General features: G+C 44.4%; 1 protein-coding gene across 3 annotated transcripts; it reads right to left on the reverse strand.

The window, feature by feature from the left end:
• Positions 1-11,164: 11,164 nt before the first annotated feature.
• Positions 11,165-58,616, reverse strand: lrrc58b (leucine rich repeat containing 58b). 3 transcript variants are annotated; one of them, XM_086006860.1, is made up of 5 exons: positions 58,477-58,616; positions 57,483-58,347; positions 19,746-19,874; positions 19,278-19,555; positions 11,165-11,785 (listed from the first exon to the last, which is right to left on the reverse strand). In XM_086006860.1, the coding sequence occupies exons 2-5, from the start codon at positions 57,956-57,958 to the stop codon at positions 11,727-11,729; spliced, it is 942 nt and encodes a 313-aa protein (XP_085862986.1). In that variant the 5' UTR covers positions 57,959-58,347; positions 58,477-58,616; the 3' UTR covers positions 11,165-11,726. The 3 variants fall into 3 exon arrangements, with proteins under 3 accessions (XP_085862986.1, XP_085862985.1, XP_085862984.1); XM_086006859.1 differs by lacking the exon at positions 11,165-11,785 and adding an exon at positions 14,918-16,725 and having other exon boundaries at positions 57,483-58,341; positions 58,477-58,612; XM_086006858.1 differs by lacking the exon at positions 11,165-11,785 and adding an exon at positions 14,918-16,725 and having other exon boundaries at positions 58,477-58,612.
• Between the last annotated feature and the right edge of the window lie 13,473 nt (positions 58,617-72,089).

A 72,089-nucleotide genomic window follows, 5' to 3' on the forward strand; every position in this document is an offset into this window, starting at 1 on the left:
TAATAAGTAAAGCTACTCCACCTCCTCTTTTTCCCTCTCTATCTTTTCTAAATATGTTATACCCTGCAATGTTTAATTCCCAGTCCTGATTTTTCTGTAGCCGTGTCTCAGTAATCCCTACTATGTCTGGTTCCTCACAACGCATTATTGTCTCCAGTTCCCCTGTTTTATTACAGACACTGTATGCGCTGATGTACAGACAGTTTAACTAATTTTAAATAGCAGTTCCTCTCACTTTATTGTTAACCATCTTTTTATACTCCTGTTCTATAACTCTATTTATTCCCTGGCCATCAATGTCCTCCCTTGCTTTATTCTTTCCTATGCTCTCCTTTCTTGTTTTGTTTATATTTAGGCATGTAATGTAGCACCATCTCCATATTAAGTGGATCAGACTAAGGACAGATCTAGTAGCCTCCCAGCTGAAGTACTGCCAACCCCAGCTATTGGCAGGAGAAAGGCGACAGTATATGATGGGGCAATGGCTAAAACCCTGCTGATGGATGGAGTGAAGCCAGTGGAGGCCACCTGACCCTCTCTTCTGCCAACATACCTGATGTAGAAGGGGCCATGGTTCAGTCAAAGCCTTTTCTTGAATTTTGTTTTAAACCTTCGGACTGTTCTGTCCCCATCACTTTAATCCTCCTATTCCAGTGCTACAGGAGATAAGCCTCTGTATTTTTAATGAACCCCAACCTAATAAACTGGGTCAGGGTCACAGCAGATTGTGGCAGCGAGCAGAACCCCTGCCCTGACCCAATTCCAGCAGTAAAGCCACCCCTGAGGAAAATCCAGCCCTCTATCACTAAGAGCGATAAAACAGCAACTTTTAATTTTTTCATCCTTTACTGTCTTTTAACTTTTTATTGCATTTTTTTTGAAGTAATTCTGTAACTGGCTGTGTATAATCTGTTTTCAGTTTGAGCAACAGTCCCCTTATCAATGAGGAGTTTAATTTAGAACAGAGTTCCGATTCAAAGATGGAATCTTCAGTGATGGACTTCACGTTCCAGAATGCCAGTGATAGGTTGCGGATATTATGGAAATATTCCGAAATATACCTGCACCTTAAGCGAGACCATTCCATGGATGCACTCTTGTTGCTATCCTGGAATCATCTCCATACTCACCTGAATCATGCTATTTTCAAGGCCAAGCACTGAAACATGCCATTTCTGGTCTTAGCCTGGTCTCCACATTATTTGGAGTTGACCACAAGTATGGCGATTTTGCAATTCAATGCTCAAGTCGCAGAAATAACATTGACATGGCAAAAATTCAAACATAAACTTTAACTACATTATGCTTAATTACATATGTTCTATATCTTATGCAACGTAGGCCCATTTTAAATGCATATCCTGTTGGTATGCAGTTCTCCCTGTATAAGGAAATTCTCTATGCTGTTATAACATTGCATCACAAACTCTCTCCTGAACAAACAAAGAAGCCACAATTAAATCCTGTAGGAGACATAGTAATAAAATGTATTCAAATTAAACTTTGTTTGCTTGCGAAGTACTGATTTTTTAATACGCACTTTATGAACAAGAGCCCAAAACACACATATTAATACAAAAACAGGAAACTATCTTGCAACAATGTAACATGCCAATGAGTGTATGAAAATCTGCTCATCTTGTTCAATACTTAAATCCAACTATTTGCACGGATATTTCATACCTTTAAAGGAGGCTCTCTGTTGCCAGCTTAACTGGTTTCCAGACATCATGAGGGGAATTTGAACCACCAAGAATGGGTGGTTTGGGGGCGGGTGGGTAGTTAAAATAACTGAATTTAACATAGCGCCCGCATCCCGGGTCCAACGCGCCCACTTCCAGGTTTAACGGAGGCGCATTTGGATGCCTGCGAGTAACCTACTTGCCGGCGTCAGGGCTTTAATTAGTGCAAGCTGGCAGGTACTTATTTCTGCAATTAACGTCCTTAGGAGACGTTAATGAGGTATTTTTACATTGAATTTTACTTAGGTTTAAATTTAACCTGTCCAGCATAGGTTTCCCAGGGCTCGGGAAACTGACCAGTGAAACGAAGGCGAGATTGAACTGCAGTTCATGTGGGTATTTCAACTTGTGATTGCCCCATCTGAATTAAAGCTCACTTACAGCCGGTGTCTCAGCTCTGGCAAACGTTTGGCAAAGAATTCTTGTACGGATACTGCTTTTTCTAAACTATGGAGGCTTTCAAACTGACAATTCAGATGGGAGGTGCGTTAGATGTGTTTGATTGCACATCAGAAGAGGAAGACCATCACCATCCATGGCAGTGACGACGTGCTGTGGTGGGATCAGGATGTGCACAGGAGGGGGGTGTACAGGACGGAGGTGTACAGGAGAGGGGCCGAGGTCACAAGAGGCACTACCCACATCGCAGGGTTTACAGACAGAGGCTCAGTGTCCATGACCTCTCGGAAGAGCAGTGCTTCCGCAGGCTGAGGTTGTCCCGTCAGGTGGTCGCAGACATCGGCAGCTCCTAGAAGAAGAGTTGCTCCCTGCTGGACCTGGTGGGCACGTGCTACCAGTGGCTGTGAAGGTCACCATTGCTCAATTTTTTTGCCTCTTCCAAGGCTCTACTGGAGATATCTCGAGGGTCTCGCAGGCTGCTGCACATAAATGCATAAAGCAGGTGATGGATGGGGGTTGGATTGTTTGCTGGGGCTGGGAGTTATGTAAACTTTCCCTGTGATGACAACAGCCAGAATGAGCAAGCACTTGGAATCGCCTCTCTGGCTGGATTCCCACAAGTACAGGGTGGCATCGATTACACACCCTGGGAGCTGTCATGATGCATTCATATTGTGGCAGTCCAACATTCCAGACCTTTTCATTTCAGGAAGCAGACTTAAGGGCTAGCTCTTAGTATACAAGGGATACCCCCTTCAAATTTGGCTCATGATACCTGTGAGGAACCCCACCAATGAGGTGCAGGAGCGCTACAACAAGAGCCACATGACCACCAGCTATAGATCAAGCTATCGGACTGTTGAAAATGTGCTTCAGTGCCTAGCTAGGTCTGGAGGTGCCCTTCAGTACTCGCCAGTGAGGGTGTCCCAAAATAATAGTGTTGTTTTTTGTTTAGTCATTCCTGGGATGTGGGCATCGCTGGCAAGACCAGCATTTATTGCCCATCCCTAATTGCCCTTGAGAAGGTGGTAGTGAGCCGCCTTGATCCGCTGCAGTCCATGTGGTGAGGGTACTCCCACAGTGCTGTTAGGGAGGGAGTTCCAGGATTTTGACCTAGCAACGAAGGATCGGTGATATATTTCCAAGTCAGGATGGTGTGTAACTTGGAGGGGAACTTGCAGGTGATGGTGTTCCCATGCGCCTGCTGCCCTTGTCCTTCTAGGTGGTAGAGATCACGGGGTTGGGAGGTGCTGCCGAAGGTACCTTGGCGAGTTGCTGCAGTGCATCTTGTAGATGTTACAGACTGCAGTCACGGTGTGCCAGTGGTGGAGGGAGTGAATGGTTAAGGTGGTGGATGGGGTGCCAATCAAGCGGACTGCTTTGTCCTGGATGGTGTCGAGCTTCTTGAGTGTTGTTGGAGCTGCACTAATCCAGGTAAGTGGAAAGTATTTCATCACACTCCTGACTTGTGCCTTGTAGGTGGTGGAAAGGCTTTGGGGAGTTGGGAGGTGAGACACTCGCCGCAGAATACCCAGCCTCTGACCTGCTCTTGTAGCCACATTATTTATGTGGCTGGTCCAGTTAAGTTTCTGGTCAACGGTGACCCCCAGGATGTTGATGGTGGGGGATCCGGTGATGGTAATGCCATTGAATGTTAAGGGACAGTGGTTAGACTCTCTCCTGTTGGAGATAGTTATTGCCTGGCACTTCTGTGGCATGAATGTTACTTGTCACTTATCAGCCCAAGCCTGAATGTCATCCAAGTCATGCTGTATGCGGGCATGGACTGCTTCATTATCTGAGGAGTTGCGAATGGAAATGAACACTGTGCAATCATCAGCGAACATCCCCACTTCTGACCTTATGATGACGGGAAGGTCATTGATGAAGCAGCTGAAGATGGTTGGGCCTCGGACACTCCCCTGAGGAACTCCTGCAGCGATGTCCTGGGGCTGAGATGATTGACCTCCAACAACCACAACCATCTTTCTTTGTGCTAGGTATGACTCCAGCCAGTGGAGAGTTTTCCCCCTGATTCTCATTGACTTCAATTTTACTCGGGCTCCTTGATGCCACACTCGGTCAAATGCTGCCTTGATGTCGGGGGCAGTCACAGGTGTGCTGTGTCCTGCACAACATTGCGCAGCAGAAAGGATTGCAGGTGGAGGAGGATGAAGGGGCCCCTCACTCCTCTTTGGATGAGAACATGGAGGAGGATTAAGATGGCGCACCCATCGCCAGACCAGCTACTTACATTGCTGCACAGGATGCCAGGGATGTCCTAATATCGCGAAGGCTCACCTAGTGTTGACTCACACTGCGAAACATAGGAAATAAAATCCTCCGGTCCGCTCCTGCTACCAGGACCACCCTCTCCCTTTGCAGTAAACAGTCCTTCAACCACGCATCCACCAATTGCACATCTGCCCCATGGGTCTCTTCATGTATTGAGATTCATAATGAAACAAGTGAAAGGGTGAGTTGGTACTCAGGATGCAATAATGGGCAGGAAGTGGTGCTAATCAATAAACTTTATGTGGCTTTATAAAAAAAGGAAACGTAACAGCATAACATTTTGTCTAACACCCATGTGCATACCCTTGGTGAATTACAGTTTCTTTTAACTTACGCTTCCTACCACTTCTACGTGGTGCATCCCATGTGGCTTCAGTAGAGGTCGAGGCAGGCTGCTCAGATCCCTGCCCTGACTGCTGAGATGCTTTTGGCCGATGTCCTCTGGGTGTTGGAGCCCCTGAGGGTCCTGCCAAAGATGGAGGCAGCTTGCCGGGTACTAGCTGGGCGGGGCAACAGGTGAGAAGTGGGAGCACTATGAGTGACGTTCCCACTTCTATATCCCCTTTCGCCATCATCCCTCTCCTGGGCCAGTGTCACATCACTCCTACCACTCTGCTAGACCAGCTTGGGGGAGATCAGTGACGTATTGTAAGGCCATGGTTAAATTATCTGTCATCCTGTTTAAGGCGGCAGTCAAGTTGGAATCCAAAGTCTGCAAGGCCATGGTCATGGCCTGCATGGACTCATTTGAGAGCTGTGCTTGAAGCTCTATGGAGGCGACCACTCTCTCCATGGTAGACATTCTCGCAATTTCCTGTGTCACCAATTCATTAGCGATCGAGTTGGACTCCTCCATCCTCTCTGCTATTGTGGAGAGTGTGAGTGGGATGTCTGTAGTACCTGGCTAAATTGCTGATGCATCTCTAACATTCTCCTTCTCCTTGACCAAGTGTGGCATCAAGGAACCCTAGTAAAATTGAAGTCACTGGGAATCAGGGGGAAAACTCTCCACTGGCTGAAGTCATACCTAGCACAAAGGAAAATGGTTGTGGTTTTTGGAAGTCAATCATCTCAGCCCCAGGACATTGCTGCAGGAGTTCCTCAGGGCAGTGTCCTAGGTCCAACCATCTTCAGCTGCTTCTTCATGGACTTCCCTCCATCATAAGGTCAGAAGTGGGGATGTTCGCTGATGATTGCACAGTGTTCAGTTCCATTCGCAACTCCCCAAATAATGAAGCAATCCATGCCCGCATGCAGCAAGAGCTGGATGACATTTAGGCTTGGGCTGACAAGTGGCAAGTAACATTCATGCCACACAAGTGCCAGGCAATGACTGTCTCCAACAAAAGACAGTCTAACCACCGCCCCTTGACATTCAACAGTATTACCAACGCCGAATCCCCCACCATCAACATCCTGGGGGTCACCATTGACCAGAAAGTTAACAAGACCAGCCATGTATAGACTGTGGCTACAAGAGCAAGTCATAGGCTGGGTATTTTGTGGCGAGTGTCTCACCTCCTGACTCCCCAAAGCCGTTCCACCATCTACAAGGCACAAGTCAGGAGTGTGATGGAATACTCGCCACTTGCCTGGATGAGTGTAGCTCCAACAACACTCAAGAAGCTCAACACCATCCAGGACAAAGCTTCATCGGCACCCCATCCACCACCTTCAACATTTACTCCCTCCAACACCATCGCACCGTGGCTGCAGTGTGTACTATCTACAAGATGCACTGCAGCAACTCACCAAGGCTCCTTCGACAGCACCTCCGAAACCTGCGAACTCTACCACCTAGAAGGACAAGGGCAGCAGGCACATGGGAACACCATCACCTCCAAATTCCACTCCAAGTTACACACCATCCTGACTTGGAAATATATTGCCGTTCCTTCATCGTCGCTGGGTCAAAATCCTGGAATTCTCTCCCTAACAGTACTGTGGGAGTGGACTGCAGCAGTTCAAAATGGCGGCTCACCACCACCTTAAGGGCAATATGGGATAGGCAATAAATGCTGGCCTTACCAGTGACGCCCACATCCCAGGAACGAATAAAAAAAAGATAGACCCCAGGGTTCAGCATCTGTGTCCAGCTGAGCTGAGCTTGGAAAGGATTGCGCACCCGACGCGGACTCTCCACAGCTGTCCCTGCCACTCATGTCTGCTCGTGCTCAATTGTGAGTTTTGAATCACCAGGTGAAAACCCATCTAACTCACTAAGTGGACCAATCAAGCGCGAGTATTTGCGCTGGTGCATGGCTGTATGTCCTGTGACGGTGCACCCTCAGAAGAAATGAGGTCCTCTGAGGAATCGTCATCATGCATGTTCTGCAACACTTGCTGTATGCGTGAAGGTCCTGGAAGACAAAAGAAAGGGATATGATTTAGTCGTGACAAAGTCACAATCTTAACAATCACCATACTCAGTCTGCTCATCATTCAGTCATTGATGAAATAAAGTCAGCATGTGTGTCAGGGATATTTGTAATTCTGTCACCAGCTATCTGCAAGCTCCCTGTCTCTCCATCTCTGACTGAAAGGGATGCAGATATGCTGCTTATCTCCAGGTCCTCCTCCTTTGCATCTGTTAGCTGGACTATTTGTGGTGGGTCACATGTAGTCCTCTCCCTCTCCCTTGCATTTTGCACTCTCTTCTCCTACAAGGGGTGAAAAAACAGACCTGTGAGTGAGTGAATATTAGGTATTCACCCGATGGATGCAGTGCATTCGGTGAAGGTGACTGAGACAGATGCATCACATTGCATAAGGATTGGGATGAGTGGCAATGGTGGATAAATAGAGAGGTGATGCAGTATATGGAAAGTGAAGGCTGGGTGCTGCTGAACGTTGAGTGGGTGTGAGGAGTGATGTGGTGGAGAACGTTTAGTAAGACACAAAGTGGAGGAAGCCTTAAACCACAGGATGGAAGTGAATTAGCAAATGTACTGACTTTTCCTGACCTGGTTAGGTCATCAAACCACTTCCTGCATTGCGTCCAAGACCGAGGCACAATGCTCCTGCTGCTCACTTCCTCAGCTACCTCCAACCATGCCTTCTTGGCGAGAGCCGCAGGTTTCTTCCTCCCATTGCTGGAGAAAAGTCTGTCCCTCCTACTCCTGACTGCACCCAGCAGTAATTCCAGCGATGCGTCATTGAATCTAGGTGTTGCCCTTGCTCTATGTCCACCATCCATTATGAACACCTCCAATTTCCATTTGTGCATTGTCCCTTCCAATAGAGATGAGATCATGTCGTGCAGGTGCGCATCGCGTCCGGCGCACAGCTTGGAGACACAAAACCCGGAAGTCAAAATTAATTGCTACAATTTAATTGTGATCGCAGATTCGCTGAGTTGACTTCTGGGTTTCGCCCACGCAATTCCAACCCCCTGCTTGGTAGCCACCTGTTATTCTGATTTTCAATTTTTTTTTTCATAAATAGGGATATTAGATGTGAATGAAGAAACTATTACAAATTCAGATTTATTCTTAAATGGGAGTTTGTAAAAAAAAATTGACAATTAATTATAAAAAAGGTTTTTTAAAAGTGCATATTTAAAATGTTCATTTGTAAACTTATTGCTCTCTTCTTTCAACAGACTTTTCCATTTGCATTATATGTTCTGTCTCAGCTATGCTCCTCGCGTCATCCATTCACATCTCAATAGTGGAACAGTTCATGTGAAATAAAAGGGACAGACTCAGAATTTAACATTATTATGCTTTAATTCGGGATCTAGTAGCTGCCAGATTCATAAAATGTGCTGTTAGACCATTGATTTATTTCAGTTGGTTGTGCTGATTACTAGGACCATGCTTGGAGATCTCCGATTCATTGGGGGTAAAATTCTACATCAGGGGCAAAAAACGGGTGATAGTGAATCAGCTGCCAATTATATACCCTGCCCGATTTTCCTTTCTGTCCTCCAATAAAACCACAGCCCAAGGATATTTGGAGAACTGCTTTATTGGTGCCATGAGACAGTTGGAAAAGTTAACAATTTTGCAATTTTCAATAGAAGATGATTATAAATCTTGTTTCAAGACCACTTTCTATTAATTGTACCAATAGATAACATGCACGTACGGATTCATATAGGGACAACAAGGATAGCCCGGAGACCAATAGTCGGACTGGGTGGAGATGCAGCATTTCACTATGTAAGGACTTCATATCAGATTCAGTCTGCTACAAACTCGGTGGAAGAGCAACATGGAGACCCGAATCTGCAATGCAATGGCATTTGCAGGGATTTAAAAATAGTACAAGTCACATTAGGTATGTAGATACAACAGAAGGTTAGCCAACAAACATTCTACTATAACAGATAAAGTCAACAGATGCCAATCAGTTCTGGCAGCAGCTTTATTTTATGAATGGTAATAGCTGAAAATGTAAATTGATATTTTTTAATAAAAGGTGCAGACGTTAAAGGGAGCAATCAATTCATCTCGCACTTGAGATTTATTTTTAATTTTTCTGACAAAGTGCTCAAATATTGGCCCAGAAATTCGGGTCGGGGGCTTCCCGTGGGTGTAAGCCCCCGACCTGCACTTAACTTGCGCGCCGGCTGTTGAGCTGTGGGCCCGCGTGGGATTCCGATCCTGGGCCTGCTCCAACTGCCGGTGCGCAGTGCTTGCGTATCCCAGGGGCGCAGTTAGTTCGATGCTTCCCCTGGGATCACGTGGGCCATGGGGAGCCAATCGGAGCAGGGAATTGCCCATTCATAAGTTTGACAGGAAGAGCTGTCAAAACTTATAAATACTACGGGCCCCAAAACATCACCAAATCTTCAAATAAATTTTTTTTTAAATCACATTTTTTAAATAAACTATAAATTACATGAAATAACTATTTTAAACAATAATTTAAATTTTTGAAAAAAATAATTTTATTTTCTAATGGGGCTAAAAATAAACTTACCTTTCTTTAAAGTATTTAAAAAATAATAAACCTGTGGAAAAAATGTTTTAATTTTAATTAATTCAGCACTTACCTTGTAAAAAGCAGGCCTTACGACTGCTTTTTAAATGTGTAACTCCTGGAGACTCACCTTCCCAGGAAAACCTGCAAAAAAAACGTAAGTTCAATGCGCATGCACAGCCTCTCCTGCGCATGCGTTTGAACTCTGAACCCCTTCGTTCAGGGGAACGGAAGTGCCGGTTTCCCGCGCATGCGCAGTGCATGCAGGAAACCGGCACTTCTGTTGGGCCTACGAGTGAGTACCCCGTGCGTACTCACCCATGGAGACCCGAATTTCTGGGCCAATATATAGAAATTAAATATTCCAGCAGTTGCTTAAACCCTCTCCACTGAAAAGCTGATAGTCTCTATGTTCATATTTTTTTTAAAAATCAATTTATTAACTCAGACCATCAGTGGTAGGAATATTAATTTTGGAGCCAATATGCATAGGGACTTGGCAATAATTGGCTTTCTTACAACCGAAGCCTGTTTGAACAGGTTCAATCCAGTTGCATCAGAATGAGTGGTCTTGGTAGCCAAGGGAGGCAGCAGGGCTGCAAAGGGAGCAGTTGAGGAATCTACACTGTCAGAATGGTTTGGTGTGAGGTAGCACAGGACTGGAGGGATTATTACTGAAAGGAGGAAGTGAACAAAGCTGGATTACTTGGGTTGGGACTTGGTGTGAAGGAAGGACTGAAACTGGAGCCTAAGGAGTGTAGAAAAGCATGCCAGGAACAGCATCAGGCATACCTAAAAATGAGGTGCCAACCTGGTGAAGCTACAATACAGGACTGCATGTGTGCTAAACAGCGGAAGCAGCATGCTATAGAGCTAAACGATCCCACAACCAATGAATCAGATCAAAACTCCAGTCCTGCCACATCCAGTCGTGGTGGTGGTGGAGGACAATTAAACAACTAAACAGGAGGAGGAGGCTCCATGAACATCCCCATCTGCAACAATAGAGGAGCTCAGCACGAGTGCAAAAGACAAGGCTGAAGCGTTCATAACCATCTTCAGCCAGAAGTGCCAAGTGGATGATCCATCTTGGCCTCCTCCTGAGGTCCCAACCAATACAGATGCCAGTCTTCAGCCAACTCGATTCACTCCACGTGATATCAAGAAATGGCTGAGTGCACTGGATACAGCAAAGGCTATGGGCCCCAATGACATCCCGGCTGTAGTGCTGAAGACTTGTGCTCCAGAACTAGCTGTGCCTCTAGTCAAGCTGTTCAAGTATAGCACAACACTGGCATCTACCTGACAATGTGGAAAATTGCCCATGAATGTCCTGTCCACAAAAAGCAGGACAAATCTAATCCGGCCAATTACCGTCCTATCAGCCTACTCTCAATCATCAACAAAGTGATGGAAGGTGTCATCAACAGTACTGTCTAGTGGCACTTTCTCATCAATAACCTGTTAACTGATACTCAGTTTGGGTTCCGCCAGGACCACTTGGCTCCAGACCTCATTACAGCCTTGATCCAAATATGGATGAAAGAGCTGACCTCCAGAAGTGAGTTGAGAGTGACTGCCCTTAACATCAGGGCAGCATTTGACCGAGTGTGGCACCAAGGAGCCCTAATAAAACTGAAGTCCATGGGGATCGGGGGAAAACTCTCCACTGGCTGGTGTCATACCTAGCATGAAGGAAGATGGTTGTGGTTTTGGAGGCCAATCATCACAGCCCCAGGATAACACTGCAGGAGGGCAACGTCCTTGTTGTAGAGTATTTTAAACCAACACTCGTCACAAGGTTTTCAGATCGATAATCAAGTTGTCTTTATTACACCAGTGGGGAGACTGTCTGTTCTGTCTTAACCAGACTTCTCCAAATTGTTACAGCAAACACTACATTTTTATACATTAAAATAAGCATGTCCGGCTCATGCTAAATTCATTCCTGCAACCTGATTGGATCTTGGCCCGCATGCACCTTCAAGGATTGGTTACAAATCTTAATATAAACATGTGTAAGCTGCCTCCTCAATCAATCACTCAAACTGCTGAATGCTAATTAAAAGATACCTTGGAATGTGACCTAGGTAATAAAGCTGTTAAAGACAGTTGAAATGCTGGACCTCCTGTCTCCACGTAATTGTTTTATTTCTCTTCAAAGGTCAGCTATCTTGACCGTATCTTTATAGATGTGGCCTTTCATGTTAGCACGTCTTTCTTAAACCAGTGAAACTGCCAGCGATGTCATTTTAAACTCTTTCCCCACTGCAGTCCTAGCCGTAACTATATTCAGCTGCTTCATCAATGACCTTCCCTCCACAAGGTCAGAAGTGGGGCTGTTCGCTGATGATTGCAGAGTGTTCAGTTCCATTTGCAATTCCTCAGATAATGAAGCAGTCCATACCCACATGCAGCAAGACCTGGAAAACATCAAGACTTGGGTTGATAAGTGGCAGGTAACATTTGCGCCACACAAATGCCAGACAATGACCATCTCCAACAAGAGTGCGCTGATCCACATCCCTTTGAATTTCAATAGCATTATCACCACTGAATCAGCCATCATCAACATCCTAAGGATCACCATTGACCAGAAACTTAATTGGACCAAACACAAAGGCTGGGTATTCTGCGGCAAGTGGCTAACCTCCCGACTCCCCAAAGCCTCTCTACCACCTACATGGCACAAGTCAGGAGTGTGATGGAATACTCTCCACTTGCCTGGATGGGTGCAGTTGCAACAACACTCAAGAGGCTCAACACCATCCAGGATGAAGCAGTCCACTTGATTGGCACCCCATCCAGCATCTTAAACATCCACTTCCTCCAACACCGGCTTACCACGGTTGCATTGCGTACTACTTGCAGGATGCACTGCAACTCATCAATGCTTCTTCTATAGTATCTCCCAAGCCAGTGACCTCCACCACGCAGAAGGTGGGCAGCAGGTGCACGGGACCACTATCACCTCCAAGTTCCTCTCCAAGTCACATATCATCCCGACTTGGACATATATCGCCGTTCCTGGGTTGAAATCCTGGAACTCCCTACCTAACAGCACTGTCGGCGTACCTTCACCACATGAACTGCAGCGGTTCAAGAATAAGGCTCATCATCTTCTCAAAGGCAATTAGCGAACGAACAATAAAGCTGGCCTTGCTAACAACACCCATATCAGGAGAATAAGTTTAAAAATGTGGGTTGGAAAAAATTTTCAGCTATATAAGATATTATATATTCATAAACTACTCTAGACACAAGGAGCATAAATTTCCATCAGTTCAAAAATGAGTGATAGTAAATCGTTAGATTTGGGAGAAGTGTAAAATGGGCTGCCAATTAGCTATCACCCATTTTTTGCCTGCCGATTATAGTTAGAATTATCCAGAAGGTTATAGATCTGTGTACTTTTCCCTGTGGAAAATGGTCTACTTAGCATTAGGAGGCAAATAATCAAGTGCGGTAATCAGCAGGAGATTAATAGATTTTTGACATAATTTACTGCTACTGCACAGTTGGAATCAGAGGTATAAAATGTTAAGGAAAATCGATGTTCAGATGTGGAGGTAGTGCTATCCTCAGTGTTTGATGAAGCTTGATTTCTTCAGGCTGTTCTAATGCCTTAGATCAGCTGCTGTGTCTATATTGTTACAGCCGATGATGGTTTGAGAGAGTAAATTGAAGCACATTTAAAAAGAACTTTCACAAACAAATCTGTTTAAAAGATTCCCCGAAATCTGCAGATTCGTTACATGAACATTGCTCCATGTTATTGTCAATGTGAAATCAATAAGAGCTCTCAAAATGTCATCTATCACACAAAATATACATACAGATATGGAGCTGGAGAGCTTTTAATCAACTTCACTTTAGCAATATGTGTGCTAGATTATGGTGCATCCTGGGAGGTAAAAGATGATGTATTGGGGAACCAGCAAGTAGGGGAGGGCCTAACATTGACGTGAAATCTCTGTGCTTCAAACACAATCCACAGTTAAATGTAATTGGATTTTCTCAGCTGTAAGTCACTTTCATGTGTGGTTATACTTCATTCATAGAATATCACACACCGCTCAAACTTTAGAAAATTGCATAATATGAAAACACAATCACCGTAACCCTCAAGGCCTTCATCGTAAGTTATTTCAGATGGCTGGGGAATCACAGTAGACATTTCATTTCATTTATTTCATTAAATAGTGTCTAATCTTAACCCAAACTTATATCGGCAAAAAAGGTAATTTGGCTCCATGCATCCACTAGGAACTGGACAAAAATTAACAGAATAAACAATACCATTTCTTGCAATGTCTGATACACAGATACACAAAAAACACATTTTTCTCCCCTCCATTCCTGAAGGTGCTGACTTGTGCTGGAGTATAATGTTGCAGGCAGAAGTAATCATGCCATTGGCCATTCTCCAGGTGTGAGTGTAATCAGTTATTAATGACAGAAAAACATGGTGTGCGGCCTGCAATTGTCTCAAAATCCACTCTCAGCAAGCATAATTTCCCACTGGAGTACCAAATCATGGAATTACCTTTTAAAAACTGTCAGTAAAAAAGGGACCTCTTTTGTGGACACTGGGAGTTATACTGAAACTCAGAACTTTTAAAAAGCACTAGACATTCAATTAGTGTTAAAATTATGTTGTAATGACTAACATTAAAATTATACATGATGCCCTGTGATTCAACTGTCTATTATAGCCTAGGAACAAAATACAATAAAGTTACAGCCAAGATCAAGGAAGAAAGCCTGTAAAGAATAGGAGCGATCAGTTATTAAGAGGAATAGTTTTATCTAGTTTTGATGAACTTTGCCCAAACACATCAGGATAGCCAATATCTGTGTAAAGATGTAGCAGAATGCTCCATTTTCTTCCAAAGCCAGTTAAAACTGAGCATACTGTGCTGTTCACAGCAATTACAATGTTGTAACCACCACACTATAATCCAACCATGACTGGGGGCAGAAACAGTCAACCTTGGTGTTCATCAGTGGAGAGAAAAAAAACAGTAACTGTGCAGCCTCCCACATGCCTCCGACATTATTAGGCCACAGGCCTGTGTTCTCAAGGGAAGAGGATAACTTAATTCAACATCACAGATACTCAATTCTTAAATAACCTGAGCACCAAGATAACAGAATGTTCATGGGTTAAATCCACAATCCTGCACTCCCAGTGGGGATACACTCACAGAGTGCAAATCAGAGAATTGGGAATATGGTGTTGTAGCCCCATCTCCAACCTGCGCTTCCAGGGAGTGGAGGATCATGGAATTACTCCTTTATAGTTTAAAACATTTATGCAGAACATTTCAAAGTATCATTCATGATTTTTATTCAGGCCTGCAATGGCCACCACTAAAACCATTGGCCCTGGCTCCAAACACCTGAAAGAGTTTGCAGACAAATGGGTTCCTGTTTAATAATGTAATGGGGCTGTTTTCTGCCAATTGACTATGAAAAGCGTAAAATTAACCTGTTTGTGTCTCAGGAGTCCGAGTCTTTGCTCAAAAATGAGAATCACCCAGACTATTAATATATACATATATAATTAGTTGCTTAGTTTATTGGTATTTTGAACCAAACAGAATAAATGAGTTTGTGACAACATAAAGCAGCCCCCGAATCCCCAAACAAATTTGTCTACACCTTCAGCATTTAGTGAAAGCTTCATCCTCCTAACATTTCCCTCCAGGTTTGCATAAGTATCCACTGTTGTTTAATAAATTAGCTTTCCATTAGAATGAACCTGGTTTTCATCTCATTTACATCCTGCTGATGTAGTTTGGAATTCCATCACAGTCCTGTTTGTTCTTATAAACAGCTAAATGCCAGCATAGCAATAATGAAACACCAGCCCAGCTGGAGAATGCGAGGCAGGCCTCCATTCACTTTAACAGCACTGGATGAAATGAAAGGTAAAAGATTTTAAAAAAAAAAATCAATAATAAAGCTTCAAACACTCCAAATAAATTTTCGTAATATATCAGAAGTTCTACAAGATACTCATTTAAGTCACAGTAAGGAACACTCTTTTCTTCCAGTGCTATTCAAATGATGGGGAGCTTGCCTCCCACCTCAATAGGTGTCTTCTTCTTAGGCAGTCCCTCGGAACTCAGGATCACTTGCTTCCACATTAAAAATTAAAAATAGATGTATGATTCAGGTGACTGTCAGACATGACAAAAACATCAATGTAATTATATGAATCTGTAAAACATTCCTGCTATCCATAACTTACCTAAACCACAAAAAAACCAAAACCCAGTCCAGGTATGAATGAATAATAAGTCTTGTAAACAGAAGCTTAAATCTGAACACTGACTACTGTCCAATACCTCCTAAGCAGTTTGTAGCCGTGTAACCATATCCTTTACTTTAATGTCTTCGCTGGAGGTGATTACTTATTTTATCACTTTCCCTCTCATTTAATTTCTAACTTGGTTTCTGTCCTTTATTTTGATTAGCTATATTCAGCGTCACAGCTTCTGAAAAGGAACCTAGCTGGCAAAGTGGGATTAAAAGGGGGCCCTCCACTCCAAACAAACAAGGGCCTTTCCTCGCCTATAAAGGTGCTACTGAAGTCTACGGCTCGTGGGTCTCAACTAGAATTCACGCAATCAGCAGTGTAACAATTCCAGCAAAAAACAAAACCCCACGATTTAATCCAGCCCGTCAATAACCAAAAATTATCTTTCTGCTTGGCATATTCTAATTTTACAACCAGATTCCCTTAAAAGAAAAACTGGTCTCACCAAATGCAAATATTAGCATTTCAAATGGAAGATTACAAGTTTGGTAATTATTACACATTAAAGCAGTGCTTCATATAATATTTTAAAAGTATGGTTATTCAAAATAGCTCTTTGCACATCCAATATTAAGAAATACCAGAACATTTCAAAGTTACTGGCATAAAAATATAGTGCTTTAGTACAAATATTTAAGAGTCCATGATAATACTTCAAAGATTATGAACACTATACAATCCAATATACTACAAATCTGATGTGAAGGTCTGAACGTTAGTGTAATAGCAGTAATAATTGGAGTCAACAAGACCCTGGCAGGTTGCATTAGATGGGTTCAAGTGTTCCAGGACTACAATAATCCAAGTCTTCACAGTGGATTTGTTAATCTCTATAAACGAGCGTTTAACCAAGGAGAACTTTCTGCATCCGGTGCTGTGGAATGTTGAATTCATCTTCAGAGTCACAGTCGCTCTGTGAATTTGAGCTACAGGGCGAGAAGCATTGTGGAGAGCACAGGTAGTGCATGAGTGGGAGGCGGTACTTGCCACAGAAGTCGACAAACTTGATATGACGAACACAAGAGTCAAAGTATACTCCTAAAGCAAGAATAAAAAATACAGCTTAATTGAAGTCAAACAATTTTTATTTCTGCCACAGAGATCTCACTTTCTTATTCAGCCAGTGATGGCTAAAAGACCAGAGCTTGAACTTCTCTATAACCACTGAATACTGCCCTGAAACTGACTGACATTGAGACTCATTACTTCAGTCTTACCTTCATCACTGAGGTGCAGTAGATATTTAAAAAAAAGCAAGTGAGCTGAAAGATCAAAGTGACTGACAATCGATGTGGGAATCTATTACTGTACTAGAGCTTCCTGGAAGCCATGGAAGAAATGTACCTGTGGTTTAAACAGCCTTACAATAAAATAACAGGTCTTGCAGCTTTTATTTGAAAGTTTGACTAAGTCATTTGGTTGCAAGTGTAACTCCTGTTTGCTGGAGTGAGTGTCATTAGTTAAGACACTTGGTAGACATTGGGACTGAACACTCTCCCTTCACCTTTCAGACGACAGCTAACCAGTGGACTATGGTGGTGTGTGCCCCCAAGTGAAGAAATATGGGTTTGGGAGGCTCAAGAAGGGATCTCAAAAGGTATTGGTTAGAAGACACAAGGAACCTATGTCTCAACTGTTGATTCATATCAGGATCTAGAGGTTCTTGTGGATGGCAACTTCAGCCTGGATGCAGTTCTTCAGGACTGTACTGAAAAAGGGCAAAGGGCACTTTAGTCTCTCATGTTCATTGACATCAAAGTATCAGTGCAGGTGATGCTTGCAGCTTTTGTGTGTCCAAACAGTTTTCCTTCATGGTTCAGAACTCCTTGACATGCAGTAGAAAGACTTTCTCCTTCTCATGTATATAAGATATGTGACCAAACTATGAGGTGGATTTGTGACAAAAAGGGGAAACGGTTCTAGTGAGGGAGAGCTCTGGTCTACACCATTGATACCCTGGATAGCGAGTCATCCTCCGAGCACACATATCTTTTGTCAGAACTTTCATATGAAGACCTGGATAAGTATTTGGCCTCTCCAGCGTGTTGTCGGTCATGTAGCTGATGACGAAGCTGAGACTTGAGATGACAGTTGCTAGTAATTATTATCTGGAAACCAGGTATGCCGGCATGCAGTCATATATCCAGGGCTCTGGTTAATACCAGGATTGGGTTGCAGAGACAAGCAGATGTTGCTGAAGCTCTGCTTCATCGAGTATAGTGTATCTGTGCTGTGGCAAGAATGTTGGTGGCAATGCACTAACACATTTTACAGTTAGCTGTGTTGCTCACCATGCCATTTGCAAGGAGTTCTTGATATCAACTGTTTGCCTAAGTTTCAGTTACCCGAGACAGACAGAGAATGCAATTTGTCACCTCTCAGGTGGCTACTGTAGACAAACATACTTTAGTTAAAACTAACCTCTAAATTTGGTACTTTAGAGGCTATTGGGAAATCAATCTATACTACTAGGGGACAATACTGTGAGGTTTGCATATGTTGTCAGTGATGGTAAAGAAAATGTACACTACATCTGAACAAAGTACTCCAACACAGAGAGCATTAGACACAGTTAAAAGGTGATTCCATTTGTATGAGGGCCATTCTCATCCCAATAAGAAAACACATAAATAAATACAGAAAGACTTAAATAAAAATCTGTTCTGACTCAACACATGACTCCCCCCCACCCCCCCCACACCCACAGCGATGTGTTCATAAAGCTAGTACAAGCCATCTGTGGAGGCAAAGACACAAGAATCATTTTCCAAATGGCATAGGAAACTATCAGAATTAAAGGTGGGTTGATATAGATTTCTCATATGTGCTTCCTACTGGATGACTGAAGCATTGGTGGGCCGTGGATGTAAACAGGAAAGCACATGGGATAAAATGCCTGTGATTTTCAACTTCTGTGCTGTCCAACCCGCGATTTTTCACCCATTTATTTTAATGGACTGATAATCGCTGGCTGGGGGAATGCAGAAGTGGAAAACGTCCCCAATTCTTTCCCCCCAATTTCCCAATGGATAAATGCATTACCTCGTGAGATACTGGATCATACAGGTCAGTAAGGTTCTAGGTTTGACCCCCTGATCTATGCGGAGTTAGCTGACAACAGGGAAAGAGATGCAACAATCATCCATGGTTCCTACTCCTGGAGGGTGCACTTTGTGGACATCAGGTGAAGGCAGCGACCAGCATTCAAATAAGTTTGCCAATGCTCCTATCTAGGCATACACATGGTCAGAAGCCAGCTGGCACCTGTGAAACTACAGCAGTCAGCATGTTCATAGGAACAGGAGTAGACCATTCAGCCACTCGAGCCTGTTCCAGCATTCAATTAGATCATGGTTGATCTATGTCTTAACTTCATCTGCCCGCCTTGGTTCTGTAACGCTTAATACCCTTGCCTCACAAAAATCTATCAATCTCAGTTTTGAACGTTTCAAATGACCAAGCCTCAACAGCTTTTTGGGGGAAGAGCGCTCTAGATTTCCACTACCTTTTGTGTGAAGAAGTGCTTGCAGGGAGCAAATTGTGGGTTGGGGGAAAAAAATTAAACAAAACATAATGCTCCACTTTCTTACCTGCACACTTGGGATTTGGGCACTTGCTGGCTGAATCTAGGTAGCTGACCAAGTTCCCAGGCATGTCTTCCAGTGTATAGTAAAAGTTACGGGATTTCACGATCCGACCAGCCAGTTCAAGTAACGATGGTGGGTCGTAGACTAGGTCTTTTACAAATCGCACAACAAGAGGGTTGCCACGTAGACTGAGTTCTTGCAGATGGACCAGGTTAAGGATTTCTCGAGGAAGGTATGTAAGCAAGTTATTGTGAAGGCTGAGTGACCGTAGTGAGTTTAGCCTGAAAGATACAGAAATAACGGTGCAGTTAGTGATTTGATGAGGCAAGTGGAAAAGGACTTTCCACAGGCAGTAAACTGAAGAAAAACACATTTTTGTCATTATTAAATGAAACCTGTAAATTAGCACATATCCTGCCTAGCTAAAGCAGCGATGCTTTTATTTTTTAAAGGGGAGCCTTTGTTACTTACTGTGCAAGCTGTGGTGGGAGACCCTGGATTCGGTTGTCACACAGTCCCAGATAGCTGAGGTACGGCAGGTTAGCGAGTTCCGGAGGGATTGATAGGATTCCATTCCCACCTAGATACAACAGCTCTAAGCTGGGGAGGGAGCAGAAAGAAACAAGGTTAACAAGTAGTACAGCTATATACACAATAAAAGGTTTCCAATTTGCAGTAACCACTTGACAACGACAATAGGATCAGGGGAGACATCTTACAACCTATTACAGTATTGTTTATCTGCTTGCCCAAGGATGCTCTTTGCCCCATAAATTAAAAGCATTTGAAACTTAATTGTAAAAATGTCCCCAGAGACACCTGGTCTACAGCACTTGGTAGAGTGCAGGCTGGGGATTCATTGGGGTAGATTTTCATAAAGCTGTCGGAAAGGAGGCGGGACTACAGCTTTCAGGTTTTAGTCCCACCTACATCGACGTTCGGCCAATCCACGTGATTTTCTCTTGATTGACCTTGTTAAGCCTGTCCAGCGGGCTCCAGGCCAATTAAGGGCCACCCGGCAACAGGTGACGTCACAGACTGAAATTTCATCTGTCAAGAGGTCTTGGCAGATGAAATATCAGTGTTTCACAGCTGTTTGAAGCTGTCAAACACTGACAGTCTGACTTCTAACCTGAGTCCTTCTACACAGACTCAGTTAGAAGTCTCACCGGCATTGAAAGCTGAAGGCTGTCACTTTTGACAGCTCGCAGCCATTTTGCTTTCAGTGCCAGCTGAGTGATGGACTCCCGAAACCTAGAGGAGGAAAGGCTGTTAAGGTAAGTACAGGTAATTTAAACTTCTTTACACACTTTAGACACACCAAACACACTTACCTTTGCACTCATGCACCCATCACTCACCTGAACACCAACATCGCGACCCCTCCAAGTCCTTCAACCCGACGGCCCGACTCCTCTAACTTGGCGTGGTTTGGAGCTGTCGGGAATCCCACACGACACCCCTCAAAATAGGGATTAGGCTAAAAACTGCCTGTTAACAGGCAGTTAATTGGCACTAATCCCTTCCCCCCTCGGGTCGGCGGGTCCCAGTGCGGGGCGGGTACCCGCCTCCCCTGAAACTTATGTGGAGGCGGGATGGCGTCGGGACCCCCGAAATCAGGATTTCCCCCCCCCCCCACATGCCTGAAACCCCGCCTGACGGCTCCAGGAAAATCGACCCCATTGTATTTTTTGATGGATGGATCGGACGTTTGTAATAGTGCTTACTCCACAGGTGAGATGTGCCAACAACAATGAAAAGTCACAGTCAGCTAAAACTCAGCGTGGCTCATCACAGTAAACCCCTCATTTCTTTGATTAACTGAATTAAAAAGTCTGGGTGTAATTCAACCCATGATGTGGAACTGTAGAGTGGGCCAGATTTACAGAACTCAACTGGGCAGCGTTAAATAAAATAAAGTCACCGAAAACATTAAAAAATTTGTAAATAGACAATGTTGGGAAAGAAATTCCCCCTCCCACAATCTTTCTCCTGGCCTGAAGGATGTGATACGCTGCGGTCTGGTTATAAACGGTACCTCACTCAATTTGCCATTCATCATGTATAGTGAATGTCTGCAAACTATTATATCATGGAGGGCATCACAGTGGAGCCCAATCCTGTCCTTGCTCAATATCTACGCATGTGCCCTGTCTAGTAGAGATCACTGGATCAGGAGGGCGATCCTCCATTTTCTCGTGGCGGAAATTTTGAAGTAATTATTCCAGCTCTAACTGTTTAGCCAGAAGTGATACTGCTGCACTATTGCGTGGGAATGAAATGATTTATCACCTAGCCAACATGGTAGGCTGCTGTAATGTAGCAAGCGTGAAAAACAACATTCATACAAAAAACTGATGCACAAGAATTATTAATGTTCCCCACTTTACAAATATAAAGAACTGATAGCAAATGAAAGCTACTTTCTCTCAGGCACCTAGGAGATTCTCAAGTGAAGAGAGAGTCTGGATGAATCTCAATCAAATCCTTGGTGGATTTAGGTTCACAGTACAAATCTGGCCCAACCTCAACAATGACCAGATGTAAACTGACCCAACCTTAACAATGACAGGCACACAAGTGGCAGCCCCACTGCAAGAGGCTGTGGTGATGATGAAGGTCACTCCAAACATTTTCCCAATATTAACAACGGTTAAGTGGAATGCGTCGCAGCCAGCTGCCAACCACAGCTGTTGACAAAAGCAATTTCAAAAGACCTGGGCACCTGTAAGTCACAACCATGATTATGAATGACAGACAACTGGGCAATAAAAAGTCCAGTGCATATTCCAAGGTCGTTCCAAACCAATAAGACAATAAAGAGCTTCTAATATTGGATTTGAAAGGGACTATCCTGGCAAACTTCCATCACAGTACGGAGATAACCTTGCCATAATGGAATCTATATTTGTTAATCATCTTGGGTTTTATGAGTGAATTTGGCGGATGGGTCACTGAGTACATATCAGCACAGGGGAACCGGATACAGGACTATTACTAAAATTAGAAACCTTTTAATTATTTTAACAACTCTGCAGACAGTTTAAATTTCACAACTTAAGCATTAACTTGTGTTAAATGTGCAAGTTTGAACTTGCTGCCATCTTCTGCCAACACTGCTCACTCTACTCCAGGATCATCCTAGAGTGCAAAGATAACCCCTGGCTTCTCTTCTCCACTACCAATCATCTTCATAAACCCCTCTCGATTGCCCCTTCTACCCTCACCTCCAGCAAGTGCAAGGAGCTCATGGACTTCTTTGACACTAAGAGTGAAGCCATCTGTTTAACTACCTCTGTTGCTTACCCCTTCCCCTTGCTCACTAAGCCAAACTTCGCCCAAGACTTTCCCCGCCTCCCCCCCGCCCCAACTCTGAACATGATTTTTTCTAGTTTCTCTCGCATCTCCCCTCATATCCTCTCCGAGCTCATCTTTTCCATGAGACCCACCTCCTCGCTCCACCCTGTTCCCACTTAACTGCTGACCACTCAACTTCCCGTCCTGGCCCACATGCTAGCCGATATTGTAAATAGTTCCCTCTCCTCTGATACTGTCCCCCTCCCTTTCAAATGTGCCGTCATCACCCCCTCTTCGAAAGATCCACACTTGACCCCTCTGTCCATGCAAACATCCACCCATCTCCAACCTCCCTTTCCTCCCAAAGTCCCACTCACCCATCACCCTTACTGACTTACTTTGGCTCCTAGTCCCCAAACACCTCAAATTTGAAATTCTCATCCTTGTGTTTACATAAGAACATAAGAAATAGGAGCAGCTGTAGGCCATTTGGCCCCTCGATCCTACTCCACCATTCAGTAGGATCATGGCTGATCTTCTATCACAGCTCCACCTTCCCGCACTATCCCCATATCCCTTGGTTCATTTTGTATCCAAAAAGCTATCAACCTGTGTCTTGAATATACTCAACCACTGAGCATCCACAGCCCTCTGGGGTAGAGAATTCCAAAGATTCACAACCCTTTGAGTGAAGAAATTTTTCCTCATCTCAGTCCTAAATGGCCAACCCCTTATTCTGAGACTGTGACCCCCTAGTTCTAGACCAATGGTTCTCAAACAAGGGTCCGTAGAGACCTTCCAGGAGGTCTGCGAAATAATGTGAACGGGACCCATTGCTGCGATGGCACAGTTCGGGCATGCACTGTTGGTCGTTACTTTGATTTCCTTCATTAGCTCGAGCGGCACAGCCGACATCTTGCGCACCGTGGAGTTCGATGTCAGGCCCGGGGGACTGGTGCACTCACAGCGAGACACTGGTAAATGATCGCCGGGCGGGCACTGAGGCCAAGGCAGTTCTTGAAACGGACACATAACCAGATTAGCGGGTGCCTCGAACTGACTGAGAATTCCGAGAGAGGAAACGAGAGGCCCCAGAGACACCACAAATGGATTCAGCCATGATCTTACTGAATGGCGGAGCAGGATCGAAGGGCCGAATGGCCTACAGTTGCTCTTATGCCATGTCAGCCTTGTCCAAGGGCCTGTAATGACGATCAAGCCCAGCTTCAATGCCGCACACCAAGCAGTGTGTCAGTGATATTCCAGTGCGGACAGGCAGGTAAACAGTAGAGGGGGAGGAAAAAAAACCCCGAGGCACTCGGCAGCTGTGCAGTGAGTAGGTGGGTGGTGTAGGGTTACACCCGAAATGATGCTAGTGTTCCCGAACCTACTCCCACTCCAGGAACAGCAGGGAGGTGTCATGCGGTGAAGTATTCAAAAAGAAAAAAGACTTGCATTTATATAGCACCTTTCACGACCACCGGACATCTTAAAACACTTTTACAGCCAATGAAGTACTTTTGGAGTGTAGTCTCTGTTGTAATGTGGGAAATGTGGCAGCCAATTTGTGCACAGCAAGCTCCCACAAACAGCAATGTGATAATGACCAGATAATCTGTTTTTGTTATGTTGACCGAGGGATAAATATTGGCCAGGACATGAGGGATAACTCCCCTGCTCTTCTTCAAAATAGTGCCACGGGATCTATTATGTCCACCTGAGCGAGCAGACGGGGCCTCGGTTTAACGTCTCATCCGAAAGACGGCACCTCCGACAGTGCAGCACTCAATGTTGCTGAATCTATAGGGTTACCTTCCAGCTGAAGGGAAGATAAAAGTTTTCACATCACCAATCACATCAGTGTTCACTATATCGGACAGCCCTGGCAAAATTTCATGCAAGTCCCTTTAACAGGACACCAATGATCTTTACATTCAGAAATGCAAGGAGGTTATAGTACTGTATTATAATTCAGATGGGGGGGGGGGGGGGGTCCCGTGATTACTAATCCATTTGTAAAGGGGTCCTCCAACCAAAACAAAGTTTGAGAAGCACTGTTCTAGACTCGCCAGCCAGGTGAAACATCCTCCCAGCATCTACCCTGTCAAGCCCCTGAAGAATTTTAAATGTTTCAATGAGATCAACTCATATTCTTCTAAACTCTAGGGAATAGAGGCCTAGTCTCCTCAAAAGACAATCCCCCCCTTTCCAGGAATCAGTCCAGTGAACCTTCATTGCACTCCCTCTAAGGCAAGTATATCCTACCTTAGGTGAGGAGACCAAAACTGTACAAAGTACTCCAGGTGTGGTCTCACCAAGGCCCTATATAATTGTACTAAGACTTCTTTACTCTTATACTCCAATCCTTTTGTAATAAAGGCTAACATGCCATTTGCTTTCCTAATTGCTTGCTGTATCTGCATGTTAACTTTCTACGATGTGTACAAGGACATCCAGGTGCCTCTGAATACCAACATTTCCCAATCTCTCACCATTTAAAAAATATTTTGCTTTTCTATTTTTCCTACCAAAGTGGATAACTTCACATTTCTCCACATTATATTCCATCTGCCATGCTCTTGTCCACTCACCTAACCGGTCTATATCCCTCTGCTGCATCTTTGCGGTACCCCACTAGTTACAGCCTGCCAACCTGAAAATGACTCATTTATTCCTACCCTCTGTTTTCTGTCAGTTAACCAATCCTCAATCCAGGCTAATCCCATGAGCCATAATTTTGTGTAATAACCTTGTGTGGCACCTTATCAATACACTACATCCACTAGTTCCCCCTTAACTGCCCTGCTAGTTACAACCTCAAAAAACTCTAACAGATTTGTCAAACTCAATTTCCCTTTCCTAAATCTCTTCATGGCCTCAGCCCTCCCTATCTTTGTAAGTGTCAGCTGTGGCTCAGTGATAGCACTCTCTCCTCTGACTCAGTAGGTTGTGGGTTAAGTCCCACTCCAGAGACTTTAGGTGACACTTCAGTACAGCATTCCCTCAGAACTGCACTGCTGCAAGTGCCGTGTTTCAAGCGAGCCTCTGTCTGCCCTCTCAGATGGACGTAAAAAATACCACGACACTATTCAAAGAGCAAGGGAGTTTCTCATGGTGTCATGGGCAACATTTATCCCTCAACTTACATCCCAAACAGATGATCTGGTCATTTATTTCATTGCTGTTTGTGGGAGTTTGCTGTGTGCAATTTGGCTGCCATGTTTCCTACATTACAACAGTTGCTATACTTCAAAAGTACTTCATTGATTATAAAGCGCTTTGGGATGTCTGGACATCGTGAAAGGCACTATATAAATGCACTCTCTCTCCTCGAGCCTTACAACCCTCCAAGAACTCAGCGTTCCTTTGACTCTGGCCTCTTGCACCTCCCACAAACGCTTTGCCCCACCATTGGCAGCAATGCCTTTAAACATCTATGCCTTATGCTCTGGAATTCCTAATTCCATTATGCCTAAACCTCTCTTCTTCTCCACCTCCCCCTCTTCCTTTAAGACCCTCCTTAAAACCCACTTCTTTGACTATGTGTTTAGACACCACTCCTAATATCTCCTGCTTTGGCATGGCATTTTTGTCTAATTAAATTTCTACATTAAAACTCTATTGCATCCATGTACATACAAGTTGTTATTGCTCTTGTATATTTTAAATGCAAAACTTACAGCAATATGGGAAGCAGAAGAGAGTTTTTGGAGTGTCGACGTTTCTCTGCCATGCGGGTCGAGAAGCTGAGAGAGAGAACTGAGGCGCAGAGTTTTTATTAAAAATGTGGACATAGAAATTTAGAATGGAAAAAGCTGACACAAAACTGTGACAATGGGAAGCAAGGTTTTGTAGACAGGAAATGTGCACAGACCCAATATTTTTATTATAGATTATTGAAATTTAAACTACACAATCATATTGAAGCATCACGACTTTAAAGGGCTGATTGTGCTATTCTACACTTCCAGCAAGGAATGCATCAGTGGAAATTGTCTCTATAGTTATATATAGCCCTACCTCTGAACCTATTTACTTACCTTGCAAAAATTATCACAATTTTATCCAAAAAGGAAAGTACAGTACAATCTATACTTCATTCCATTTTATAGATTAGTAACAGATTCTGGATCCCACAGTTGCCAACACACACTGGACATTGATCGCGCCGACTTGTCAGTAGCACTTTGTTTATATACAGCCTAGCTGCACAGCCTACTCTTGGGTCCACTAGCAACCTCTACGTGCATGTGCAGAGGTCTACTCCCAGCTGGTAAATGAAAGTCCAACAGACTCTCGGTGCCCTTTTTAAAAGTAGGCTTGACATTGAACTAGAATGATGCGATTTGGCCCTTCAAGGAGGAGGTCTCATACCCTTTTCGAGTTGAGTTGGGAATCGAACTCTCGAGCTATATATTGTGCATTTCACTGACAACAAAGTGACAGCATAACTGTGCCAGTAATTAAACCTAAATAAGTGGGGAAAATAAGGAACAAAAAAACCCACTATTGGATATTACAGCAAACTGTACAGAATAGAATGACTTGGGCATCATCCACAAGCACTAATTTACACAATAAGGTGAAGCACCAGGTTTGTGTTCTTCTGTGATACCTTGCATAGTGGCATAAGTTGAGTATATTCAAGGCTGAGATCGATAGATTTTTGGACTCTAGGGGAATCAAGGGATATGGGGATCGGGCGGGAAAGTGGAGTTGAGGTCGATGATCAGCCATGATCTTATTGAATGGTGGAGCAGGCTCGAGGGGCCGTATGGCCCACTCCTGCTCCTAATTCTTATGTTCTTATAAAACATATGGTGATAGGGATGGGGATGAAGGGACTGAAAAACTTTAAATCTGAATGAAAGCTGTATTGCACAATTGACCAACAAACCAAAACACAAGCATGACACAAACTGGGACAAATCCAATGAAACTATAAGCATTCACAACAGAAAATTAAATTTGAGATCCAGTATGGAATATAAAACTTATATACCAAAACACACATACATCTATACACTTTCAAGATCCTAAACTTTGGACAATGCTGATATCAAACACAACCTTTGGGACTGAACAAAATCATTAACAATGAAAAACAATGATTAACTGTAGAATACGAAGCAAAATGACTAACAATCCATCCAGTCAGTGCACAAGCACCTTTTCAACCACATTAAACAGCTAGCTGGACGCAAAACTTGAATATAAATGCAAAATGCTCCCAAAAATAATTAGTAAAGAAAATCACAGAATACTTTTCCTGATTACTTAGATGTAGCACATCACAAAGTAAACATGTTATAATAAAGAAAGAAAGCCCCACCAGTCTCAATTAAAGCAAATAGAATATTCAACATGAACATTAATGAACAAAACAATTCACTGAAACCGCGCACCATTAAAAATACAAGCTTGCATTATGGATTCAACAAAAAAAACTATTCATCAAATAAACAAAGTAAACAATGCATATTTCCTCCACATTCTCACCAAGGAAATTAGTGAACTCCTAATTCAAAGTCATTTCATTTGAATTATCTGATAATTTATATTTTTCGAACACTAGATTCCCACTTTGTTCTGGTTATTGCTTAATTTGAATTGTTGGCTCATCTTGGAACATTTTTAGCAAAAGTTTTGCCTTTGAATTATCGGGTATAGACTGTAAACTGTGTGGAAGCTCATGAAACTATAGTAACAGCCAATAAAATCCATTGGGCATTGGTCCTACAGGCAGCCACAGTAGTGCACATAAACACTCACCAGAACCATCTGCCAGGGTCATGTGTAAAGCACTAATAGAAAGCCCACTCCCTGCCACTGGACTACTGTGGTGAACTGAACCATGTGTGTACTACAAAAACAACAGCCCAGCTCCATTCCACTCCTTTCCCAGGACAAACCTGGTGGAAACAGGAGCCAGGGCCAGAAGAGGCCTTGTTATTTTTTTTTAAAGTTTCCTTGTGGGCTAGGAGGATCAAGAGTGCCCCACAACATAACCTTGGGCCTCCAGTGCTCTCCGCCCCACCCCCGCCATTTATCCACTGACCTCAGTGCCAGCGACCATTCCCCAGTGACTGCCTCTGAACCCTATGATTTTAATGGCTGGTAGCCTACTTTCCACCAAACTCCTGGCCGTTTTGGTCGGCAAGTGGCATATAAATGAGGACCGACTGAACAGAAAACACTGAAATATTTCAATCATTGGGTATACATTGTATAAATGGCAAGAAGTGGTATACCATGTAAACACCACCATACAAGGGGAGCAACAAACAGTTGGAGTCATTCAGAATGTTTTATTTTTAAATGAGTTTATTTTCCCCAAATTAATGTATTGGAAAAATGTGTTTAATATGCCACCCTTCATTTTATGTAGCTCCTAGAGGAAACAGACAAGGGAGTTTAGCAGTGCTAAATGGTAAACGCAAGGAGTCTAGGGAATAAAGCAGATGAGCTCAGGGCACAGATAGACACGTGGGAGTATGATATTATAGCTATTACTGAGACATGGCTGAAAGAAGGGCTGGAATGGCAGCTCAACATTCCTGGTTACAGGGTTTTTAGATGAGATAGAGGGGGGGATAAAAAAGGAGGGGGGGGTCGCAATATTGATTAAAGAAACAATTACAGCTGTGAGGAGGGAGGATATCTTAGAAGGATCATCAAATGAGGTCATATGGGTTGAACTGAAAAACAAAAAAAGGGGCAATCACACTGCTGGGAGTGTACTATAGACCCCCAAACAGTCAGAGGGCGATAGAAGAGCAAATATGTCGGCAAATTTCTGAGACGTGCAAAAATAGGGCAGCAATAGTAGGGGATTTCAACTTCCCCAATATTAACTGGGATAAAATTAGCGTGAAAGGTATGGAGGGAGCAAAATTCTTAAAATGCATTCAGGAGAACTTTTTTAGCCAGTACGTAGCAAGCCCAACAAGAGACGGGGCGGTTCTGGACCTAGTTTTAGGGACTGAAGCTGGGCAGGTGGAAAGGGCATCAGTGGGAGAGCATATTGGTGGTAGTGATCATAATTCAGTTAGATTTAGGGTAGTTATGGAAAAGGACAAGGACAGACCAGGAATAAAAGTTCTCAATTAGGGAAAAGCTAATTTTACTAAGCTGAGAGGTGATTTAGCCAAAACGGACTGGAGACAGAAACTTGAAGGTGGCATAGTGGTTAGCACTGTTGCCTCACAGCGCTAGGGACCCGGGTTCGAATCCGGCCTCGGGCGACTGTCTGTGTGGAGTTTGCACATTCTCCCCGTGTTTGCGTGGGTTTCCTCCAGGTGCTCTGGCTTCCTCCCACAGTCCAAAGATGTGCGGGTTAGGTTGATTGGCTATGATAAATTGACCCTTAGTGTTAGGGGGATTAAATACGTGGGGTTACGGGGATAGGGTGGGATATGTGTTGGTGTAGGGGTTACGGGGATCGGGTGGGATGTGTGTCGGTGCAGGCTCGATGGGCCGAAATGGCCTCTATCTGCACTGTGGGGATTCTGTGATTTCTGTGAAGGTAAATCAGTGTCAGAGCAGTGGGAGGCATTCAAGGAGGAGATAGTAAGTGTTCAGAGCAGGTATGTTTCCCTTAAAGAGAAAAGGGTGGGACTAACAAATCTAGAGCTCCGTGGATGTCAAGGGGCATACAGGGTAGGATAAAGAAAAAAAGGGAAGCTTATGACAGATACTGAGGGCTCAATACTGCAGAAAGCCTAGAGTATAGAAAGTGCAGGGGTGAAATTAAAAAAGAAATTCAGAAGGCAAAGAGAGGGCATGAAAAAGTATTGGCAAGTAAAATCAAGGAAATCCCAAAGATGTTTTATAAATACATGAGGATGTAATGAGCAGTTTGGATAAAGGGGAACCAGTAGATGTAGTGTAGTTTATTTGGAATTTCCAGAAGGCATTCGATAAGGTGCCACATAAAAGGCTACTACGCAATTCAAGAGCTCATGGTGAGGAAATAACAAGGAGGGTCGATGAGGGTAGTGCGTTTGATGAAGTTGATATGGATTTTAGCAAGGCTGTTGATAAGGTCCCGCATGGCAGACTGGTCACGAAGTAAAAGCCCAAGGGAAAGTGGCAAGTTGGATCCAAAATTGACTCAGAGGCAGGAAACAAAGCATAATGGTCAAAGGATGTTTGTGTGACTGGAAGGCTGTTTCCAGTGGGGTTCCGCTGGGCTCAGTACTGGGTCCTTTGCTTTTTGTGATATATAGCAATGATTTGGACTTGAATGCAGGAAGTATGATTAAGAAGTTTGCAGATGATACAAAAATTGGCTGTGTGGTTGATAATGAAGAAGAAAGCTGCAGACTGCAGGAAGATATCAATGGACTGGTCAGGTGAGCAGAACAGTGGCAAATGGAATTCAATCTGAAGAAGTGTGAGGTAATGCATTTGGGGAGGGCTAAGGCGGCAAGGGAATGCACTATAAATGGTAGGACACCGAGAAGTGCAGATGATCAGAGGGGCCTTGAAGTGCATGTCCACAGATCCCTGAAGGTAGCAGGGCAGGTAGATAAGGTGGTTAAGAAGGCATACAGGATACTTGCCTTTATTAGCCGAGGCACAGAATATAAGAGCAGGGAGATTATGCTTGAACTGTATAAAACACTAGTTAGGCCGCAGCTAGAATACTGCGTGCAGTTCTGGTCACCACATTGCAGGAAGGATGTGATTGCACTAGAGGAGGTACAGAGGAGATTTACGAGGATGTTGCCTGGGCTGAGGAAAGATTGGATAGGCTGGGGTTGTTTTCTTTGGAACAGAGGAGGCTGAGGGGGGACCTAATTGAGGTGTATAAAGTTATGAGGGGCCTAGATAGAGTGGATAGGAAGGACCTATTTCACTTAGCAGAAGGGTCAATAACCAGGGGGCATAGATTTAAAGTAATTGGTCGGAGGTTTAGAGGGGATTTGAGGAGAAATGTTTTCACCCAGAAGGTGGTGGGGTCTGGAACTCACTGCCTGAAAGGGTGGTAGAGGCAGAAACCCATATCACATTTAAAAAGTACTTGGATATGCACTTGAAGTGCCGTAACCTACAAGGCTATGGATCAAGTGCTGGAAAGTGGGATTAGGGTGGATAGCTCTTTGTCGGCCAGCACAGACAAGATGGGCCAAATGGCCTCCTTCTGTGCTGTAAATTTCTATGATTCTATGATTACTACTGACTTAGAAGGCGATCAGATATGGATTAGACTGTGGGATGTGCAACATTTTATATCTGCTGGCCCTGAATCAACAATGCATAAAAATAACATCTGGCCCAGATATTGCAGATTAATTCTAGTATATTATGTTCTTTTCCTTCTCCCACATGAGGAACATTAGGTACAATTAATTCAAGGTGATCAGTACTAAAACAAAGCGTCACAAAAACAGGCAGGTGTGGGCTCACTTCCAATGTAACATCAGTTGTGTGACACACCAGTGCAGAATTCCCAACTCTGCGAGCAAGAACTGTAGGCTAGAAATTGTGAAACAAATTGGCGCTCAATGTAAAACCTGATCTACTTCTCCCCCCCCCCCCCCCAAAAGAATGTTCCGCTACAGAGACCTGATGAGGAACCTGCAAAGGGAGAGGGGGATGGGGAAAATGGGCATATTGAAAAAGTAGGAGTCTGGCTTCAAGGAAAACATGTAATAATGGAAGCTGGAGAGAGCTTTACAAAGAAAGCTAGTTCTTATAATACTCAGACGCTTGGCACTGCACTTAGAATCTGCTACTAAACATTCTGAGGAGTGATTTCTTTGTGCACCATGTATAACAAAATTATAAACACGTTTATGATTTCATTGCACATAATAAATCTCTAAGTTAATAAAGTTATACACTAGAAGCAACAAAGAAGCATTTTTACTATTCAAGAACTACTATGGCATCTTGGCAAACAGCAGAAATGTCCCCAAAGTGCCTCGGTTCTGGTGTCTTTGATAAACCTGTATAATGTTTTCTGATGGTGTAAGGAGGTTTACCTGCCTAAACTTCAGCTTCACCAATACATGTGCTAGTGTTTTTAGGTCAGTGAAACTCTAAAATGTTAAAGTGCAATGCACAAAGCTTATCCCCACCCTTCTGGTGGCTTAACAACTTTATGCACAGAGTACAGACCAGGAAGGTCACAGCTTTGATTCCCAGACTTTGTTGAGTTTGCCAATCTCAACACCACCAGTGGACTTAACACCTTCAGAATAGGAAGGTAGTGATCTGCTACTGTCCCTATTCCAGATAGCTATCCAGTAACCTGTGCTGGAAGTATACTGTGGATATCAGGTGAGGCTCGACTGTGGTGTTTCCCACAGCCAAACAGTAGTTACTGTGTGTGACATGATTTGCTGTAAAGTGCTCGTTTCCTGCCTCTAACCAGCTGCTGCCAGCTCACCTTGGGAAGACAAGAGATAGATATGTTACGTTACAAGGGTTGCATGATTGAATGCCTTATAAGAGAAGGCATTATGTGCCATGCTGGTGTTGTGCAATGTAACCTTGGTGTTACTAACTAAAGTTGACAGCGAGAACAAAAAAGGAGGATACTTGCTGGGTGATGGCAATGCATCTCCAACCTCTCTCTCCTTCTGCAATCTCACACAAATTCTTGGGGCCACCTCCTCAAATCTGGGCAGATCTCTTATTTTGGGAAGTCCCCTGTCAATATGCTTCTGCTCATAGTTTTTGCGAGCAGCCTTCTCCTAGAAGCACACACAAGACAACCAGAAGTTAGAAACTGCCAGAGCACAGAGACAGCTACCCCTGTGGACAACCTACATCCCTTCTTGTGAGAGTGCTTTCTAATGCAGCATGCATAAATCGGTTCTGTTGGCAGTGCAGGTTCAATCTTCATAGCTCAATGGTAGCACTCTCGCCTCTGTCAGAAGATTGTAGGCTCAAGGCCCGCTCCAGAAAGTTGAGCCCTAATCCAGGTGGTGCAATACTGAGGGAGTGCTGCATTATCAAAGGTGCCGTCTTTTGGATGAGACCATCAACCTCTCAGGTGGACGTAAAAGATCCCATGGCATTATTCGAAGAAGAGCAGGGGAGTTTTCCCCGGTGCCCTGGCCAATATTTATCCCTCAACCAACATCACTAAAAACAGACTATCTGGTCATTATCTCATTGCTGTTTGTGGGACCTTGCTGTGCGCAAATTGGCTGCCACGTTTCCTAAATTACAACAGTGACTACACTTCAAAAAGGTACTTTATTGGCTGTAAAGCACTTTGGGAGTTTTGGCGTTGTCAAAGTTCTTTCTACATGTGCACCATAAAAATTGTGCTCAATAGCTCCTCTGCAATGAAAATAAGTGCATGTAGAAAAGGTAAAAGGTTGTCTCCGTGGTTTGTGTGCTAACTCAATGCAGCTCACAAATGTCCTATATAGACTATGCTCCAACAGTAAAACAGCATACCCATGTGTGCATGCACTTAGGCATTTCTCCCAATACAGAAAAACTGGGGCACACAAACTGCGTTTACTTCTCCCAGACCTTACGACCGCCATTCACAATCTCTGCTAAATCCATGTAAAAAGACCACCCTCCTTTGCTGCACCTCCTGCAGCAGGACCTCCAAGTCATCCTCGGTAAAAGGGGGAGTTTTCCCCATCCCGCTCCAGATATTTTTGAATACTTGCAGTCCTGGCAACATTTGCTGTAGCTACTGACTGGCCTTCTCTTGCAAGCACAGCATTTGCTGCAACAAAAACTCTTACAGACAGCTGGCTTTCCCATTCTTAAGGAGGTTCTTCCTGCCCATTTTTCATGCACAGGATGCCTATTAAAATGAGGCAGAGGAGCTAGCCTCACAAAATTCAGCCATACCAGCTCTCCTGACTACCAGCATATGCTTGTCCACTTCATGAAAATCGGGGCTTTATTCTCCGACCCACTGCATCAGATTTGGACAATTTTTATTTGGAGCGCAGCTGCAACAAGTCAATTGCATCTCAGGTTTTTTTCTTATATCTGCATTAGGTGCTCTGTCAATGGCCTAGAGATAAAGGCACCATCCGATCTGTGCACATTTAGCTGATGTCCCTAGTGGGATAAAGCACCATCTGGTTTGTGCTGAGTTAGCTGAAGCAGCTGGGGGGTGGGGGGGGATGCTACCAGTGGACCCTGCCCTGGGAGAGAGAAGTAACCAAGTTTCCCACACCTGACTGCTATTCTGTGATCCCTACTATGAAATGTGTGAGTGGACATTGGGTTAGTTCAGGACTGGGCTTGGCGGTGATACCCACTTCCAGTAACCAACACTCACTGGGGTAGATCTTGACTTTGTGCGATAGTGTAAAATGGGTGATAGTGAGTCAGCAGCCCATTTTACATTTCTCCCTATTTTTATTTCCATTGTGGTGGAAATAAAAATCAGGAGAAATGTAAAACTGGTTGCCAACTCAATTAGTTCCCCAAAGGTTTTGATGAAGTAAAGTGTTTAAAACAGGTACAATCTTTGGCTTTTGCCTCATCAGCAGTTGCAGTGTTGTGACCTGGAGAAGATGTCTGGCCCACAGGTTGTAAAGTGGGCAGCTTTTATTTCCAGGAATGGCCACGTTTTACATTTTTACACAAGGGCTTCTGAAGCAATTATCAGCAACATACTCCAGCTCACTTTGTTGTGCCACTTGAAGAATTTCTGGGACTAAGAGCGAGCCAGGGTTAGGTGGCCTCAAGCTGTGGTACTCGAACACTCGGAAAAGGAAGGTTTAAGCAATGCACAGTACCACATTGTAAGATCATGACAAAGGTTAGGGCATGTGGAGTCAGGGGACAAATAGCTGAATGGATAGCAAATTGGATAAAAAAAATAGAAAGCAGATCTAGGGGTAAAGGGTAGCTATTCAGATTGGAGGAAGGTAGAAAGCGGTGTTCCAGAAGGATCAGTGTTTGGACCACTGTTATTCATAATTTAAATTAATGATTTGGACTTAGGAACAAGTAACTCTATCAAATTTTGCAGATGATACCAAACTAGGGGGTATAGCTAACACTGAGAAAGAATGCAACATAATACAAGAAGACATTGGAAAATTTGCAGACTGGGCAGTTAAGTGGCAAATGAACTTTTAACATAGATAAATGTGAGGTGATGCACTTTGGTAGGAAAAACAGAAACTTCACCTACACCTTAGAAAATAAAAAAAACCGAATGGGGTAAAAGAGCAAAGGGATCCAGGTGAACAAATCATTAAAAGCAGCATTGCAGGTCAGTAAAGCAATTAAAAATGCTAACAAAACACGAGGGCCTAGAAATTCAGTATAGCCACATTTGGGGCGCTACAGCCGGGCGTTCGCTAAAGTTAGCGCCCGGCGCAACTTAGTGCCACCTTCACCGATATTCAGTTGCATCGCCCCAAGAGGTTGCTGCTACGTTAAAGAGGCGATGCACGACTATCATAAGGCACTAAGCCGGCGAGCCGGGGCGCTAACACCGAGGGCGGGCGCAGCGCAGGTGCGGCGAGTTTCTGAATGAAGGCAGACACGCTGGCACCGGTCAGCTCTTAAAGGGGGAGGGTCGATTTGTTTGGCTGGCACGCCCTGCACACTGCAGCCCTGAAGCAAGGCCTGACCATTGCTGGTTCATCAGTTCTATGCCCTGGACCATGGGGAAGCCCACTATTCTTCCAAATCCCATTGCACGCTCTTGCTGTTTGTCCAGGGTCATGGGGAAGGAGATGTACTGACGTCTCCTTCTGAAAAGGGCATTGGTCACCTGGCGGATGCAGCAATGTACCGTGAACTGGGAGATGTTGGCAATGTCCCCAGTAGTGGATTGGAAGGAGCCGGTGGCATAGAAGTTGAGAGCCACCGTCACCTTCACTGCCACCGACAAGAGACGTCCTGCTCCTCAGCTGTGGCTGCAGATCTCTGCGAGGCAGGTGGCAGATCTCAGTGACCACCTCCCTTCTGAATTGCAGCCTCCGAACACACTGCTCCTCAGACATGTTCAGATATGAGAACTGCTGGCGGTATACCCTGGGTGGGTAAGGCCTCCTGTGCCGACGCCTGTTGGCCCTTCTCCGTCTGGCCATGACTGGCACTCTCACACGCGTCTCTGATCCCTTTGAATGCAATGCAGAAAGCCAACGTTTCCACCCATTGCAGCCCCCATTATATGTGGCGACTCAAGGCTATGGCACTGAAAGTTAAATCCGAGTGCAAAGCTCTGGCCTGAAGCCAGAAGTACCTGTGCGAGCGCTGAGTCAAAGCAGAAAGCTCTCTCCCTTTGTCTCTCTCCAAATATCTGTCTTTCAAACAGAAGGATTGGCACAAAATCGCTGCCACTTATAATGCAGGAAGAGTCCCCTTTAAATAGCACCCCCCGCACCCCGCAGCAACTGGGAACTGTTCCCCTCTACCAGTCGCCAGGAGCAAAGGGGGGCGCCACTGAAGTTCTGGTTCGGGGCGCACCAAGGGCGTTGCACCATGAAATGACGTCAGGATCTGCGCGCGCAGCTGAGCGGGCGCTGCGGTTTTGCGCCGCCGCTAAATCTTGACTGAAGTTCGCGAGAGGCGCAGATCATGCCGCGCCCGGGCGCTAGCCACTTCGCGCCCCACTTCTCGCCCTCTTAAGGCGCTAGCGGCTGGCGCTAACAACTGAATTTCTAGGCCTAGGATTTATTTCTAGGGGTATAAAATTCAAAAGTAGTGAAGTTATGTTAAACTTGTATAGGACCCTGGTCAGGTCGCTCTTATGTGCACAGTTCTGTTCTCCATACTATAAAAAGGACATAGAAGCACTGGAGAAAGTGCAAAAAAGATTTACAAGGTTGGTACCAGAATTGAGAGATTACAGCTATCGGGAAAGATTGAACAGGTTGGGCTTTTTAAGACTTAAAGGTGACCTGATAGAGGTCTTTAAAATTATGGATGAGTTGGACAGGGTAGGCATGGAGAGAATGTTTCCACTTGTGGGAAAATCCAAAACTAGGGACCATAAATACAAGATAGTTACTAATAATTCCAACAGGAAATAAAAGAGAAATTTCTTTACTCAGAGAGTGGTTAGAATGTGGAACTCGCTACCACAGGAAGTGGTTGAGGCAAATGGCTTAGATGCTTTAAAAAGGAAACTAAATGAGTACATGAGAGAAAAGGGAATAGAAAGATATGCTGAAAGGCGAAGATAAGGCAGATGGAATGAGAGGAGATTCGTGTGGAGTATAAACACCAGCACTGACTAGTTGGGCCGAATGGCCTTTTTCTGTGCTGAATATTCTATGTAATTCTATGTAACCCGTTCACAATATTACAAGAAGTCAAGATCTACCCCACTGTCTAGCAACACAAGTGGCCATTTGGTACTCGACGTTTACTGACACCTGTGAAACATACATCAGAATTAGTCAGCACCCTTGGGGAAGAGGTGAAGGTTTAAGCAATTTCTAAGTACAAGTAACAAACAGATGGATTTTCAAACATAAATCCATATTTAAGCTGACTGGCTTACAGCAACTGAATAAGTCAAATTATATTTTATTTTAATTACAACTGGGATTTTTACCAGTATTTTGGGGGTTAAATTGTGCCATCCATTTTTCTGTGAAAATCATAAATCAGTGACATTGCCCATATTATATGTCTCTTCGTTCAGTATGGTACATGTAGTTTAATGTTTAAAGAAAACAAATACTGTGAGGAGAGTGTGAAACTTTAATCACAGGAACATTGGCCAACATGTTTGCAGTTGACGCTTTTGCGATGTCTCAGCTGACAAACCAATGGTGACAAATTTTGTCTAAGAAAACTGAACATTAAAAACTGTCAATGAACATGCAAAAGCTCCCTGGCATTTACATTTTACTTTTAAAATCCTTCCAATAGAATGAAGCCAGCATGCTAGTGCACTTCTAAACTCCTAGCTGCTCCAGGAGAGTGAAGCGGTTGTAGGTACACAAGAAATTCACTGTTACAAGACAAATGATTAATTTTAGCTCTATCATTTGGAACTTGCTGGAGTCAGTTAATATTTCATGGTATTGGACAGTTGAATTCAGCGGGTCACCAGCAGTTGACAAATATTGCCAAAGATGCCAGGAGTCAAACGAGTTCACAGCTTCATGGATGCCAGCAGCACTGGACATGCGCCAGTAGTTTCCTGCATTTTCCAATTCCACTAACTGCTCTTTTCTAAGACAGACAGGGCCTTTTTAGTGTCTGGAAATATTAGATTTTAAAAAAAAACTCAAAAGACCAAACAAATCTTATACATTTTACTCAAGAGACGTGCAAATGGTATATAGCAGCACAGCTCACTCCTTGGCTAGAGTTTTATTTTAAATATATAAAACTGGTGTGTCAACTAGCTCGACGTCATCATCACACAAGATTTCTCCCCAAACACAACCTAGAGTTTTGCTCAAGACATTCTCAGTTCCATTCCAATTACATTTATTTAGCAACCATAAATCACTGCATAACAAGGCCTCACAAACAGGGATGGGTGCTTAACTGAGTTACTGGGGTATAAATTGGGCCATGTTGTGCCTTTTTTTTTGGCGCTACATGGCCAGATAAGGATTGAAAATGGGGTCATAGATGCACGCACGCACATCCGACAGGAAGCATGCAGGACGCGATCTTGGTAAAGGGGTGTGCACGCGTGCCTTATGGCCATCGGCAGCATGCCGAGCAAACAGATCATGGTCAATCAGTGTGCAATGCTGATTTGATGCCAACTCTGCCATTTTCAAACTGCACACTCCAGTCAACGCCCGGTCTTAACCTTGCACAGCTGAACACGATGTTAAGCGGAATGAAGGACCCCACCACCGTTATTTAAATAGATCATGAGCTACTTACAGGTTAGTTGCTGGATTATTTCCTCTGGCTGCTGGTGCAATTGTATATGTTTCTGGAGCTTTCCTACATTTAGCTAAAGTTTCACTACTCTACAGGATGTGGTTTAGCTGGTGCTGAAGTACTTTTTGGTCATTTAAAATCTTGTGCCGAAACAAGTTGCTTCCAGACATGGCTGGCCTGGTCGGGCTTCGTCTGGGAATTGATCATGACTGGGAGAATGAAGAGAGGTCATGCAGAGCAGGGGGGCCAGGAGCAGCATGATCGGGGGGCCAGAGGAGCTCATCACATGGGGGCCAGAGGAGCATGGGGTTGGGGGGGGGGGGGGGGGTGAAGAGAAATCGGAGGCCTCGTGGGCAGGGGTTCTCCAATCGCGGGGGTGGGTTAAGCAGGGATGCTGGATCTAGGAGGCAAGTGTAAAGGCACTTACCTCCTGGATCCTGCAGTCCTCGCCTTACTTTAGCTGGCGGGTTTCACGAGGCCTGCAAAACCCTACCAGCTACAATTAAATTTAAAAATGGAGGTGAAATCTGAGGCATGGCAACCTTATTATAATATTTAAATGGGCAACCTGCCTCGGGAGCAGGTTGGCTGCCCGCCCCGCCTCAAAACCGGAAGTGGGCGGTTGAAGTTGGGATTCAGACTTTTAACACTAACTTCCCACCCGACCCGAACCCACCCGTCTTTTTGGGGTTAAAATGCCCCCCTATGATTCTAGGATCATCCTCCTTCCAACAACACACAAATAAAAGCCACTAGGAAATGCACATTCCAATCAAATTTTACAAATTCAATCATTACAATATATACAAAATTAAACTAACCACTCTTGTGCATTCCCTTAGTGCCTGTCTTCCGTGTGCCTTTGCCTATCCTAGTGCACCTACGAGGTGCTTCAACATGGGTGGTGGAAGGCTGCTGACCTTCAATTGAGGAGACTACAGATGACCTTGGATGGTGACCTCAAGCAGCTCTGGGCCTAGAGGGCCTGGCTTCAGACTGCACCATCTCGGTCTGGGCCGGCTGGTTGACAGGCAAGGGCACTGGCAGAGTGGGAGCATGAATGCTGTCAACCCGAGAGAGGACTGCAGGTTCCTGTTCCATGGAGCCACTACCATTCACCCAGGGCGTCGCTTCAGCAGTCCTTGGAGAACAATTGATGGACTGCTGCGATGCCCTGGAAGCCCCTTTGAATAGTGGTTTCCAGAGCCACGATGACAGCAGTCTGAGCTTGCAAGGCCGCAGATTAAGACATTTGATAGAAGCTGTTTGTGCTGTAATGGAAGTTGTGACGGGAGTCATCACATGCTGCATCATGGTGGACTCGACAGGTATGCTGATGGAGGTGTCCACCCATTTGATGTTGGAAAGGATGGGCTCCAAGCTCTGCACAAATTCCTGTGCCAAGTTGGTGCTGGACTCCTCCATGCTCCTGGATATGGTGCGCAGGCTTTCCAGTGCACCAAGCATTTGCTTATGTACACCCATCAGCCTTCTTCTGTAACCTGGCCCATCAAAGTCCTCATCTGACTCCTCCGCAGCAGAACTAGTGTGCGACCTCACCCTCCAGCGAGACGGCACCTGCTCTATCCTTTCCCCCTGCCCTGGCTCCTACGCACTTGTGCCCGGTGTCTCACCATGTGCAGATACCTCCTCTATCCTAGCCTCTAAAATACACACAGTATCAGTATCTGAGCTGGTGGCTGTGAGTGTAAGATCCAGTGATAGTGTCTCTTCCTCCTATGACTGGTAAGGTACCAGTTCTTGGGTATCTGAAATGAAAAAAGGACACAGGTTGGGTTGTGGTGAGGGGAGAGGAGAAAGTAAGAAGTGCGTGCTTACACCATCAGTAGCTTGTGTGCCAGAAGAAATTGTGGGATGAGTTAAAGTGGGAAGAGAGAAGGTTGATTAAGTATGCAGATACCCTCATCATCGATCCCTCCAGCCCCACTTGTGGCCACGGCCTCAGCGATGCCCCTTCCCATGGCCAGCACGGTCTCCTCCATGGAGACCAAACATGCAGGCGTGCTTGTCCTCCTCCAGTCCTTTCCTGCTGCCTCGTGTTGTGCACCATATTCTCCTGCAAGAAAGAGGGATGTGTGTCATTGAGCGTCATGCAATATGTTTGGGTGATGTGGCTCTCATAGTTGAATAGCTGCCAGTGTATGCGAGCTGCGAGTACGAGGGTTGCAACAGTGTACGTGTGTGAGGGTGAGGTAAAGCATATGAACTGAAGGGTTGGGTACTGATTGATAGAGGTTATTGGTAGGTGGGTGATGAAGGTGTAGTGAATTGAGGAGTTTAGTGGTGCAGTTGATAGGATATTCCATTTCAAGATTGAACTCCCTCACCTTGACAGCACCCGAACCCTAACCCCCACCGTCTCTGAAGGCCACCCAAATTGGCCTACTTCAATGGATTATATTTTGTAAATAGTGGCACACATGTGCAGTAGAACAAAATTCATGGATGTTCCACATCATACTAACAGCAAGGGCAGCAGGACATTTTGTTCTGTGTATGCAGTGACCATTCAGCATATTCAACCATTATTACTGCACGGCAAATCAATGGCACAGCCACAGCAATAAAGGGAGAATCTTGTAATTAAAACAAAGAACATTCTGTCTAGTAACCAACGATCCAGAATTGAAGGCCTGCTGAAACTCATCGATTCCTCATCTCATTTCCAGCCCTTGGTGAGGGAGGGACAGGCAGTAGAAGGGAGAGAATGGTTTTAGCTGAGGTTCAAGTGAACTGAGCACATAGAACAAAATCAAATTCAGCAAATGTGGAGATAGATTCAGAAGGTGCTTGGTAGTATAGAATTATCTTGCTTCAGAGCAGCTTAAGTTTGAGTGGGAGAACTCCAGGGAAAGAGTTAAGTTCAAACTAACAGCAGAGGACTTGGCTTACAATTCTGCTGACTGGAATGAGCTGTGCAATAGTTCAGCACAGCGAGGAACACCCAAACACTTCATTGGCAAATTCTGGTGGCACTTTCCACTGACATAAGCATTTTGTTAAGGGGGTGGGGGGGGGGAATGGACACACATGGAAGAGTTTTATAAACTTAATATGGGTTTAAAAGCTGGATTTTAAAGGAATTGGGACAAAAGTATCACTTGGAAACTTAACACAGATCCAGTGTGCTTGAACACTCGTCTGCAAATCGTGACATTAATGATCACCTGATAGAAAGCAACATTGTAGGTTTTTGAAGTTGGAATGGTTACTTCTTCAGTACATTAAATTTAAATAAACTGGTTAATGTTCCCACCATTGTCAGAATTATACTAGAATATGGTGAACTGGTCAGGTTTGACTAAACAAGCTTTTTTCATAACTGCCATTTTGGGAACAGCATATAAACTGTGAGGGAACTTTAGGACGCAAGTTTCACAATTAAATTAATGGAAAAGAAAAATCGAGCAGAGTGTATAATGTGCAACTGATCCACTGCTGCCAGTTTTCCGCCCACGACCAAAGTGAAAATTAACCTCTTAATCATTTCACTACAAATCAGGGAATTCAGAAGAAACTTCCTTACCCAGGCAGTGGTGAGAATGTGGAACCCGCTACCACAGCGAGTAGTTGAGGCGAATAGTATAGATGCATTTAAGGGGAGGCTAGATAAGCATATGAGGGAGAAGGAATAGAAGGTTATGTTGATAGAGTTACACGAGGAAGGATGGGAGGAAGTTGGAGTGGAGCATAAATGCTGGCATGGACTGGTTGGGCCAAATGGCCTGTTTCTGTGCTGTATATTCTATGTAATTCTAAAATCAAGGGCCCACTGCCCAAGTGAGAAAGAATATTAACTCTTTTTAACCCATTTCTATTAATTTCACTACAGTTCCGACGAAGGGTCGACCGGAAACGTTAACTGTTTCTCTCTCCACAGATGCTGCCTGACCTGCTGAGTATTTCCAACATTTTCTGTTTTTATTTCATATTTCCAGCATCTGCAGTATTTTGCTTTTCTATTAATTTATCAGTTATTTACATTTCATAAAGCTGAAAATCTGAGGTGAACAATACCAACTTCACAGACAGATATCAATAAGCAGGTGGCAAGCTCTCCAACCAGTCACAGTCCCACCAGTATTCAATGCAGCCATTTTGAGACACTCCCACAGCAGGTTAGCAGGGAGTAGGAGATCTATCTGGCGGGTCTGTATGGAGCTAAATGCTTGACATTAAAAAAAAATACTTTAACAAATATCAACGCCTTTTCCCCCCCTCCCCCCGATATAAAATGGGGAAGTACTTTAAACAAAAAATATTCCCTCTAGGCTCAGATTAACTGATCATTCATCTCATTGCTGTTTGTGGGATCTTGCTGTATGGAAATAGGCTGCCTTTTTGCCTATATAAAAACAGTGAGAGTACTTATTGAACAATTTATTGAATGTGAAGAGCTTTGGCTTGTTTGAGAGAAATAAAAGGCATATAACGACAAGACACATTCTCCTTTCAGACTTCCCTTCCTTTCTAAGTTACTCGGTACCGGGATCTGTGCTGTCACAGGCACAACAGCATGGAAAGATTTTTGGTTTTACCTTTTGAATAGACTCCCCCATGTTGAACGCCACTTGGAAGAAGCACTGAGAGTAGCAAGGGCACAGAATGTACTCTGGGTGGGGGACTTCAGTGTCCATCACCATCACCGAGCTGGCCGAGTCCTGAAGGACATAGCTGCCAGTCTGGGCCTGCGACAGGTGGCGAGAGAACCAACACGAGGGAAAAACTTACTTGGCCTCGTCCTCACTAATCTACCTGTCGCAGATGCATCTGTCCATGACAGTATTAGTAGCAGTGACCATCACACAGTCATTGTGGAGACGAAATCCCGTCTTCACACTGAGGACACCCTCCATCGTGTTGTGTGGCATGACCACCGTGCTAAATGGGATAGATTCAGAACAGATCCAGCAGCTCAAAGCTGGGCAACCATGAGGCGCTGTGGGCCATCAGCAGCAGCAGAATTGTATTCCACCACAATCTGTAACCTCATGGCCCGGCATATCCCTCACTCTACCATTACCACCAAGCCAGGGGACCAACCCTGGTTCAATGAGGAGTGTAGAAGAGCATGCCAGGAGCAGCACCAGGCGTACCAAAAAATGAGGTGCCAACCTGGGGAAGCTGCAACACAGGACTACATGCATGCTAAAAAGCAGGAGCATCATGCTATAGACAGGGCTAAGCGATCCCACAATCAACGGATCAGATCAAAGCTCCTGCCACATCCAGTCGTGAATGGTGGTGGACCATTAAACAACTAATGGGAGGAGGAGGCTCCATGAATATCCACATCCTCAATGATGGTAGCGTTTGCAACAATCTTCAGCCAGAAGGGCCGAGTGGATGATCCATATCAGCCTACTCCGGAGGTCCCCACCATTACATAAGTCAGTCTTCGGACAATTCGATTCACTCCACGTGATATCAAGAAACGGCTGAGCGCACTAGATACAGCAAAAGTCTATGGGTCCTGACAACATCGCGGCTATCGTGCTGAAGACTTGTGCTCCAGAACTAGCCGTGCCTCTAGCCAAGCTGTTCCAGTACAGCTACAACACTGGCATCTATCTGACATGTGGAAAACTGCCCAGGTATGTCCTGTCCACAAAAAGCAGGACAAATCCAATCCGCTCAATTACCGCCCCATCAGTCTACGCTCAATCAGCAAAGTGATGGAAGATGTCATCGACAGTGCCATCAAGCGGCACTTACTCACCAATAACCTGCTCACTGATGCCCAGTTTGGGTTCTGCCAAGATCACTCGGCTCCCGACCTCATTACAGCCTTGGTCCAAACATGAACAAAGCAGCTGAATTCCAGAGGTGAGGTGAGAGTGACTGCCCTAGACATCAAGGCAGCATTTGACTGAGTGTGGCATGAAGGAGCCCTAGTAAAACTGAAGTCAATGGGAATCGGGGAGGAAAACTCTCCACTGGCTGGAGTCATACCTAGCACAAAGGAAGATGGTTGTGGTGATTGAAGGTCAATCACCACAGCCCCAGGACATCGATGCAGCAGTTCTTCAAGGCAGTCCTAGGCCATCGATGCAGCAGTTCTTCAAGGCAGTCCTAGGCCCAACCATCTTCAGCTGCTTCATCAATGACCTTCCCTCCAACATAAGGTCAGAAATGGGGATGTTCGCTGATGACTGCACAGTGCCATTCACTACTTCTCAGATAATGAAGCAGTCCATGCCCGCATGCAACAAGACCTGGATGACGTTCAGGCTTGGGCTGATAAGTGGCAGGTAACATTCGCGCCACACAAGTGCCAGGCAATGACTATCTCCAACAAGCAAGAGTCTAACCACTGCCCCTTGACATTAAATGGCATTACCATCACCGAATCCCCCACCATCAACATCCTGAGGGTCACCATTGACCAGAAACTTAACTGGACTAGCCACAAATACTGTGGCAACAAGAGCAGGTCAGAGGCTCGGTATTCTGTGGCAAGTGTCTCACCTCCTGACTCCCCAAAGCATTTCTACCATATACAAGGCACAAGTAAGGAGTGTGATGGAATACTCTCCACTTGCCTGGATGAGTGCAGCTCCAACAAAACTCAAGAAGCTCGACACCATCCAGGACAAAGCAGCCCGCTTGATTGGCACCCCATCCACCACATTAAACTTTCACTCCCTCCACCACCGGCGTACCGTGGCTGCAGTGTGTACCATCGACAAGATGTGCTGCAGCAACTCGCCAAGGCTTCTTCAGCAGCACCTCCCAAACCCGCGACCTCTTCCACCTAGAAGGACAAGGGCAGCAGGCACATGGGAACACCACCAAGTTCCCCTCCAAGTCACACACCATCCTGACTTAGAAGTATATCGCCGTTCCTTCATCGTCGCTGGGTCAAAATCCTGGAACTTCCTACCTAACAGCACTGTGGGAGTACCTTCACCACACGGACTGCAGCGGTTCAAGGCGGCGGCTCACCACCACCTTTTCAAGGGCAATTAGGGATGGGCAATGAATGCGGCCTTGCCAGCGACACCCACATCCCGTAAACTAATTAAAAAAGAGACTAGAACCAAGGAGTTGGTGTGGAGAGAAGTGCCCCAGGAATCTGTGTTGGAACCACTCATGTTTCCAATTTACATCAATGACTTAAATACTCAAAAGAAATTGGTCAAATTTGCAGGTGATATTAATCTAGGAGGACAGTGGAACTGGAGGAGGCAGCTGAGAAATTAGACTGAAATGGACAAAATATGTAAGAGAACAGATGAAATAGAGCAAGTAGAAATAACTGCATATAGGATGGAAAATTGGACAACACACATACTCCATGAATAGATTTAAAATAGCTGAGAAGAAAGCCAAGAGGAGATTTAATAGAGATTTTAAAATGTGTGAGTAGTTCTGTTAGTTTTCTCCGACACTCTATTTCCTCTAGTTGGGGATGAATTTGAAAGAGACCAAGTGCAGAACAGCATTCAACTAAACCAACAAAATGTTGAACTATAGAACCAAAACCGCAGAATACATATCAGAAGAAGTCATGATCAAACTGTACAGAATGATGGAAATAAAGTGGAATATGATATGAAAATGGCAAAGAACTGGAAGGCACTACAGTCAATTGGTGAAGAAAATGAAACATGAATTGGAAAAATGAACACTTAATAAAATATTGTGAATAAATGGAAAATCTTGCATGGGATAAGTTTGAATAAGAGAACACCTTGTGCAGTACAGGTATAGGGCAATAGTTAGAGGGCAGGGCTGGTAACCATTAGTTTTAAATTACAGTAATCCTATTTAAATATCATGCATAGGCCATATTTCCACCCTCTACACTACATTAAATTATATTATGCCCCATGGTCATTTCTGGTAGTGTGACTTGGGTGGTTTATTCATATTATTTTCAAATTTTGTTCAATGTTTAATTAAAACCCATTGCACCTTGTTGAGATTTTTACCTCATAATACATTTCTCTGCCAGGTTAGGATAACCAGAATATTAGACATCAAAAGTTCATTGCGATTAATTGTAGCCATAATTTTGGAATTTTATGCTTTAACACATTTTACTTTGAGTCAAACTATTTTATTTTTTTTGTCAAGTTGGTGATCACAAATCCCAGAGATAAAATACTCCCACAAGCAAAATCACCAAATGAGATAAAACAGTTTCTGTTTGATGTTCTGTTAACTTTACAGACTTGAGACTGTACCAATTTTATTTCTCATATCTTCACCTACAAGTGCGTGGGATGGTTTCGTTGCATTGCATATCTCAATCTGCACAGAACCTGGATTTGAATCTCTCTTCGTGTTACATGACAGTAACAACACAGCTGAAGTGAAATAAAGACCACAACAGCCGTGCACTCACCACCGAGGTACGTACTCAGTTAGCCACCAGTTTCCCTACATTACAACAGTGACTACACTTCAAAAGTACTTCATTGGCTGTAAAGAACTATGGGACGTCCTGAGGTCATGAAAGACATTATATAAATGCACGTTATTTCTTTCTTTAGTTACAGTTGATGCAGGAAACTTCCCTTCATTATCTCTATTGCTGATATGTCTTATTACCTGAACTGATGGTTTCATTAAAATTGACTCTGCAAAATAAGGTGGTTTCATACTTTACTGAGGAACTGCCTTTGTGTGTACACAAACTGGTTATTGTTTCCTAAAAAAAATTACTCTTTGACATGATATGAGTATGACCAAGTACTCATGAAATCATGAAGTTTTTGGGTCAGAGGGAGGTTATGCTTGAACTGTATAAAACACTAGTTAGGCCCGAGCTAGAGAACTGCGTGCAGTTCTGGTCACCACATTAGAGGAAAGATGTGATTGCACTAGAGAGGAGATTTACAAGGATGTTGCCTGGACTGGAGAATTTTAGCTATGATGAAAGATTGGATAGTCTGGGGTTGTTTTCTTTAGAACAGGAGGAGGCAGAGAGGAGAATTAATTGAGGTGTATAAAATTATGAGGGGCCTAGATAGAGTGGATAGGAAGGTCCTATTTCCCTTAGCAGAGGTGTCAACAACCAGGGGGCATAGATTTAAAGTAATTCGTCGGAAGTTTAGAAGGGATTTGAGGAGAAATTTTTTCACCCAGCGGGTGGTGGGGGTCTGGAACTCACTGCCTGAAAGGGTGGTAGAGGCAGAGACTCCCATCACATTTAAAAAGTACTTGGATATGTACTTGAAGTGGCGAAACTTACAAGGCTAGGGACCAAGAGCTGGAAAGTGGGATTAGGGTGGATAGCTCTTTGTTGGCCGGCACAGACAAGATGGGCCGAATGGCCTCCTTCTGTGCTGTAAATTTCTATGATTCTAGAGTTAAATATTGCAGGGGTAGAATGGGGGTTGTATCCATTCTTAACAAATTCAGAAAGCAATCATTTATCTTCCTGATGTGCGGTAGGAGCACAACATGTATATTTAGATTTTATTTTTTTTAATAACCAGCTCGTCCATTAAATTCCAGTTCAGAATAAGAAAACATTTCTCAATTCACAGTAGTCCTGGTGGCAGCAAATGAGAAGCAGGATTGCAACAAAATGTAACCGAGTGCTCAATGGGATCTCGAAGTCTATTGTGATGCTGGTCACTTCTGCTCGAACACTGGTGCCTTGATACATCTAAGAGAGCACTGAAGTGGAAGGACTGACGCAGCAAAAGGCCAGCAGGCTGGGTTGATGAAAGTGCTATTACTGATTAGTACCAGGGCTGAAGAAGCTGCTTCGTCAGACATACCTTGAAGTCGATAAAGGTCAAAATTTACTTTCAGAAATACCTTGTGTTGCATTTTATATTCCACCTTTCACTAAAAATAAAAATGAATAAATTGCCTTGCAATGAATTTGTGGTTGCCTTGTTTCATTTGACTACTACATTACTACTTGTAGTTATACTTGTATGCATACAAGTTAGTTATTTAATGTAAATGAGTCTCTCAAACCATATTACAAGGGAGAGTGATAACATCAAGCAGGAAGTAATAACATTTACGTTAACCTTAGAAGCAAATTCTATTACTTGTTATATAATCCCAAAAACTGTAGCATGTTTGCCAGAAACAGCTTATTTTCAGTTTTGGCATTAGTTGATCATATCAGTAGTTCACTAATCTACCGTGCATACTTACCACCCTTTCTCAGTTGGACCGTGACATTATATTCTACATTCCCCTCCTCCATTTCCCCCCCACCTCCTTTTTTACCTCTCCTAAAGGCAGGAAGTTATATTGGGATGTGATTCCATGGCCAGCAGCAGCAATTAGGAACACCACTCATAATAGCCTAGATAGCAAATGTCAGCATACCATTCCACACAATTAAGTCCAGTTCTGTCCAAAGACACACAAGGTGGCGAGCGTTAGTGAATAATGATTAGGAGTGTAAACCCAGGCTGATTATTTTCCCCTTCTTACCCCAGGCGTGCTGAGGCATAGAGATCAACTAAATCAGCATAAGCCAGGAAATAAATTTGGGACCTTTCTGATATTCTGGCCAAGTATCACAGCAGGCAGTGCTTTTATTCACCATCAGGGATGTCTCATGTTCTATGCTTTAAGACTGTGATTTCTGGCCACTTGAACAAGACATTTTACACGAACTGCTTCTGGAATGATGACACCATAAAAGTTTGCACCAGTTACATCTACAATGAGAAGCCCTGGCTCCAGTTGCATCATTGTCACTACTGGAACAAAATTTCACAATATCATATCACAATCACAGAATCACAGAAACCCCACAGTGCAGATAGAGGCCATTTCAGCCCATCGAGCCTGCACCGACACATATCCCACCCGATCCCCGTAACCCCACGTATTTAATCCCCCTAACACTAAGGGTCAATTTATCATAGCCAATCATCCTAACCCGCACATCTTTGGACTGTGGGAGGAAACTGGAGCACCCGGAGGAAACCCACACAAACACGGGGAGAATGTGCAAACTCCACACAGAGGAACAAATTATGCTAATTTTTTAAAATTCATTCATGGGATGTGGGCATCGCTGGCAAGGCCAGCATTTATTGCCCATCCCCAATTGCCCTCGAGAGGGTGGTGATGAGCCGCCGCCTTGAACCGCTGTAGTCCGCGTGGTGAAAGTACTCCCACAGTGCGGTTAGGCAGGGAGTGCCAGGATTTTGACCCAGTGACAATGAAGGAACAGCGATAAGTCAGGATGGTGTGTGACTTGGAGGGGAACTTGGAGGTGGTGGTGTTCCCATGCGCCTGCTGCCTTTGTCCTTCTAGGTGTTAGAGGTCACGGGTTTGGGAGATGCTGCCAAAGAAGCCTTGGTGAGTTGCTGCAGTGGATCTTGTAGATGGTACACACTACAGCCACGGTACGCCAGTGGTGGAGGGAGTGAATGTTTAAGGTGGTGGATGGGGTGCCAAACAAACAGGCTGCTTTGTCCTGGATGATGTTGAGCTTCTTGAGTGTTGTTGGAGCTGTACTCATCCAGACAAGTGGAGAGTATTCCATCACACTCCTGACTTGTGCCTTGTAGATGGTAGAAAGGCTTTGGGGAGTCAGGCAGTAAATCACTTGCTGCAGAATACCCAACCGGTGTTTATGCTCCACATGAGCCTTCTCCCACCCTACTTCATCTAACCCCATCAGCATATCGTTCTATTCCTTTCTCCCTCATGTACTTATCTAGCTTACTCTTAATTCAATAACTTTTTTTTTTTTTTTTTACACAAATAAGGTTCAAATTTAGTGCATAGGCAGCACCAGCAACTGACAAATTACTGCTTTGTCCAGATAAAGATGCACTGCAGCAAATGCATTTGTACAGACAGGCATTTATTGAAATTGATTTCCAAGACTGAATAAGAAGCTCCCCACATATGGGAGTACAATGCAGTAAGCCTGTGCTGGAATGCATTTGCTGGCTTGTCATTCAGTGGTACCCCAGCTGATTAAAGTTGCCGACTTTTGCCAAGTCCAAAGCTAAACAGTAATAGGATAAGGGTGGGACATGGAGTGGGATCATGAGTTCTGTTGTTTTCTTTGCCAGTGATAATAATTCACTGAAAATCTTAATAATTAATGCTTCCACATAAGAGGGGGCGACTGGATCCCTGCCTCTTTGACCAAGCTTTTGGTCACCTGTCCTAAAATCTCCTTATGTGGCTCGGTGTCAAATTTTGTTTGATAATGCTCCTGTGAAGTGGCTTGGGACGTTTAGGTGGTATATAAATGCAAGTTGTTGTTGTCCAACTGGTGTCAGAAGCATTGAACCACCTGGTCCAAAACCAGGCAGCTGGCAATCCAACCACTAGGAAGTGTCAGAAAGAGCTTCCACAGAAATGGGGAAGGGTGGGGCATCACTTAGAGCCACTTAAAAGAATTTGTATTAAGTAAAAGAAATAATTCAAAACTTCAAAATTTATATTTGGTAAAGAACTGCTACAAATCTGAAGAACATGTATTGATTCCGGTGGTTCTCGGTCACTCGGAGAAGAGAAGAACTGTAGGGAAATTAAAGAGCAAAGTTCAAAGTACCTTATTATTAGCAGTAAGATTCAGAGCGGCTGTCAGGAGTCACAATAGTGTTAGTTACTAAAAGACATCCAGATTAATAAAATGAACCAAAGTACACAGATATAGAGCTAGGTGAAGGATTCAGAAGGACGATTATGGAAATAAAGCTATAAACTAGAATTTGGACATTACAAAAAGAGAAAGAACAGATCTGGGTAATACCAGGAACCAAGGTGGGAAGTGATGAAGGACACAGTATACAGACAACCAAGACAGGAATGGTTTTTGGTTACAAAAGGTGGATGGATCATTAATTAGAACCAACAAGGACTGCCTCACTAGGTACTAATGCAAGAAGTCACACAACACCAGGTTATAGTCCAACAGCTTTATTTGAAATCACAAGCTTTCGGAGCGCTGCTCCTTCAGGTGAAGTGGAGAAATGCATAAAGACACAGCTTATATAGTCAGAGAATCATGTCAGATGTTTACAGGTAACCTTTCCAACTGCCATTTATCACACCTCGGCAGAGAGATAATCACAGCAGTCAAAGGTGTGAATGGTGTCCAAACAGGTCAGTCAGGGAAACATTACATCAAAGAACAATGAGGTGGGGTCGCAAGGGGTCAAATATTGCAGATGCTGGGGTCTGTATGAAAAACAAAAAAAGACAAAACATTTTTTTTTTTTTGGCTGGAAATCACAGCAGGTCCGGCCGCATCTGTGTAGAGAGAACAAGCCAATGTCGACTCGAGTCTGGATGACCCTGCATCAGGTGGGGTTACATGTAGCGTGACATGAACCCAAGACCTCGGTTGAGGCCGTCCTCATGGGTGCGGAACTTGGCTATCAGTTTCTGCTCGACGATTTTGCGTTGTCATGTGTCTCGAAGGCCACCTTGGTGGCCTTCTCCAAGGTGGCCTTCGAGACACACGACAACGCAAAATCGTCGAGCAGAAACTGATAGCCAAGTTCCGCACCCATGAGGACGGCCTCAACCGAGATCTTGGGTTCATGTCACGCTACATGTAACCCCACCTGATGCAGGGTCATCCAGACTCGAGTCGACATTGGCTTGTTCTCTCTACACAGATGCGGCCGGACCTGCTGTGATTTCCAGCCAAAAAAAAAATGTTTTTTGTCTGTTTTTTTGTTTTTCATACAGACCCCAGCATCTGCAATATTTGACCCCTTGTGACCCCACCTCATTGTTCTTTGATGTAATGTTTCCCTGACTGACCTGTTTGGACACCATTCACACCTTTGACTGCTGTGATTATCTCTCTGCCGAGGTGTGATAAATGGCAGTTGGAAAGGTTACCTGTAAACATCTGACATGATTCTCTGACTATATAAGCTGTGTCTTTATGCATTTCTCCACTTCACCTGAAGGAGCAGCGCTCCGAAAGCTTGTGATTTCAAATAAAGCTGTTGGACTATAACCTGGTGTTGTGTGACTTCTTACATTTGTCCACCCCAGTCCAACTCCGGCATCTCCACACCATCACTAGGTACTGACAGCAATGAACTGGAAGTATAAACTGTAAAGGCTTTCACTGCCATTGTGTAAAGTAATAGCATAGTGATGCATACACCAAACGTTTTAAATGTGCTCGTTACAAGAGGACTGTCTCTCTAATTCTACAGGATCACTATGACCTTTACTCAGGAACAAATTCAATACTAATACACCATGTGAACACAGACCCTGTGGATTAAGAGTTGGCTACAAGTACCACAAAGATGATGCAATACCACCCCACAGCTACATCATCTGAAGACAAACATGTCAGCTAACTCAAATGTTAATGTTTGCTATTAAAATCTCAACAATCAGCTCATATGCCAGTTTAATGTCCTGAAAGTTGCTTTAATTACTCAGCTAGTGAAAGCCAACTTTCAAAGCATTTCCTAAAGCAAAGTGAAGTATTTGACAACCACATGGGGCGACTCTGTTACCAGACCTACTAGCTGTTCACATCACTTATTATTTACTGACCCATCAACCTGTTGTCCTGTACTGTTTCATTCACAACTCAGGTTTGAATATTCTGAATGCACAGATTAAGTCAAATGCATGCTTTACTCCCTGTCCTATTTAAAAGAACCATAGAATCTCAGAAGCTTTCAGCACAGAGGGAAGCCATTTGACTCATCACATGAAGAGGTTTCATGTGCATAGTACTGTAGTGCCAACAGAAATCTTGTTTTTGGTTAGCTGTGCACAGAAACCCATCACCATGTTTAAGAGTTTCCAAAACAAGATACAGGTACTAGGAAATCCACATAGATCGCGTTTCTGGTTGTCCGATATTGAATGCATGGTCTCCTTGTAGTATATATCCCACTTACTTAAGTCCAGACCAGACAGCTTACGTGCAGGTTGGCAGAGCCTAGGCTTGGGGATGCTCCCAGTGTGTGCAGGGGTATTGCTGGAATCTAACCACTAAAACTATGCAATTTACCAGTACAGAGCACAGCTAAGCTTCCTGCTGCTTGCCCAGCCAAGACCACCAAACAAGCTGGGACATTTGCTTGCTGGTTATTTGGAGCCGAGTGGGAAGAATTCCAGTAATGGGTCTACTTGTGCTTGGCTGACTGGTCAATCAGGAAACACTGCAGGCCTGTGCAGCTAAAGTACTGGATTATTGACACAATAGCAAAATACTGCGGATGCTGGAAACCTGAAATAACAACAGAAAATGCTGGAAATACTCAGCAGGCCAGAGTCTGCCACAGTGGGCTGATGTGGTTCTCAACTGCCATTGCCAGGCATGTCATCTTGGAGCCATCTTGACCCTAAGGAGGGGGGGGGGGAAGCGCTTTTAATCCCAATCCGACTAATTCCAGAACTGTGATTTTCTTTTATTGAAATACAAGATGCTATGATTTACAATGGGGTTTTATTTGAACAGATTCACATCTTTGGTGGCCTGTAATAATTATGAGCAAATCTACAGTGTCCTCTTGACATTAACATTATTTACATTGGGACAGGAAGATCCTTGTAATATTCAATTGAACAGAGACAAGCTCAAACAAATCAATCTGAAAACATAAATGCTTCAGCTTCAACTATAAATGCAAATGCCTCATTGTCCCCCCTTTTTAAAAATCTGCATAACTTATCCAAACTCACTTTCATAGAAATGTACAGCACAGGAGGCCATTCGGCCCATCGTGTCTGTGCTGGCCAAAAAGGAGCTATCCAGCTAAATCGAAAAGAATTACAATACAGCATGTATTTCTCTCTTCAAAAATATTAGCAGTGGAATGTGGGTAGTAAGTTGCAATTAATCACAAAATTGACATGGATCTGCATCAGAAGTTACAAAATTGTTGAAACAGTTATGTTTAACCAGGTTTTCTATCAGATATTTTAATCTGGCATTAGTGTTTGAAGCCACACTGCTGAGTACTACAAAACTGATCTGCTTACAGATCTGATTTTACAGCTGTATGAGAGGACTGAGGGCTTACAGCACAAAATAAAAATACTGGTGCCCCTATGAACCATGAAAAATGCATTCCTCTCAGCATTTTAATTACTAACTTGAAACTGCCTTTGGTGACCATCTTCATAAATGAATTAAAAGATCTTTAAACTCACTGGTGAAAGTTACGAGTTACTCTCGGAATGGAGTGTGCTACAAAACAGATACAACAACAACAACTTGCGTTTACATAGCACCTTTAACGTAGTAAAACGTCCCAAGGCGCTTCACGGGAGTGTTATCAAACAAAATTTCACACCGAGCCACATAAGGAGATATTAGGGCAGATTGGTCATAGAGGTAGGTTTTAAGAAGTGTCTTAAAGGAGGAAAGAGAGGTAGAGAGGTAGAGATGTTTAGGGAGGGAGTTTCAGAGCTTAGGGCCGCGGCAGCTGAAGGCACGGCCACCAATGGTGGAACGATTAATATTGGGAATGCTCAAGAGGCCAGAATTGGAGGAGCACAGAGATCTTGGAGGGTTGTGGGGCTGGAGGAGATTACAGAGATAGGGAGGGTTGAGACCATGGAGCAATTTGAAAACAAGGATGAGAACTTTAAAATTGAGGCGTTGCTTAAGTGGGAGTGCGAGTTAGGATATGGCCGGAAGAGGTTTGGATGACCTTAAGTTTATGGAGGGTGGAAGATGAAAAGCTGGCCAGAACTGCATTGGCATAGTCAAATCTAGACGTAACATGAGAGTTTCAGCAGCAGATGAGCCAAGGCAGGAGCCGAGTCAAGCGATGTTACGGAGGTGGAAATAGGCCGTGTTGGCGATGGCGCAGATGTGTGGTCGGAAGTTCCTCTCGAGGTCAAATACGACACCAAGTCTGCGAACAATCTGGTTCAGCCTCAGCCAGTTGCTAGGGAGAGGGATGGAATCAATGACTAGGGAACGGAGTTTGTGGTGGAGACCGAAGACAATGGCTTTGGTCTTCCCAATATTTAGTTGGAGGAATTTTCGGCTCATCCAATACTCAATGTCGGGCAAACAGTCAGACAATTTAGAGACAGTGGGTGAGGTAGAGCTGGGCGTTGTCAGCGTAAATGTGGAAATTGACGCGGTGTTTCCGGATGATGTTGCCGACAAGCAGCATCTAGAGGAGAAATAGGAGGGGGCCAAAGATAGATCCTGGGGGACACCAGAGGTAATGGTGCAGTAGCGGGAAGAATAGTCTCATGTTATGTGATCAACATCAACTACATGGGAATAAGTTACAAGGCTGTAGTCGGAGGGGCAGTGGGTTCAGCGGACACCCATCCTAATTTGAAAAATTAGATTACAGAATTTAAAGTTATTTCATATTATACATTCTTTTGTAAATTAATTAAACTCAAGGGACCCGTTTCTTACTGCTGTCAGCATGGTTACAGCAGCACTACAAAAGGTCACAAGAGGCTAATATAATTCCATGTGAAGTTACTATTCAGATAGAAGAATTAGCAGTAATTTTATAATACATGACTAATGGGCAAGCAGAGTAAATTAGATTTGTACACTGTCCCAAGTTGTCACTCATTAACATACAGCCAGCCTAATACATGCTTACTATTTAATCCAAGACAGTTATTTTGGACAATAAAGATAACAGTATGTTACTGAAAAATGGCTCATGCTACCTCGCTGAACAATACACCCTGTAACTGTCTAGTGTATTTATTTTAAACCATAAATAGTGAGTGACCTTATAGTTTCAACAAAGCTGTACTGATTATCAGTGAAGCAACTTACAGAAAACACAAGTTTTATAAAAATAACTCCGGCGTGTAACTCCTGACTTGGAAGTATATCGCCATTGATTCATCATCACTGGGTAAAGTCTTGGAACTCCCTCCCTAACAGCACTGTGGGAGTACCTTCACCACACGGACTGCAGCGGTTCAAGAAGGCGGCTCACCACCACCTTCTCAAGGGCAATTAGGGATGGGCAATAAATGCTGGCCTTGCCAGCGACGCCCAGATCCCATGAATGAATAAAGTAAAGCGAATTATAAACGTACATTAGCTCTTGTAAAGATCATGGCTTTAGAAGTGTTGATTGGATACAGACTATTTATAATGGTTATTATTCCCAAGGGGAAAACAATGCAAGACTTGCAACATTTTACCTGGTTAAGTTCTCTATTTCTGGTGGAATAGTTTTAAGTCTGTTTCCCCCAAGTGAAAGAGATTTGAGTCTTTGCAATTCTAGAAGCTGAGAAGGAACCTCCTCAAAACGATTACCACTGAAATTGACAGTCTCCAAACTCATCTTTCCTAAGTCTTTGGGCAGCGAGAACTCGTCCATTCTGTTGTTTTTGGCTATCAAAGTCTTAAGTTTGGTCAGTGCCAAGATTTCGTCGCAGATGAAGACGAGTCCATTGGAGCTGATGTCTAGGAACAGCAGATTCCCGAAATGTGCGATATTTCCAGGGAAAACAGTAAATCTGTTGTGAGTCAACAGTAACTGCTGAGTCTCGTTTTTCTTTTCTTCGCTGATGTCTTCCAAAGCCACCGTATCCAGATTCATTCTGGACAAGTTCAGCACATTGTCTCCTTCCATATTCTCCAAAACGTCCATAGCTGATCCTGGCAAAGCAAACATTTTAAACTTGATCGGGGAAATCAAATTTTAGTTTACTGCGAAATACGCTGCAGCGATCTCGATCTCGGCAACTGGTACACTCAACTTCCTCGTCAAATTTCAATGGAACACTGGCTAGACTGGTCGCCTCGTGAAAGTGGGTGCCCCGGAATCGGAATTGTCCATAACCGACCTCGAATCCGGATACGTGTTACTACGACTGCGCGCGTTCCGGGGCCTAGTTGGGTAGAACTGTCAATCAAATGGAAGGGATCACGCGGGCTGAGCTGGACTCCGTGTAAAGGTCGCTGTGACGAGGGTGATGTAACCATTGCTGCGATTTGCGTAATGACGCACAAACGACTAGTTAAATCAGGCCAGAGAGCAAGTGGTATGGGAGGCTTCTGCAACTAAGTGAAATTGTAATGAAACAAACAAGAATTAAGAGATTCAAGTAAAAGCTGTGGCTTGTGAACAAAAAAATTGTTAATTGCCATTAAACGAAAAACAAGATTTCAGACCATAACCTCAGCCCCTACCTTGTTTCTCTCACATGGCAGCTGTCGCTCATTTTGCCATTTACACTTCATCTAGAGTCATCGTTTGTTTCTTAACTTGTCCCATTACCACCTCCTTTTGCCTTGCACCATCATCCCTTTTGTCTCTTAATCTCTCCTGCCTTCCATCCGATCACAGATCTCCCTTTTATTGTTTCCTCCTCCTCCCCCTTTCCCTGCTCCTACATTTGCTTAAAAACCTGTTCCATTTCCAGCTTTTTCCAGTTCTGATGAAAGGTCATCGACCTGAAACGTTAACTCTGTTTCTCTCTCCACAGATGCTGCCTGACCTGCTGAGTGTTTCCAGCATTTTCTGTTTTTATTTCAAAAACAGTACCCCCCGCCGACCCCGCCACGTGCAGGCAGTTCAAGAACAGCTCAGTGAAAATAAGTCGTTATTCAGGTTTTGCAACCCAATGTTCCTTAACTTTTATTGGAGGGAAAGAAACATAAATACATGCTGAAGGTACAAAATTAATGGTGCATATGCAGCAGTGGGGGAGGGGTAAGATCATAAGATCATAAGAAATAAGAACAGGAGTAGGCCATACGGCCCCTCGAGCCTGCTCCGCCATTCAATAAGATCATGGCTGATCATCAACCTCAACTCCAGTGTCTCGATCCCCTCCACTGTCTCTAATTTGCTTGTCTGACATTCAGTACCGGATGAGCAGAAATTTCCTCCAACTAAATATTGGGAAGACCAAAGCCATTGTCTTCGGTCCCCGTCACAAACTCCATTCCCCAGCCACCAACTCCAACCCTCTCTCTGGCAACTGTCTGAGGCTGACCCAGGTTCACAACCTTGGTGTCGTATTTGACCCCGTGATGAGCTTCCGACCACATATCAACTCCATCAACAAGACCGCCTACTTTCACCTCCATAACATCACCCATCTCCGCCCCGCCTCAACTCATCTGCTGCTGAAACCCTCATCCAGGCCTTTGTTACTTCTAGACTTGACTATTCCAACGTACTCCTGGCTGGCCTCCCATCTTCCACCCTCCATAAACTTAAGCTCATCCAAAACTCTGCTGCCCCTATTCTAACTCGCACCTTGTCCTGTTCACCCATCACCCCTGTGCTCGCTGACCTGCATTGGCCCTCGGCCCGGCAACACCTTAATTCTCATCCTGGTTTCCAAATCACTCCATGGCCTCGCTCCTTCCTATCTCTGTAACCTTCTCCAACCCTAGAATCCTCTGAGATCTCTGCGTTCCTCCAATTCTGGCCTCCAGCGATCCCTGATTATAATCGCTCCACCATTGGCGGCCATACCTTTAGCTCTGGAATTCCCTCTCTAAACCTCTCTGCCACTCTACCTCTCCTTTAAGACACTCCTTAAAATCTATCTCTTTGACCAACCTTTTGGTCACCTGTCCTAATATCTCCTTATATGGCTTGGTGTCACATTTTGTTTGGTAACGCTCCTGTGAAGTGCCTTGGGACATTTCACTACATTAAAAGCGCTATATAAATGCAAGTTGTTTTTGGAAAATTGTGGCTTTAGAAACTGAATACCTCTTGCTGCAGTCAAGGGGTCCCTTCCTCCTGTATGCTCTGTTTCCTTTGAATGCTCTGTTTCCTTTGAATACTCTGTTTCACCTTCCAATTGCTGTTCAAAGGGCTCTTGCTGCCATTGCTTTATATGAATGCCTCTTTTAATTGCCATGTTATGAAGAATATGTTTTTTAATCACTTTATCAACTTGCCTTGCCACCTTTAAGGATTTGTGTATATGGACACCAAGGTCTCTCTGCTCATCTACACTTTTCAAAATCGTGCCATTTATAATATACTGTCTTCCCATATTAGTCCTCCCAAAGTGCATCACTTCACACTTCTCTGCATTGAAATCCATCTGCCATACTTCTGCCCATTTCACCATCCTGTCTATGTCATCCTTAAGTCTACTCATTACTATCTACCACGTTGCCAAGTTTTGTGTCATCTGCAAACTTTATAATGCTGCTCCCTACACCCGAGTCTAGGTCGTTTATAAAAATTGAAAAGAGTAATGGACCCAACACTGACTCTTGGGGAACACCACTGCAAACCACCTCCCAGTCTGGAAAACATCCATCCACCACCGCCCTCTGCTTCCTGTCACTGAGCCAATTTTGTATCCATACTGCCACTTTCCCCTTAATTCCATGGGCTTCCGTCTTCTTAATAAGCCTCCTGTGTGACACTTTGTCGAATGCCTTCTGAAAGTCCATATATACAACATCTACTGCACTACCTTGATCAACTTTCTCTGTTACCTCATCAAAGAATTCAATCAAGTTAGTCAGACACAATTTCCCTTTAACAAATCCATGCTAGCTCCGTGGAGAGAAATTTGAGTTGACGTTTCGGGTCGAAACCCTTCTTCAAAACTGGAAAGAAAATAAAATAGATTGAAGGCAGGGCTGCGATCAAACAAAAGAAGTAAAAGAGACAATAAAAGGTATTCGAAACCAGACGAGATGGTAATGAGCCATTGGAGACAAAAGACAGCTGAGATTAGGTGTGAAGTGTACTGGCAGGATAGGCGACAGCTGCCAAGTGGGAGAGAGAAACAAAAGGAAAGGGGCGGGGGGGAAAGAAGACCCAAAACAAAGGGGTGGAAAAACTTATAAGTAAAAAAGTAATAGGGGCCGAGGTTATGATCTGAAATTGTTGAACTCGATATTGAGTCCGGAAGGCTGCCAAGTGCCTAATCGGAAGATGAGGTGCTGTTCCTCGAGTTTACGTTGAGCTTCTGTGGAACAATACAAGAGGCCAAGGACGGTGAGGTCTGAGTGGGAATGGAGCGGTGAATTAAAATGACAGGCGACCGGAAGCTCGGGGTCACCCTTACGGACTGAACGGAGGTGTTCCGCAAAGCGGTCACCCAATCTGCGTTTGGTCTCCCCAATGTAGAGGAGACCGCATCGTGAGCAGCAAATACAGTATACTAGATTGCAAGAAGTACAAGTAAATCGCTGTTTCACCTGGAAGGGGTGTTTGGGGCCCTGGACAGTGGGAAGGGGGGAGGTATAGGGGCAGGTGTTACATCTCCTGCACTTGCACGGGAAGGTGCCAGGTGAAGGGGAAGGGCTATTTGGGGTGATAGCGCTACCTCCAAAGTGGTCCCACCACCAAACGCATCTTCCCCTCCCCTCCCCTTTCAGCATTCCGTAGGGACCGCTCCCTCCGAGACACCCTAGTCCACTCCTCTATCACCCCAAACAGCCCTTCCCCTTCGCCTGGCACCTTCCCGTGCAAGTGCAGGAGATGTAACACCTGCCCCTATACCTCCCCCCTTCCCACTGTCCAGGGCCCCAAACACCCCTTCCAGGTGAAACAGCGATTTACTTGTACTTCTTGCAATCTAGTATACTGTATTCGCTGCTCACGATGCGGTCTCCTCTACATTGGGGAGACCAAACGCAGATTGGGTGACCGCTTTGTGGAACACCTCCGTTCAGTCCGTAAGGGTGACCCCGAGCTTCCGGTCGCCTGTCATTTTAATTCACCGCTCCATTCCCACTCTGACCTCACCGTCCTTGGCCTCTTGTATTGTTCCACGGAAGCTCAACGTAAACTCGAGGAACAGCACCTCATCTTCCGATTAGGCACTTTGCAGCCTTCTGGACTCAATATCGAGTTCAACAATTTCAGATCATAACCTCGGCCCCTATTACTTTTTTACTTATAAGTTTTTCCACCCCTTTGTTTTGGGTCTTCTTTTCACCCCCCCGCCCCTTTCCTTTTGTTTCTCTCTCCCACCTGGCAGCTGTCTCCTATCCTGCCAGTACACTTCACACCTAATCTCAGCTGTCTTTTGTCTCCACTGGCCTATTACCATCTCGTCTGGTTTCGAATACCTTTTATTGTCTCTTTTACTTCTTTTGTTCGATCGCAGCCCTGCCTTCGATCTATTTTCTTTTCTTTCCAGTTTTGAAGAAGGGTTTCGACCCGAAACGTCAACTCAAATTTCTCTCCACGGATGTTGCCTGACCTGCTGAGTTTTTCCAGCAAGTTCTGTTGTTATTTCGGATTTCCAGCATCTGCAGTATTTTGCTATCATGCTAGCTCTCCTTGATTAACCCATGCCTTTCCAAATGAAAGTTTATTTTATCCCTGATAATGGTTTCCAATAACTTCCCCACCACCGATGTTAGGCTGACAGGCTTGTAGTTTCGGGTTTATCCCTCTCATCTTTCTTGAATGATGGTATAACATTATCAACCCTCCAGCACTACTTCTGTATCCAATGAGGATTGAAAAGATTTTGACCAATGCCTCTGCTATTTCTACCTTTGCTTCTTTCAGCAATCTAGGGTGCATTCCATCTGGACCAGGTGACTTACCATCTTTCAGTAATGCTAATCTTTTTAGTCCGTCTTCTCTACCTATTACTACCCTGTCCATAACTTCCCTCTCTTCTTTTAGTGTAACTTTCACATCATCCGCTTCCTTTGTGAAGACAGATGCAAAACACTCATTTAATACTTTAACCATTTCTTGTGCCTCTACATGAAGAGTTCCCTTTGGGTCCCTAATGGGCCTCTATTTCCCTAGCTAACCTCTTACACTTTATATGTTTATTAAATGTTTTAGGGTTCAATTTAATGTTGCCTGCTAATCTTTTCTCGTGACCTCTCTTTGCCTCCTGTATTAACTTTTTCAATTCCTTCTGGTACTTTCCATAATCTTCCTGGTTATTAACTGAATCTTGCTCCTGACATTTGTCATAAGCCTCCTTTTTCTGTTTTATTTTAACTTTTATTTCCTTTGTCATCCAATGCGCATTAGCTTTGAATGCTAACCTTTTCCCTTCAAAGGACTATGCCTAGTTTGTACCTGAACTATCTCTTCCCTGAATGCCCACCATTGCTCCATTACTGCTTTACCTGCGATCGCCTTTTCCAATCTACCTGTGCTAGGTCCCTTCTTAAATCACTGAAATTAGCTATTCCCCAGTTTTGCATTTTTACCTTCGATACTTTCTGATCTCTTTCCATAATTACTCTAAACCGAATGATGTTGTGGTCACTGTTAGCTAGATGATCTCCTACTGTAACACATTCCACTTGCCCTACTTCATTTCCCAGAACCAGATCCAGCACTGCTTCCTTCCTTGTTGGACTGGAGACATATTGATTGAGAAAGTTCTCCTGTAGACATAAGAAATTCCTCTCCTTCCCTACCCTTAGCACTATGTTTTTCCCAGTCTATATTAGGGTAATTTAAGTCTCCTAATATTACTACTCTATTTTTGTTACACACCTTTGAAATTTGCCAACACATTTGCTTTTGTATCTCTTTCTCACTGTTTGGAGCTCTATAAAAAAACTCCCAGCAATGTAACAGCTCCTCCCCTGTTCCTCAACTCAAGCCAAATAGATTCAGCCTTAGAACCATCTTGTATATCATTTCTATTTAGAACTGTAACATCATCCTTAATCAATGCTGACACACCCCCTCCTCTTTCCTTCTGTATCATTTCTGATAACCTTGGTAACCAGGAATATTCAGAACCCATTCCTGGCCTTGTTTGAGGCATGTCTCTGTTAATGCAATCATGTCATAATTCCATGTGGCAATTTGTGCCTGCGGCTCAACAACCTTATTAGCTACACTAGGGGCATTGATGTACATACAGTTTAATACCTCCTTCGTCACACTTGCTATTTTCCTTAATCTGGTCCCAGCAATTTTTGGGATATTTCTAATTTTACTGCTGTTTATATCTCTCTGTCCTCTGATTTCATTGTTGTTCCTTTCTGCTATTTTCTGGTTCCCCTCCCCCTGCCAAATTAGTTTAAACCCTCCCCAACAGTACTAGTTAACCTCTCAGCGAGAACATTGGTCCCGGCTCTGTTAAGGTGCAATCCGTCCATCTTGTACAGGTGCACCTTCCCCCAGAACCCATTCCAATGCCCCAAGAATCTGAAACCCTCCCTCCTGCACCACTTCTTCAACCATGCATTTACCTGCACTAACTTCCTGTTTCTATATTCACTAGCACATAGCACTGGGAGTAATCCTGAGATTACTACCTTTGAAGTCCTGTTTTTTAATCTTTTTCCTAGCTGCTGAAACTTTGCCTGAAGAACCTCAACACTTTTACTGCCTATGTCATTGGTTCCAACATGGACCATGACTTCTGGCTGTTCCCCTTCCCTCACAGAATGTCCTGCACCCGCTCAGTGATATCCTTTGCCCTGGCACCAGGGAGGCAACATACCATTCAGGAATCACATTTGCGGTTGTAGAAATGCCTATCTATGCCCCTAACTATCAAATCCCCTATGACTACTGCATTTCTACTCTTTCTTTTTCCCCTGTGTGCAGTCAAATCTCCCGCACTGCCGGGGGTTTGATTCTTACTGCATTCCCCAGGAGTCGTCACCCTCCCTCGGTATTCAAAACTGAAAACCGGTTAGCGAGTGCCACTGGTTTGGGGGATTCCTGCACTACCTGTGTCTTCCTCCTACCCTGTCTGGTGGACACCCACTCCCTCACCTCCTGCACCTTCTGTGGCAGTGGGGTGACCACCTCCTGGAACATATGATCCAGGAAACTCTCAGACTCCCAGATGCACTGCAGCGACTCCAGCTCAAGCTCTGAAACTCGAGCACTTCCTGCACACTTGGTTATCCAGGATGCATGAAGTGTCCTGGAGTTCCCACATAGAACACGATGCGCATGCAATGGGACCTCGCTGGCCTGCCATGGTAGTCAATCCACTGACCTCTAAATCACTGAGACCCTGACCACTGAAACACTTGACACTGACAGTGACATGTTGTACCACACAAGGTTATTACATAGTATGTTTTCCCACTTGGACGGAACATACAGCATCTCCATTAGTTAAGACTGTTTCCCAGCAATACTAACCCCACCATCTCATAAATCATGAGACAAGCTCTTAAAAATTACGAAATTTGGTAAGAAATCATGAGTTGCTATTTTTTCAGACATAAACCAATATAGATTGACAGTTCGCTTATAAACCTCATTAGTGGCTTTATTCAATCTCTAACACAGCTCTTTACAAAAACTATATTACTGCATCTGAAAATGCTTTACAAAAAAACCTTTTAAAAATCCTATCCGTTATCACCACGCTGCCATGTATCTCAGTTTAAGGTTACGATGACTAATATAAATTAGTTATATAATTAAGGATATATATTTATTATTATTTTTATTTTACTTAATTAATGTAAGAGCAGAAGGTGCCTGCAGCGATGCTACAATTGCTCTCAAAGCCCTTTCCTAAAATCTCAGTAGGTTATGGCCTTGCTACAGACCCAGAGACTAAAGGGGAGAAACTGGAGGGAAAAAAATCTAGGCATTAAGTGAATTGGTATCATTTATTTTATATAATGGCTGTTTGATTTTCTGTGGTTTTGCTCATGATCAAGGACTAAAAAAATTATCATTTTGGGAAGTGGGTAGGCATCAGCAACTGATGCTTCTGATTCAGCCTGTTCATAAATTGAGTTCTAGGCTTGTCCAGGGGCCCAGGCCTCCAGCTTAGTTACAATGCAAATTAAAACTTGAATGTTTAAAATTTTCAACTGAGCATAATTTTCAGTTACCACTTTCAAATGTTTAGCGTCAATCTGAGGCCTGAAGTATTGCACCTCGGAGATCAAGAAAGAAAAAAATCCAAATTATTTTTCATAAAGGCTATTAAGTTTTAACACATCAAAAAGGTAATAATCATGAAGCCACACAATGAATCGTGTGACACAAGAGTGTTGTAATTTAATCGGATTCAAAGTGGAATTTTTTTTGTTCACTGAGACAAATGGTTCCTATCAGCAGGCTGTGATCAGAAACATGACACACGTGTTCAATAAATTTAGTGAGTGCTGTTTGGGTTGAAGTGCCAGGAATGGATTAGGAATTGGTTTATCAGATGGTCATCCATTAAAGTTAAATATCTCAGGGAAGAACATGTTTGGGAAAGCAGCGGGAACAGATGACGGCTGTCATTCAGCTCAGAGCTGTTGCTTGTCGTGAAGAAGGATCTTTTATGAAGCCTATGGCAGCTGAGAAATACAACAGCCGAGATTGGAAAATGTTCTCCTTCTTTTGGTAATTTTGCTGTTCGTATTATATTAAGAGCTATGTTACAGAGGGATCGTGTACACAAAAGGCCCAAGTTGTGTTCAGAAACAACAGCAGACCAAAGTTCAGGCAACGCAAGTCGCTTACCAAGATCAGTATTACCAAGAAGCCAGTGACTCAAATGCTGCATTTCAACCTCCCGACTGCCGACCATGTTACAGTGGTGTCCAATGTGCACATGCACAGCCTTTGTGTCTCAGACGATTCTAAGCACACAGGGGAGCAGTGGGTAGACCACTGATGGAATACCAATGGAAGACAGTAGTTATGGGGCAAACCAACTCCAGGACCCCCTGAAATCTTCTCACGAGCCATTAGAGGGCCGCAGACCCCGTCCCCTTGAGATTCCCTGACCCAACCCCACCTGTCTCCAGCATGCAGTCACAGGAGGTGGTGCCGAACAAGAAACAAAATCATGATTTTTTTCCGAGTGGAATCATGAGATCCTGAGTTGAGGTGAGTTTTCATGAGGAATCATGGGCTAGAAATTCATTATAGCCAAGGAATGGGTGGTGTTAGTAGAAAAGTTGGAGAATTAGCGCCTGGCACTAATGCTTTAGACTGCAGGCAAAATTTGCGCTCACTGCTCAAAAAAATGATAGGAGTCCTAATTCAAGTCTTAAACTCATTGGCATTACACTCAAAGAAAGAAAGACTTACATTTATATAGCGCCTTTCACGACCACCGGATGTCTCAAAGGGTGGTCCAATATCAGGTGCAGTCTAATTGCAAGTCATGATTGCCACAGGCCTTTTTCAGTACTTAAAGGGGAGGTTCATTGATGCTGCAGCACCTCATTCTCAGCATTGCTGGCTGTGCAGCTGCCTCAGCAAGCAGAAGCAGGACAAGGAGAAGGAGTCAGAGGACTGAACCAGGTGTGCTCATGGCAGACCCATGTCCCAGGGAGAGAGACCGCAGATTCTGCAATGAAGAATTGGAGGCATTGGTTTTCACTGTGGAGAGATGGAGGGTGGTACTCTACCCGGCAAGTGACAGGAGGCCCTCGCCACAAGTCTTCCGCACCATGTGGAGGGAAGTAGCGCAGAACATCTCAGGCAGCACTGTGGTCCCCAGGACCCACACACAGTGCAGGAAGAAATTTTACAATTTCACTTGGGTGGTCAGGGTGAGTGAATGCTTCAACAAATGCTACATACCACCGTCTGAGCCACAGTCTTCGCACACTGCTCAAAGCACCACACCCCCAGCGCTCACCCACCAACAATCTCTACCTACCAACACTCACATCCACATCTCACACCTTGCACACAGTGACAGCTATTCAACTATGACAGGCACATCATCCAAACATATTGGTCCACACTCACTCACACACTTCCCTTTCTCTTGCAGGCCAAGGTGGCTCACAACACAAGGGAGCAGGAGCTCATGGGCGGGGGGGACAAGCCAACACCCAACCACTAACTGCGCTGGAAAATAGAGTGCTGGAGATTATTTGGCGCCAGGTAGTGCGCGCCGTGGCCACCGGCAACGTTGACCCCCTTGGGGACAACAACAGTATGTTCATCCCTACTCCTTCTTCTCACATCCCACTTCCCCCTTGTAGGATAGGGTGTACCTGTAGGATTTAGTAAGCATTATTAAGATTCTATAACTATTTTTATATAACGATAATATGTGAAATTGTATGTTAAAAGCCTAAAAGCCTGTATAAAATGGCGAATGGCTGAGAGCAAAGCAGGATGGGATTATGCCAACCTGACTAAAAACCTCTGTTTAAAATGACTGAAGTTACGGAATGTAGTGCTAAGTTTATGGAGACGAGCAATTCAGAAATATTACGCTTAAAGAGATAAAAACTAGAGAGATAGATAAGAGTTGGAGACATGCTTCATTGGTACAGCTATGGGATGGACAGACTGTTTTGTCAACATTCTAGGAAGTGTTCTGTGAAAAGTGAACAACTGAGATAAGGGTACTTTGTTATGCATAGAGAAGAACCTAGTGCATCAACAAGGTCATAAGATGGCTAACAAGGGAAGCAAGACTTTTTACCAGGTGTCAGAGGGTTAATTACTGCCACGTAGGTAAAACGAGAGGAGAAAGGGTATAAAGGTACAGGTTTTGAACATCAAAAGCGCGCACCATGTAACCAGAGATTGATAGGAGTTTCGGTCAACGGAACACAGCAAGATCCCAAGGAAATGAGCATTGGTCAACGGAACACAGTAACTTTCACCAGGAGACTTGCGCTGCGGTCACTCGGAAGGAACGCTGGGGCTCGAACGAACAGACTGTGACTATCTTCTTGTTAACTATTACTTCTTTGTACTGGATGTTAATGCTTAATAAATCTGTTTTACTTATACACAATATACCTGTACCCAGAGTGGTTTGTGTAGTCACGGACAAATTATTATACGAACTTTTGAAAGCTACAGATTGGCACCCAACGTGGGGCTGTGACTATTAACTGAAACCAAGTCTATTGTGCATAAGGCAAGCGTTTGGATTTTCGTCTGATCAATGAAAATTCTTGTGGAAGGTTAGGTTATCTAACAGACAGTGTCTCTTTAACGTAGAGTAAGAATGTCGAGTGAGAATTTTTTTGTAGACTATAAAGCGAGTTTAATGAAGAGGTGCGATGATGCACAGTTGCAGACGTTGATAGTAGAATGTCTAACAAAGGATGTGAGAGTATCTTTCAAGGACATTGTTGCATTCATTGTAAAGCAAGTTCAGGAGAAGAGATGGAAGCCGGATAGGGCAGCGCAGCTAATGACTTATGCTGCAGTATATTGTGTAGAACCAGATAAAGAAACCTTCTTGGAAATGGAAGATGATCAGGAAAAATTAGAAAAAGACAAACTACGGGTGATACAAGAGAATCTAACGTTAACGGGTGAAAAGTCACAGCTTGTAGAGGAGAATCTAACGTTATAGAGGGAAAAGTCTAAATGGGAGAAAGAAGCCATAGAGTTAAAAAACAAGAATGAAATTCTTCAGGGACAGGTCGGTGCTTCGGGAGCAATAATGCAGCAACAGAGTATTAACACAGTTCACGCCAGCGCTGCAATGCAGAATCTTGAGGAGGCTAAAAGTCAAGTAGCCTTCTTAACAAAAGATAATGACTGCCTGATCAGTCAATTAAATGATTCACAAGGAACCCTAAGGGAGGCTCTTCAGCGTCCCCAAAGAGAGTCGGACCACAGGCAATGTAACATCACTATACAACAATTAGAGAAACAGTTGGGTTAACAACGGGCTGTAATAGTGCTGCGAATTCTACTGCACAGGACTCAGATGAGGACCTCAATGGGGAGACCTTTAGAAGAAGGGTGATGGGCATGCACACAGAGATGATAGGTGCAATGGCAAGTATGCCCAAGAGCCTCTCGGCAATGATAAGGAGCGTGGAGGAGTCCGCCTCTAACATTGCACAAGGCTCCGCGCACACCATGGAGCCCATAATTTCCAGTCTGCAAAGGATGGTAGACTCTCAGAGAGACCGTGGTGACCCAGACCTGATGCTGCGTGTGATGGGCTATCTGGCAGCTTCCATTGCAGCACAGGCAGCAGCGATGCAACGTCTTAGTGCTGTACTGCAGTCTATGGTTGGAGGTATCCAATCTCAGACTGCTCTCATGCAGTCTCGGCTTGATGCCACGTAAGCTCTGACTGCTGCCATCGTTGCTGGATCTACCACCGTCAACCAGGGCTTTCATGGTGTCACAGCAAGCTAGCAATCTGTGCTCCAGCCGATTGATAGTGATGCTGCGGTGCTGCCCCGGGGAGTGGCAGTGGGTCAGTGGAGCAGGAAGCTGCTGTCCTCTCTCAGGATGACAGCATTCCTACTCCCACCACTGCCAGTCTGCCATTGTCCTTGTCGCTGCCTGTCATCCATCCAGCCCAGACTGCTGCCGCCCATGCTGAGGTGGTGCAGTCTGCAGCCAGGCCTTCCAGGTCCAGAGCTGGTCGAGGGCGTCCTGCAAGGCCATCTGCAATCTCCCGCACGGACACTCAGCAGCCTTCCACCTACCCTGCTGCAACCACTGGGCCAACACTTCGTAGGCAAAGGCACAGTGACGACAGGCACTAAGGGATTGCACAAGGGTGAATAGTTAATATTTTTGGTGTAAATATGTGTTCACTGATTTTTGATAAATTTATTAATTCAGTTTGGATTCTTTTGCGGTGTGTCTCATTTCAGCTTTGCGCTGTGATGTGGCCTGTGACAGGGATGGAATGGTGGGCATGTGGTGAGCAACAGGGATCTGAGGTTCAATTCATTGGAACCGCAGTCTGATGAGGCCGATTGAGTGGCTGCCTCCTCCCTCGCTCCTGCTCCTCGTCCTTCTTGTCTTCCCCTTCCTCCTTGTCCTCCTCCTCCTCTCCCTCTTCCTCCTCCTGTGGTGGTCCTGCAATCCCTGGTGGCAAGGGCTGGGCCCTCATGATGGCCAAGTTGTGGAGCATGCAGCAGACCTCTCCAAAAGGGGACACTCGCTCAGCCAAGTACTGGAGGGCTCCTCCTGAGCGATCAAGGCAGAGGAACCGTTGCTTCAGCAGTCCAATGGTCTGCACGATGATGTTCCTGGTGGCAGCATGGCTCTCATTATATGAGTGCTGGGCAGGAGTCCAAAGATGTGCGGGTTAGGTTGATTGGCTATGATAAAATTGACCCTTAGTGTTAGGGGGATTAAATACGTGGGGTTACGGAGATAGGGTGGGATATGTGTCGGTGCAGGCTCGATGGGCCGAAATGGCCTCTATCTGCACTGTGAGGTTTCTGTGATTCTGTGAGTGTTGTGGTTGCATAGGGGAGTCATGAGCCAGGTGGAGAGTGGATAGCCCTTGTCTCTGAGCAGCCAGCTGCGAGCTTGACGTGGTGGCTGGAGGAGTGCTGGCACAGGATGAAGGCATTGTGGCTGCTGCCAGGATAGCGGACATTGCCATTGAGGATTCGCTGTCTGTGGTCACACACCAACTGCACATTAAGTGAGTGGTAGCCTTTGCGGTTATGGAAGATCTCAGGATTGTTATGCAGTGCCCGCAAAGCCACGTGGGTGCAGTCAATGGCATCCTGCACCATGGGGAATCCCACTATCCTGCAAAGCCATATGCACGCTCGTCCTGCTTCTCTCTGGTGATGGGGAAGGAAATGTAGTCCCTTGTAGAGAGCCTCTGTGGCCTCCCGGATGAAGCGATGGACGGTGAACTGTGAGATGTTAGCTATGTCTCCTGTTGCAGACTAGAAGGATCCACTGGCAAAGAAATTGAGGGCGACGGTGACCTTGACTGCCACTGGTAGAGCCCTGGTCTGGGGCTGGAGGTCTGGTTGCAGGAGGTGGCAGAGTTCTGTGACCACCTCCTTGGTGAAGCGGAGCCTTCTAATACACTGCTCTTCCTTTAATTGGAGGTAGGAGAAGTGCTCTCGGAATACCCTTGGAGGGTAAAGCCTCCAGTTGTGTGCCCAGATGGCCCTCCTCCTCCCTCTGGGCACATGTTCCAGTCTTTCTC

The sequence above is a fragment of the Somniosus microcephalus genome, chromosome 14 (assembly GCF_052327205.1).
Source record: "Somniosus microcephalus isolate GS21.2 chromosome 14, FLI_Smic_1.0, whole genome shotgun sequence".
NCBI lineage: Eukaryota > Metazoa > Chordata > Chondrichthyes > Squaliformes > Somniosidae > Somniosus > Somniosus microcephalus.

Bases quoted from the DNA above. Each gene is read 5' to 3' on its own strand.
- lrrc58b (XM_086006859.1), bottom strand. From the start codon at position 57,958: ATGTTTGCTTTGCCAGGATCAGCTATGGACGTTTTGGAGAATATGGAA. The intron at 19,875-57,482 runs GTAAAATGTTGC...CTCCCTCCCCAG, and splicing joins GAAATAGAGAACTTAACCAG to CTTAGAGCTGTTGTATCTAG. The intron at 16,726-19,277 runs GTAAGAAAGTGG...TTCTTGCTTTAG, and splicing joins CCCAAATCCCAAGTGTGCAG to GAGTATACTTTGACTCTTGT.